The sequence below is a fragment of the Sorex fumeus genome, unplaced genomic scaffold, assembly GCF_029834395.1.
Source record: "Sorex fumeus unplaced genomic scaffold, SorFum_2.1 ptg000012l, whole genome shotgun sequence".
In the NCBI taxonomy this organism is placed as follows: domain Eukaryota; kingdom Metazoa; phylum Chordata; class Mammalia; order Eulipotyphla; family Soricidae; genus Sorex; species Sorex fumeus.
In genome coordinates, this window is record NW_026606069.1 from 749,380 (window position 1) to 821,468 (window position 72,089).

Consider the following 72,089-nt stretch of genomic DNA (forward strand, 5'->3'; position numbering starts at 1 on the left):
CTTCCATTTCTGTTCACTGACCCCTTCCAACTACTTTTTAATTAAAAAATTTTAAATTTATTTTTGTTTGCATGTAAACCATAGTTTACAAAATAAAATGATTTTGATCTTTTCTTGTAGCCAAGTAGTATCCCATTGTGTATATGTGCATAGTTTATTTATTCAGTCATCTCTCTTTGGACAACTGAGGTTCATTTAAGATTTTGGCTACTGTAAACAGTGCTGCAGTGAACACAGAAATGCAAATATCTTTTCTGATAAGAGTTTTGGGGTCCTTCGTGTTTATGCCAAAAAGCAGAATTTCTGGGTCATACGGTATCTACTATGTAGTCCTTTGAATTTTGTCCCCTGACCTTGAGTTTACTTAGGTGTCAAATTCTTAGGAACAAGGTGTTTATCTTCAACTCTAGAGATAATAGTGAAATCACTATGCAATGCAGTTGTGTAGCATAATGCTCTTCCAATAATGAAAGTGATAAATGATAATCTTTATTTATTGCTGACATTTGTCTGTCAGAGTCTCCTGCCCTTGTGCCTGGCTCTCCTCACTGGAGCCCCTTGGAGGGAGGCGGGTTGAGTTTCCCTTACCCCCACTCTGAGTAGAGCCCCAGCAGCTGAAGACCTCCAGAACCAGCCACAGCCATGCTGAGACCACTCTCCACATGTCCGGACAAGCCTCATGCATGAAGGAACTGGCAGAGAAACCCAGGCATGCGGGTCCCAGGGCTGAGATCTCCAAGCCTGCTCGGATGGGGACTGGGCCTTCTCCACCCTGATCCCCCATCTTCCAGTAAGTAGGCGTCACACCCACCAGCTGCCGCCAGCGCCAGGTTGGTCCCATCAACAGCCAAGACACAGAGACTATAAAACCCAGCTTCCGGAAGAGAACAGCGTAGAGTCTCCTGCCCCTGCACCTGGCTTTCCTCACTGGGGCTCCTTGGAGGGAGGCGGGTTGTGTCTTCCCCCCACCCCAGCAGAGTCGCAGTAGCTGAAGATCTCCAGAACCAGCCACAGCCATGCTGAGATCACTCTCCACACGTCCGGACAAGCCTCATGCATGAAGAAACTGGTAGAGGAACCCAGGCATGCGGGTCCCGGGGCTGAAATCTCCAGTAGTGCGTGGGTTGGGACTGGGCCTTCTCCACCCAGATCCTCCATCTTCCAGTAGGTAGGTGTCACACCCACCAGCTTCCGCTAGCGCCAGGTCAGTCCCATCGATGGCCAAGATGAAGAGACTATAAAACCCAGCTCCCTGAAGCGCGTGGCCCCATTCGCGGCCACGTGACATCTTATTATCTCATTTTTCCTTTGGAGAGCCCAGCAAGCTACCAAGCGTGTCCTGCCCGCACGGCAGAGTCTGGCAAGCTTCCCGTGTTGTACTCAGTATGCCAAATACCAGTAACAATGATTGGTCTCATTCTCGTAACCCTGAAAGAGCATTGAATATGGCTCTTTTAAAATCTCAGGACTAGGAAGAAGGAGACCTTACTGGTGCCTGCTCGAGGTAATCGATGAACAACAGGAAGATTGTGATTGTGATTGTGATTGTGACGGTAGTTCAACTCCTATTTTCTTGAGAATTGTCCTTATGGTTCTCCAAAAAAGGTTGTATTATTTGACATTCCCACTATTAGTGAAGGAGTTTCCTTTTACTCCATATCCCATCCAATACTGGTTGCTTTTGTTATTTGTGATGTGCTCTGGTCTCACTTGTGAGATGACATCTTATTGTTTTAATTTTCATTTAACTTTGTGATAAATGAGGCAAAGCAGATTTTTTAAAATTTTAATTTAAAAAATTGTTTAATTGAATCACAGTAAGATACACAAGGTTGCTCATGATTGGGTTTCAGTTATATAATGTTCCAACACCCATCCCTTCACCAGTGCACATTTTACATTTCCTACCACCAATGTCCCAAATTTCCCTCTCACCTTAACCCTCTCCCCACCCAGCCTGCCTCTATGGAAGGCACTTCTCTCTCTCTCTCTCTCTCTCTCTCTCTCTCTCTCTCTCTCTCTCTCTCTCTCTCTCTCTCCCTAATTTTGTGAATTACGGTTTGCAATACAGATACTGAGTGGTTTTCATGTTCGTTCCTTTACCTACTTTTAGCACTCAGTTTTTATCCAGAGTGATCATGTCCAACTATCATTATCAGTGGTATAGCCTTTGGCCATATTATGTCTTCTTTGATAAAATTTCTATTCATATCTTCCCTCATTTTTTTTTCGTGAAATTCAGAACCATTTTATTTTATTTTCTTTTACTTTTATGTTACAAAATTTAATTTTTGTAATTTATTACATTCAATATTTTAATGGGCTGGAGCGATAGCACAGCAGGTAGGGCTTTTGCCTTACACACAGCCAACATGGGCCACCCGAGTTTGATTCCTCTGCCCCTCTCGGATTGCCCAGCAAGCTACAGAGAGTATATTGCTCGCACGGCAAAGCCTGGCAAGCTACCCATGACATATTCGATATGCCAAACACAGTAACAAGTCTCACAATGTTACTGGGCCCACTCGAGCAATATTTTAACACCAATTCCACCACCATTATACCTTACCACCACCATCATTTCGAATTCTCCCACCACCAAAAATCTACAATCTTACAAATGATTTTTAAATTATTATTATTATTATTATTTTGTCATGATAGATATGAAACCCAGGATCTCATCATGCAAGGCAAGCACTGTAAAACTAAGCCATATCACCAATCCTCTATAGTTAAAAAATGTAAAGCAAAAAATCTTTGAGTATAAACATCAAACAACAAATATTACAGGAAAGACTTTTCTGTCAAGAAAGGACATTTTTGTGACTATCTGGAAAACATGAATATTTTTGCTAAAATAAAATTGTGACTTTTATGTCACTGTCACTGTCACTGTCCTCCCATTGTTCATCGATTTGCTCAAGCGGGTCCGGTAACATTGTGAGACTTGTTACTGTGTTTGGCATATCGATTATGTTACAGGTAGCTTGCCAGGATTTGCTGTGTGGGCGGAATACTCTCAGTAGCTTGCTGGGCTCTCCGAGAGGGGCGGAGGAATCAAAGGCAGAGGAATCGAACTAGGGATGGCCCGGTCGGCCGTGTGCAAGGCAAAATCCCTATCCACTGTGCTATTGATCCACACACAACTTTATTTATTATCATTTTTATATTATATTATGTTTGAGTTCATACCGGAAGTACTCTGTCATTATTCCAGAATCAGTTTTTGGTGATTATTTTGGGATGCTTGAAGAAGTCACAAGTTGTTAGGAATTGAGCTAGATTCTAAGCCTCGAAGCTAACTCCCCAACTCTATATTTTTAATTACTTTTGTTTAATTTTTCTCTATAGAGCCCACATCCAGTGGTGGTTTGTTGGCAGTGCATCATGGCTATTCTAGTCAACATCAAGCCCAGTAGTGCAGACCAGATATTTTAGTGCTCTACCAATCAGTCTGTCAGTTCCAAGGGGTGTGCATGTCACTCAGACTTTGTTTAGAGGGTCCCATGGCTACATTTGTTGGTGCTCTGCGTGGAGAACCATGCTGTGTCATGGATCATATTTTTATTTTTTTAAATTTATTTATTTTTTATTAGTGAAACACCATGAGGTACAGTTATAGACTTAAAAATTTTTGTGCTTGGGTTTCAGTTATACAATGATCAAGTACCCATCCCTCCACAGCGCCCATCCTCCACCACCATGAGTCCCAGCATCCCTCTCACCCCCATCCCTCCCATCCCACCCTGCCTCTGTGGCAGGGCATTCTCTTTTGTTCTCTCTCTCTCCTTTTGGGTTCTGTGGTTTGCAAGAGAGGCATTGAGTGGCAATCATGTTTGGTCTATAGTCTACTTTCAGCATGCTTCTCCTATCCTGGGAGGATCCTCCCAACACCCTTTATTTGGTGCTCCATTCTCTATCTGAGCTTCCTTTTCCCCTAGAGTGTGTGGCTGGCCTCCAAGTCATGGAGCAAAATTCCTGGTACTAATCTCGGCCACTGCTGGGTATTAGTCTCCCATTTTGTTACTTTATGGATCGTATTTTACAACCTCATAACTGTCAGGCATATTTTCTACCCCTTTGAGCCATATGTCCTGCTGAACAAGATTGATTGCTTTATTTAGGTTCAGGGCCACTCCCTGAGGTGCTCAGCAGCTACTCTCAGCTCACTGTGGAGAGGTCAGTCCTGAAAAGTGCTCAGGGCACCATATGATGTTGGGATGTTGGGTTTCCCAAATGCAATGCGTTCTCTCTAGCCCACAAAGCTATAGCTCTGATGCCAACACACAAATGATATTATACAGTACATATTTGTTTTCTTCATTCAGAATAAGTATTCATGAATTAAATGTTCATTCCTTGTACTGCTGATATATATATGCATTTATATACATACACATATATACTTTATTGAAACCCAATCATGAAAAATTTGTAACTGTGTATCTAACAGTGATTCAATTTAAAAAAAAAAGATGAATGAGTTTTAGTCATATAATCTTCCAATGCCAGTCCTTTTATCAGTGTACACCAGATGCTTTTTTTTAGTGTGAACCTGCATTCAGAGAATTTGATTTTGTTTGCATTCAGTTATTCCTGCCTTTTGGTGTTGGGGGGTGCACATTCTCACTATGGCACTTATGGATCACTCTGGCTGGAAAACAATATGGGGTTTGGGATTGAAACTGATTCAGACATGCAAGGAAATCACCTTTGCTTCTGTTCTAGCTCTGGTTTTAGTTTTGAGAATATTCTTAAACATTGTTCTCAAAAATCTCTATTCAAAAGGAAATCAGTTCCTTGTCTTTTCAATGAAAATTCCTCTGCTATGTTCCACTCTGTGTCCAACTTCTCCTGGCAATTGGACAAGGACATCCCTTTATTCTGATGCTTCTCTGAAAAGTGCCATCACTAGAGAAAGGAAATGACCCAAAGCAGAAAGGTACCTCCCAGTTCTGGGGGCTGATCTCTCAGCCTGGAGGGTTGGGTAAGTATCAATATCTACTTCTCCCTAAGTGCCGCATGAAGGGACAGAGGATGGTGATGCAACCTCTGACTTTTTGTTTGGCTCCTGGGAACATAACCTCTTCCCTGATACACCTTCTGGCCTCAGGGCTGGCTAGGAGGTGGGGGCATATGCAGTTATGCGAATTTTGTGACTGAAATATCAAGAATTTCTTGGGGTAGGATGGACTACCTCCCCCCACCTGCCTGTACCTCTAGAAGTCCCAGCTGTTCATCCACACCCCAAAGCCACCATGCTGTTTTTTTTAAAGCTACTTCAGTTGTGCCTTCCCAATAAAAATACTGAATGTCCTGAACAAACACAATGTACAATGACCTCTTAGAACCTGTATGAGAGAATGAGAGAGAGGGGAGGGAGGGAGGGAGAGAGAGAGAGAGAGAGAGAGAGAGAGAGAGAGAGAGAGAAACAGGCAAACAGGCAGGGAAGGGGTGGTGGTAGGAGGGTGGTGGGAGAGAAACTGGGGAAATTGATGGTAGAAAATGTACACTGCTGGAGGGATGGAGCATGGGTGCTGGGACATTGTATCAGTGAAACCAAATCATCAATAGCTTTGTAATGTTCTATCTCGCAGTTACTTTTTTTTTTTTTTTTTTTTTTTTTTTTTAGCAAAAGCAGAACAAAAGAAAGACAAGAAGAAAGGTATTGGCTGCAGCTCCTGCCCGTCTCCCCACCCCATCTAAAGCAAGAACAAGCAGGAGGGGCAATGTCACCCAGGCCAGCATGCAAGGCGCACCAGGGGAGGCAATGGCTTGGCACAGTCAGTTTGCCAGGGGACTTCAGCTCATGGAATGGAAGAAAGCAGGCTGGGGCTTTGGCACAGGGGTGGCTGTGAGGACCCCTGCTCTGAGGATGCCTCCTGCCCTGCTGAGAAATCTGGTGAAGGGTCATCTCTAGGAAGTGGGAGAGGAAGCTGGTGGGGGCTGGGCTCAGGCTCCTCACTGCACAAGGAGGACTCCCAAGGCCACGTTCAGCTGCTGCAGCTGAGGGCCCAGCGGTAGGAAGTGGACATTGTTATTGCGGTTATAAGATTTTACTATACACAGGCTCTGAAGCATTTGATTCCTCTCTGATAAGGTCTATGAGAAGAATAGGAAGGTAGAGTCGGTCTCCAGCTGATTGAAAATGCATGGAAAAAAGAGAACAGCTGCCATATCTAAAGTGGTTATTAGCTGGAGAGGAGATAGTATTACTAAAAATTTGTTAGTTTTGTTTGCTGTAGGCTTTTATTTTTTAAAATTTTTATTAGTGAGACACCATGAGGTACAGTTGTAGACTTACAAATTTTTGTGCTTGGGTTTCAATCATACAATGCTCAAATACCCATCTCTCTACCAGTGCCCATTTCCACCACCACGGGTCCCAGTATCCCTCCCACCCCTTATTCTGCTCCTAAGGTCATTCTAATCAGTGTCAGCAGGTTCAGACTCAAGGAAAAAAGAAAAGGATGAGTGTTAAAGGCTTTCATTATCCCAGACAACAAGGGCCAGAGTGATAGTACAGCAGTTAGGGTGTTGGCCTTGCAGGAGGCCAACCTGGGTTCGATCCCTGGCATCCCACATGGTCCCCTGAGCAATGCAAAGAGTAATGCCCGAGTGCAGAGCCAGGAGTATCCCGTGAGCCGAAACAAACAAACAAACAAAAAAACACTATACACAAAACAAACACAGACTTTAAAGCTTTATATACAGTGTTTCTTCCAGTAGTAGGCAAAGAAAAAAAATACATAAACACAAATCATCCATTAGCTAATGGTAACCAAACTAATCGAAAAGTGTTTAGAAGACACTCTAATAGAAAAATATGGCATTAGTTTTTTTGTGAATATATGAGTGAGTTTATGCAAGTATGATCTTCTACTCAAATTATAAATTGAAATTTCTCCCAACTCATAGTCCAGAAATACACCAATTCGCATACGTCGAGCATCTTGTTTAATGTCCCTTGTGGACAGCTCAAATGACCAATAGCCATTTTCACAGGTTGGTGATATCAGAGTATTTTTGTAATAGGATTCTTCACACACTCCTAAGGACCAGTCACCTCTGCCTTTGACTTCTACCTGCCAAAAATGCCTGCCTCCATCAAAGCCCTCACAGCTGAGCACAGCTGCATAAGGAGCAAATGTCTGTGAATTGCCAAGGTCTGGAAGACTCGTTCTAAAAATGGTTTTTTTATCTTTAGAGATAATAAGACTTGGATGGGCAGTTGCAGGATCTAGTGTTAAATCTGCATGAAATGTGCTGATCATTTTCTGTAGACCAAAATAATGTGGAGGGAGAGTGAAACTCTCCTTCTTGAGTTCATGTGAAATGACTGTTGGGGATGGGAGGTCTTCAAAATTTCTGTGGATATTTTCGCTCCTTGAGAGTAAATCCAGGTCATCCAGTGAACATACAACGATAACTTCACTTAAAAGATTTTTAAGCATGTCCATATGGTTTGAAATGTGACTTTTGTTTTTGGCCAGTTGATTCTCCAATACTTTCTCTTCTTTCCTCAACCTGACTTTGATCTCAGCTTTTTCATTTCTCAAGAATGATTTCAATTCCTCAAGTTCAGGATATAATCCCATTCTGAAATTTTCCATCTTCCTGCTCTCCTCGAGGAATTTCGAAACTTCATTTCTGCAAGCCACTATGTTTTCTTCAATCTGCCTCTTCAGAAGCTCCATGCAGATTTTGAGCTTCTTTCTGTGACTCTTTGCAGCACTCTCAATGAGGACCAGGTGGTGATCCTGGTGATCAGAGGAGACTCGGCACTGAGGACACAACAGCTCAGCATCCTCCTCACAGAACTGGTCTAACACCTGGTTATGCATCTCACACAGGATTTCTTCCTTCTGTTTTCTCTCAGTCCTTGTAGGAACCAGCTTAATGATGTCAACGATATGATGCAATTGGTGGTTCCTTCTGAAGTTTCCATCAGGACAGTAGTGAAAGCAGACTGGACAGGGGAAGACGTCCTCTAGATTTTCCCAGCGCTGTTGAATGCAGGACTCACAGAAGTTGTGCCCACAGTCAAGAGTCACCGGATCTCTCAGGTAATCCTGACAGAGAGGGCAGCTGGCCTCAGCTTGGAGCTCAGTCAAAAAAACTTCCGAGGCCATTGTTCTCAGAGAAGTACGTTTTTAAGATGTTTTTCAGAATGTTCTGATTCTCCTTTAATTTTGAGCTGTGAAAAAAAAATCTTTTTAGCAAACACTACCTCAATAGACCTGAACTTTTGCCATTATTGCAGTCAACTCCAACCTCACAAGTAAGTTTCTACTTCTTTCCCTTCAGTCCTAAAGAAGATTCATGGAAGATTTGACTCAGATAATCACTGATCCCTGCTTTGGATTGCCTTTACTCAAACTAACCTGGCTTGTTGGTCCTCTTTGGCAGAAAGCAGCCACAACTTCAACAAATGATGAAACTGTCTCATTTAGAGAAGCCCTATATGACAATTATTACCACTATTTCTACAGAAACTGTCAAGAGAAAAACAGACAGTAGGAAGATAAAGAAATGGCATGAATGTCAGTCACAAAGATACACATAATTCATTTTTCTGATATACATATTCTGACAAAGTTGAGCATCTAATTATTACAGGTATTCTTATTTATTATGACATCATGATATTATGAACAAAGGCTCTATCCATTAGTCATCACATAACATGGAGTTTACATATAAACTAATATGTTGCCTAGGATTTGCTAGATGTTATTATGTAAAGTTAAGAAAAGGGAAATTTTTATAGATAGCTTGGCAGTATTTATTATAATATTTTCTTATCAGTGGACTTAATTTATTGTCTAAAAATAAAAACTAACCATTACTGGATTTGGTTGGGGGGGGGGGGGAGTGGGGCATTTGACTACACCCAGCGTACTCAGGGTGTACTCTTGGCTCTCCACTCAGGGATTAGTCCTGGCAATGTTAAAGTGATTACCTGGGGTGTTGGGGACCAAACCTAGGTTTGCTGCATGAAAGACAAATGTCCTACCATCTGTACTATCTTTCTGACCCCTAACCATTATTATTAATGTAGGTTGCTGGTCTTCTAGTCAAGTCAGATTTGATCTTATCATTTTCTGTATTATTGTTTTTCCCTACATTACAAATATCTGAGATTTCTGAGTTTACAGTTTTTCTTCACAGATTGCTCCAAACATCCCTGATCTTTTATGTCTCCAATTTCTTTTCACTCCTAGTTATTTTCAGATCCCATGTCAATATCCAAATCACGAGGAATTTATTTAGATGCCAGGCCATGCCAGATACCATGGTGTGACCATAAGGGTTAAACCTCCCTTTCACATCCCACCTACTGTGTTCTCCCCATAACCTGTTTACATTCACTGATATCTCAGACCAAAGGTGCTCTCAAAAAGAATTTCACAAACACATCTGAGCTAACTCCCAATTCCCAGGAATCTCTAAAGATTTGTTTTCCCCCACCATTTCCCAACCATTTTGACTGGGTCCAGACCCCTGAGAACATTATACTACTTTCAGGTTCATCTGGTCAGGTTAGCCCCTCAGTCTACAGATGTCTTGAATGAAACCCATCTATGAATCTGCAACAGTCATCTCTGACCCTGGAACTATAATCTTTGGATTAATCTATTTCCAAGGTGATAACAACAATCTGCTTACCTGGGCAGTTAGCTCTCCATTCCTTCAGGGATGTCTCTGAAAGATCTCCTTAAAGTTCGTCTGAACTCAAGCTAGTACTAATTCGTGATCTGTTGTGATGGGACATTTATAGGCTACTGAGTGGGTGGGGTTATTGCTGTCACACCCAGTAAAGAATGGTGGCTCCTCCCTGGAGGACTAGGACTGGACCTATCTGCAGGGAAAAGGAAATTTGAAGAGACTATTTAGTAGTGAGGTGAAAGAATTTCTTATAATTAAACCAAGAATTGAGTAGCTGGGGTTGGAGCAATAGCATAGCAGGTAGGGCATTTGCCTTGCACACGGCTGACCAGAGTTTGATTCCCAGAATCCCATATGGTCCCCTGAGCACTGCCAAGAGTAATTTTTGAGTGCATGAGTCAGGAGTAACCCCTGTTCATCACCAGGTGTGGCTCAAAAAGCAAAATAAATAAATAAATAAATAAGAATTGAGTAGCTGTGATGTATTAAAATACATGATCTCATTTGAATTTTCCAGTCCTCCCTTCACCCATTCAATGTCATTGCTAAAGTAGAAAGTAAAAATCTATATTAGACTACGTGAGGGGCCTAAGAGATAGTACAGCAGAAATTACAGCAGTAATGCTTGTTTTACACGCAGTCTAATAATTCTACCAGGAATAATTCCTGAGTGAGTGTAAAGGCAGGACTAATTCCTGAGTATCCCCAAAATAAACAAATAAAAAGGCTATGTGAGACATTTTCATTTATGCAACACTGAAGCATTAACTGGATTCATCTCTTTTACCTATATTCACAATCTAAAGTCTCTTGCTGCCTTGCGATCTATGAAATTATTGTTCATCCAACAAATAAACATAACAATTAATTTGCAAGTGATCTCAACCATTCTACTAAAAACTGCTTATTTGCTAGTCTCTAAAACTCTATGATGAAATGACTGTTTCACCTAAGAGCAAACTGAGATTTTTTTGAAAGACTTTTTGAACTCTCACCTTCACTATATGCAAGGAATCATTGACAGCAGTTTTTGGAATAAGTTTGAATCCATCCTTCAACAAGGAGTCTTTTACTCCCTCTTTGCCTGTATTAATCACCTGTATTTTCTTCCTCCTCTCTTCTCCCATTTGGGCTACATAATTTCATGGGAAAATGTTCAGATGAGTCCTGACAATCAGTGACCTGGATAGAGAAAAAAGGTTTATTTTGTCAATCTCACTGATAAGCATAAAAAAAATCAAAAACAGCTGCTTAAGATAACTTAAGAAACTATGAAAAGTTTCCATTAAGCTCTGAACTTCAGTATGAAATGCCTTTAAGCTGATGTATGAAAGAGTCAAATATCAATTTCAGTCATCTTTTCTAGGTGTCCAACCAGTATGGAGCAATTGTGGTAAAATCAATTTTGTTAGGATTCACTTTATCCCTGCTGTGCATTCCTTTTTTTTGACCTATATTAAAGAAAATGGAACTTTTATTTGGGAAGGGTCTTCCCAACAGTGTTCATGAGACACAGAGTTCCTATCAACGATTCTTGGTCCACGGGGCCATTGGTTCAATGCAAGTGGCTGAAGGTGTGATGCTGTACAGGCCCAGTGGTTTCAAGAATACCTGGGCCAGGTATTAATGTTTATTCAGTTGTTCTTGAAACCAAGAGGCTTCCTGGGGCCCTCCAGGACTATCCCTGTCCCCTTCAATGCTAACATCGGGGACTATCAGTTTGCTAAGGATCAAACAAGATTGGGTACACACTCTAGTCATGCACATTACCACTTCACAATCTCCCGGTTCCCAGATCATACAACTTTTAAGATGCGTATGTTGACTCAGAAAGATGCTAGCACGAACATGGAAGTTTAAGATGCCTATGTTGAAAGCTCAAAAGGCGATGAGAGACATTTTATTTAAAACTGGAAGGAAGGAGAGAGAGTCTTGCTATATAGTTGAAGCAACACATCTGTGCCCAAATTTTGTGTGGAAAACAGTTATCTAAAGTTATGAACTTTGACATTTTCTGTTTTCTAATAAAAGTATGTTTCATTATTTATTATGTCACTGTCAATGTCACTGTCCTCCCGTTGTTCATTGATAATTATATAGGTATAGCTTGGTTAAAAAAAGTATTGATAGTAAAGCAAAAATTAGCCATAATTTATTATCTGTGAGATCTGCAACCTGTGAAAATTACAAAAAAGCAAAATTTTGGTGATTTATGCTCAGTAAATGTGCATTGGAGTGACCCAATTGTAGGTGTACAATTTTTACTGGTGATGAAGTCACCATGGTCCATTCACTCTCAAGGCCTGGGATCAATTCCCTATGCCTAGAGACTGTGGCTTCTCGGCATTATCTGTAAGCTGAACAGTTGATGAAATGTGTTAGTAGCTCCTCATGAAACTGGATTTTTCTACTTCTCATAGTCATTCAAGGGAAACTATATCCGGGTATCTGTGTGAATTTCTAATCAAATCACATCAGAACATCATTCCTTGTCCTTTGTCTTATCATTTTAGTCATCTATGGAGCTCTTGGTACTTATCCATACAAGCTGTCCTCAATTAAGCATTTATCTTCTTTAACTCAAATTACAGTACTTCTTCAGTGATTTTTCTAATTAGTCATGACCAAATTTTAATGGTAGTTAGTGCTTTATATTTATAATTCTTGCATTTAAAGTAAGCTTATTTTTTTAAACTGAGTAGATTTATGGTCTATGTGAGGGAACTTTTAAAATAGCCACTGTAATATTAAGTCAAACTTAAAAAAAAATTCTATGTTTAACTTAAGTTATATTTGGATTACTTTAATGATTAGTACAAATTAAACATGATGAATGTCCATTTAACATATGTAATTGTATTGAAAAATGGAGTAGTGGGCTGGAAGGAGAGCTTAATGAGCTTAGTATATACTTTACCTGTAGGATGTCTCTGATCCAGCATGGTCATGAGCACCCCAGGGAGTGTGACTCCTGACCACAGAGCTGGAAATAGCCCAGAAGCACTGCTAAGTGTACCTCTCTACCAAACACACTCCTCCAAGGAAAAATAAATATTTTGGTAAATTTTTTGGTACATATTTTGGTAAACAAGCAAAAATAAATATTTTGGTAAATTTTGGTAAAAAACAAAAAATCAATTAAAACAAACCCCTGAATTTGGACTACAAAGTTGTGGATGAGGGAAAAAATTATAGTGAGGGTGTTGGCCAATGGTCTATACCGGTGGAATACTGGAACTTTGGTGGTGGTTCTAGTGGGGCAAGATACCATTTTTTCCCCCTTGAGATAAGATACTTTGACAAATGAAGTTATTGGAATTCCTGAAAGGTATTCAGTAGGCTCTCAGGTTTACATTTACTTTTGTCAATTAACCAGGTTACTCTGCCAGTTTTGGGGTCTTCTAGGTCTCTATGTGGGAATACTTGGGGACCAGGTGATGCTGATGATAAACACATACCCAAACCACTGTTCTAATTTCAACCCCCAGGTAACATACTTTGTGAGGCATGACATTATACCTTTAAAATAATCCATTCCCAAGGGGGGGGGGGGGGAGAGAGAGAGAGAGAGAGAGAGAGAGAGAGAGAGAGAGAGAGAGAGAGAGAGAAAGAGAAAGAGTGAAAGGGAATGTGCCTGTCACAGAGGCAGTGGGGGATAAGGAGGGTGGCGGGAGGAATACTGGGAACATTGCTGATAGAGAATGGGCCCTGGTGGAGGGATGGGTACTTGATTGTTGTATGACTAAAGCATAATCAGGAAAGCATGTAAATCTGTAACTATCTCACAGTGATTCATTAATTTTTTTAAATCATTCATTCCCATAAACCAATATAGAATCAATTTTTAAAAAATCTAATAATGAAAAATATAAAGGATTCATTTCATTCTCCATACCAAAGTTTTAGCATAATTTCATAGAAGATTAATTAGCATAATTTCATAGAAGATTTGGAGACGACCACTGGACTAGAGCCGTCACCAACTGGATTCCGCGGGATGTCAAAAGATCACGTGGCCGCCCACCTACAAGATGGTCAGACTTCTTCGTCAAGACCCTGAACAATTGGTTCGAGGTTCTTCATGTTCCTAGAATGAGCAGACGCCATTGGGCTACACTAGCATGCGATAGGGAAAAATGGAGACATTACTGGTGCCCGCTTGAGCAAAGCGATGAGTAATGGGATGTCAAGTGATCAAGTGATCATAGAAGAATTTTATCGTTTACAAACAAATTTGGTAAGGGGGTTGGTTTAGGGCTAATCTGCATTTGGTTCTTGGATTACCATGCAGTACAAGGATTGAGAACTGGGCTCCTGTGTGCAATGCATGTTCCCTAGTTTTTTGTTTTTAGTGATTTCCTTTACCCTACACTTTTATTGAAAATAAGCATAACAAAATTATTTGTTAAAATAATATATTAGTGATCACTGTCACTGTCCTCCTGTTGTTCATAGATTTGCTCGAGCGGGCCCAGTAACATCTCCATTGGAGACTTTGTTGTTACTGTGTTTGGCATATGGAATACATCACAGGTAGCTTGCCAGGCTCTGCTGTGCAGGTGAGATACTCTCAGTAGCTTGCCAGGGGCTGGAGCGATAGCACAGTGGTAGGGCATTTGCCTTGCACGCAGCTAATATGGCCTACCCGAGTTCGATTTCTCCGCCCCTCTAGGAGAGCCCGGCAAGCTACCGAGAGTATCTCGCCTGCACGGCAGAGCCTGGCAAGCTACCCGTGTTGTATTCAATATGCCAAACACAGTAACAACTAATCTCACGATGGAGACGTTACTGGGCCCGCTCGACCAAATATTAGTGATATTCTGAAATATTTCAAATTGCATTTAGGTCATCTTTATCTCAGAATACTCACAGTTGGGCCCAGGAGATAGTTCTAGGGTTGAGTGTGTATTTGCACTGAACCAGGAGTGAGCTGTGAGCACAGTCAGAAGTGAACAAAACAAGAAAACCTATAATAAACATCAAAAGGAAGAGTTCGTTTTAAATTAGACCCTTAACTAAATTAACAACAAAACAATAATCATGGTAACATTCATTATTATTTTTCCCTCAAGTGAAAAATTTATGCTTAATATATACGAAAAAGTCAGATATAGTAGTTAAATGTAAAGTAAGAAATAAGAAACAAGCATGTCCAATTTCTGGTGTTACCTTCAGATCTCAGTGGGTCATCTGAGTGCTCCTTGCCCAGCTGCAGTGACCTTGTGTGATGACGCATGACTGTGGAATCCCATTCCTGGGTAGCTGCTGTTTTGTGGAGGAAGCTTGGGTATAATCCCTGGTACCATCTGGTCTCCAGAGTTCTGCCAAAAGAGATTTTATCAAGGACACCCAGATAAGTTGGTGATGTTAAGGAAGGATAGAGCTAGATATCCAAACCACAGCGTCAACAGCACTGAAAATGCAAGACCCAAACTTTAACAACTAAATTTAAAAGGTGCCTTTTAAGATGATGGGCTGAGGGCAAGTGAGTCAGAGAGGGAATCTGGGAACACTGGTGGAGGGTAGTTAACACGGGTAGTGGGACTGGAGATGGAACATTATATGTCAAAAACCCAACTACGAATAGTTTTATAATTCACGGTTATTTAATATATAAAATTTTGGAAAAAATAAAAGAATAGAGTTAGGAGTAGCTCCAGAGCTCAGGCGAGCATGACCTCCAAACACAAAACCACAGCCTCTCCCCAACCCCAACAGCAAAAAGTACCAGAAGTGTCTTGTTAAACAACTGAGATCGCATAGCACAGTTTGGCCCTCTGATCCATGCAGGTTTTACCTTTGCCTCATTGCATAGGTCTGGAAATCTATCTGAATTTTTTATTGCACTCATTTGTGGGATATTAAAAATACATAGTATGAGACTAATATCCAAGGACAGAAGAAACAAGGGCCAGAGGAACTGTTCCAAGGTTGGACACTTGTCACGGGTTGCTGGGGGGTGGGCGGGGGAAAACATGCTAGGGGGAATGGGCAATTTGGGAAAAGGAAGTGACTACTATTACAAATGGGCTGGAGCAATAGCACAGCGGGTAGGGCTTTTGCCTTGCACATGGCCGACTTGGCCGACCCAGGTTTGATTCCTCCGCTCCTCTTGGAGAGCCCAACAAGCTACCAAGAGTATCTCACCCATAGAGCAAAGCCTGGCAAGCTACCCATGAAGTATTCAATATGCCAAACACAGTAACGAGTGTCACAATGGAGATGTTACTGGGCCCCCTTGAACAAATCGATGAACAACAGGAAGACAGTGACAGTGACAGTTGAAAATAATCACTCTGGACAAGAACTGAGTACTGAAAGGATGTAAAGGGATGTACATGATAACCTTTCAGTACCTGTATTGCAAACCATAATGCTCAAAAGGGAAAAGAGAGAGAGAGAGAAAGAAGAAAATTGCCTGTCATAGAGGCAGATTGGGCAGTGTGGTGGTGGGAGGGAAATGTACACTAGTGAAGGCATATGTGTTATTTGTATGACTGAAACTCAAGTCATGAACAACTTCGTAACTGTGTATCTTATGGTGATTCAATTAAAAAAATGGATTGCGTTTTAGTCATAAAATCTTCCAACACCAATCCCTTCACCAGTGTATACCGGATGCTATCTTCAGTGTGGACTTGTTTTTAGAGAATTTGACATTGCTTTCACTCAGTTATTCCTGCATTTTTGGTGTCAGGGGTACACATTCTGTGGTATGGCGTTGCTCTGCTTGGGGGACTATGTGGTGTCTGAAACTGGTTCAGACCTGCAAGGCAAATACCTTTTTAAAAAAATTTTATTAGTGAAATGCCATGAGGTACAGTTGTAGACTTACAAAATTTTGTGCTTGGGCTTCAGTTATACAATGATCGAGTACCCATCCCTCCACCAGTGCCCATTTTCCACCACCGCAAATCCCAGTATCCCTCCCACCCCCCAACCCCCCCATCCCACCTTGCCTCTGTGGCAGGGCACTCCCTTTCATTCTCTCCCTACTTTTGGGTGCTGTGGTTAAGACAAACTCCTTTGCTTTTGGTCTATCTCTGGTTTCGTTTTGGAGAATATTCTTAAATAATATTCTCAAAAATCTCTGTTCAAAAAGAAATCAGTTTCTTCTTTTTTCAATGAAAATTCTTATTTTATGTAGGTTATAATATCACAGTGGTTAGGCGTTTGCCTTGTATGCAGCCAACATGGCCGACCTGAGTTCGATTCCTCTGCCCCTCTCGGAAAGCCCAGCAAGCGACTGAGAGTATCTCGCCTGCATGGCAAAGCCTGGCAAGATCCCCATGGTGTATTCGATATGCCAAACACAGTAACAACAAAGTCTCCAAGGGAGACGTTACTGGGCCCACTCAAGCAAATCGATGAACAACGGGAGGACTGTGACCGATAATTATCCCAATTAATTTCCCATTTTCTCCCTGCATCATCAACACCAGGTGGCTTTTGATTTTCTTCCTAGGACCAGTGGCAGCTCCCCCACTGTGTGCTTCCCACAGCTCCTCAGAGAGCAGATCTGGAAGGTGGTTGTGCTTCTCACAGACAATCTCTCTTGTCATTCCTTCTTGATTAGCTGCTTAACTGTGTCAGGGATGTGAGACAATCGAATGTTCCTTTTGAAATACCTGTCAGGAAAGTGAGGGAACAAGGCAAAGAATCCTGTAGACTTTCCCAGTGCTGTAGAGATAGGAGTTACAGAAGTGCCCATTATCAAGAGTCACCTAGTCTCTCATGTCCTCCAGGCAGAGGAGAGAGTGGGCCTCCACTTGGAGCTCAATCAGAGAAGCAGCCAAGGCCATTACTGTGGGAGATGCTTGTCTGAGAAAGTGTATTTCAGAAAGTCTCAGTTCTTCATCTACTTTTAATGTGAGTAAGCATGTACCTCATCAAGACACTCAACTGAAGAGATCTGAATTCTTCCTGCGTCCCAGTAAAGCTCCAACTCTACAAACTTTTGCTGCTTCCTTCCCTTTGGCTACGGTGTAATGTGTGATTCATAATTTCCTTGACATGCTGTTAACTACAAAACCACATGACCTGTGATTTCAGGGACTCCTTTGTTTTCCTTGCTGTAAACAGCCTTGCTGACTTCCCTCAGTGTAGCCACTACTGTACCTTCCTCCTTATTTTGTCATTGATGTAGTTGACTCCAGTGACTGTGCTGGTGTCTCATGCTAGAAAAGAAGTCACATGTCCGCAGATGCTCTACATAAGCACTGTTGGAATTCCTACTCCCCAGCCCATACCCTCAGGCACTTGCCTTGGAGGGTCCTCAGCCCATCCAGCTGATGTAAATAAAGACCTTGTTTGACTGCCAAATCTCTATCTCAGGGTGCTTGAATAAGTGAACTCTCAGTATAAAAATAGAAACATATTCATCAAGGAAAAAAGTAATAATGGATTCTTGGATTTTATTTTTCACTAAGGAACATTTTGGTTATTTGATTCTGTTTGTCAGAAAACATCCAGACACCAAAAAAGTGATGGAAACAAATGTCTGTATAGGAAATCTCAACAGGAAAATTTGCAAGAGTTTGTCAACATTAAATAGCATAGGGGAAAAATAATAAATATTAAGGTTGTTAGAATGATATTCTGAAGTTGTATTGAAATGGCCCTGACCATTATTTATTATTGTTATTATTATTATTGCTTAGAAAGCATTATTTTTACATTAACTAACTTGGGGTCTGTGGTCACTGAAAGTGTCACTGTCACTGTCCTCCCATTGGGGGTTTGTGGTATACTTCATAATATTAAGTCAATTAGGGACATCATTTTGTAGAAGGTTACATGGAGGTTAGTTTCTGTAATACTTGATAAACTCAAAATGCTTTTATATAAAAAGATTTGTAATGGCTAATAACATATTTTAATTGAATCACTATTAGATACACAGTTACAAAGTTGTTCATAATTGGGTTTCAGTTATACAATGTTCTCAAAAGCTTTTCTTTTCTTTTTTTTTAATTAGTGAAACACCATGAGGTACAGTTGTAGATTTACAATTTTTTGTGCTTGGGTTTTGATTATACAATGATCAGATACCCATCCCTCCACCAGTGCCCATTTTCCACCACCATGGATAATATCCCTCACACCCCCACCCCCCCATCCCCCCTGACTCTGTGGCAGGGCAATCCCTTGTGTTCTCTCTCTCCTTTTGGGTGTTGTGGTCTGCAAAAGAGGCATTGAGTGGCAAATATGTTCAGTCCACAGTCTACTTTCGACATGCATCTCCTCTCCTGGGAGGGTCCTCCAAACACCCTTTATTTGGTGCTCCCTTCTCTATCTGAGCTGCCCTTTCCCCTAGAATGCCCTGCTGGCCTCTAAGTTATGGAGTAATCCTCCTGGTGCTTATCTCAGCTATTCTTGGGTATTAATCTCATATTTTGTTACTTTATATCCCCCAGATGAATGCAATCTTTCTATGTCTATCCCTCTCTTTCTGACTCATTTCGCTTAGCATGATACTTTCCATATTGTACCACTTGTATGTAAATTTCATGACTTCATCTTTTCTAACAGCTGCATAGTAGTCCATTGTGTAGATGTACCAAAGTTTCTTTAACCAGTCATCTGTTCTTGGGCATTCAGGTTTCTTCCAGTTTCTGGCTATTGTAAAGAGTGCTGCAATGAACAAACAAGTGCAGATGTCACTTCGACTATACATTTTTGCCTCTCTGGGATATATTCCCAGGATTGGTATTGCTGGGTCAAATGGGAGCTCAATTTCTAATTTTTTGAGAATCGTCCATACTGTTTTCCAGAAGGGCTGAACCAGTCGACATTCCCACCAACAGTGAAGGAGTGTCCCTTTCTCGCCACATCCGCGCCAGCATCGGTTGCTTTTGTTCTTTTGAATGTGGGCCAGTCTCTGAGGTGTGAGATGGTATCTCATTGTTGTTTTGATCTGCATCTCCCTGTTGATTAATGATGTAGAGCATTTTCTCATGTGCTTTTTTGCCATTCGGATTTCTTCTTTGAGAAAATTTCTGTTCATTTCATTGCCCCATTTTTGGATGGGGTTGGATGTTTTCTTCTTGTGGAGTTCAACCAGTATTTTGTATATCCTGGATGTCAACCCCTTGTCAGATGTGTGTTCGGCAAATATCCTTTCCCATTTTGTAGACTGTCTTTGTATTTTGGTCACTGCTTCTTTTGAGGTGCAGAAGCTTCTTAGTTTAAGATAGTCCCATTTATCTATCTCTGTTTTCACTTGCTCGGCCAGTGGCATGGCATCTTTGAAGATACCATTAGCTTCAATGTCATGGAGGGTTTTGCCAACTTTGTCTTCAATGTACCTTATGGTTTCTGCTCTGATGTTGAGGTCTTTAATCCACTTCGATCTTACTTTTGTACATGGTGCTAGGCAGAGTTCTGAGCCCATTTTTTTTGCATGTAGCCGTCCAGTGATGCCAGCACAATTTTCAAACCCTTTTTTTTACCAGTGTACATTTCCCACCACAGATTTCTTCTTCTTCTTCTTCTTCTTCTTCTTCTTCTTCTTCTTCTTCTTCTTCTTCTTCTTCTTCTTCTTCTTCTTCTTCTTCTTCTTCTTCTCCTCCTCCTCCTCCTCCTCCTTCTCCTCCTCCTCCTCCTCCTCCTTCTCCTCCTCCTCCTCCTCCTCCTCCTCCTCCTCCTCCTCCTCCTCCTCCTCCTCCTCCTTGTTCTCCTCCTCCTTGTCCTTGTCCTTCTCCTTGTCCTTCTCCTTTGGCCTCTGCTTTTTTTTTTTAAATTTATCTATTGAGTCACCGTAAGAAAAATTAAAAAGCTTTCAAGTTTAAGTCTCGGTCATACAATGATAGAACAACCCTCCCTTCACAAGTAATTATTTTTCACCACCAAGAACCTCAATATACCCCCCTCCTATCTCTCCCAATGCCTGTGAGGCAAAGGGTTTCTACTTAACTTTCTTTCTACTTTGATTACATTCATTATTTCGATAGAAGATGCACCATTATTGTTTGAAATTTCCCCAAACAATCAGAATTGCTGAAAAGGCATTGTAAAATAATTTGTTTTCTATTGCTGGTTATGAAAACCATGTGATGTCGCATGGCCGCTATCACAGCCGCGCCATTTTTGATTTCAAATATTTTACTAATTAAGTCTGGAGGGATTTCTGCCAAGAGCCAGATAATTACAAAATTGGTTTCTGTGCGTCTGGTGCCATGGCCGTGGCGGAGAGCCGCTCATGGTGGGCACCTTGTGGCCTCTGTTGGGTGTGAAGGATGAGCCGGTTTCACCCCCCTTCCCATGAGGCTGCAGTTGCCCCGTCACTGCCGGCTTATACCTGGCTTTCCAATAAGCTCTGAGGCAGCAGCCACCATTCTGCCAGGGTGTGGGGAGGGGGGGCGGGGGCGAGGGAAGGCAGAAGAGACAAACGCCCTTTCCCCCCCCCCCCCCCCCCCCCCGGGGACGGCATGGCACTGTAGTTTAACACATGGTCCATTCACATTCCATTCACATTTCTGCCGCAAGCTGCCGGGCTCTGAATTAAGTCCTTGTGCCTCTGGAGCCATGGCCGTGCTGGAAAGCCACTTGTGGGGGGCCTGCTTCTGTTTCTTCTGCTTCTTCTTCTGCTTCTGCTTCTTTTGCTTTTTATTCTGCTTCTGCTTCTTCTTCTTCTGCTGCTTCTTCTGCTTCTTCTTCTTCTGTTTCTTCTTCTGTTTCTGCTTCTACTTCTTTGCTGGTTCTGCTTTTGCTTCTTCTGCTTCTGCTTCTGCTTCCACTTCTGCTTCTGTGTCTTTCTTCTCCTGCCACTTCTTTCTTCTGCTTCGTTCTTCTTCTGTCATCTCTATCTCTTTTTGGGAATTATAGTGTGCAACACTGGTATCGAAAGGTTTTCATTCATGTCTCTTTACCTACTTTCAGCACTCAATTCTTGTTCAGAGTGTTCATTTAAAACTACCAATGTCATAGTAGCATAGCGGTAGGGCGTTTGCCTTGCACGCAGCCAGACCAGCCGAGCTGAGTTTGATTCCTCTGCCCCTCTCGGAGAGCCTGGCAAGCTACCAAGAGTATCCCACCTGCACGACTAAGCCTGGCAAACTACCCGTGTCATATTCAATATGCCAAACACAATAACAACAAGTGTCACGATGGAGATGTTACTGGGCCCACTCGAGCAAATTGATGAACAATGGGAGGACTGTGACTGTGACCGTGACTATCTCTCCAGTCCCACAAGTGACTGATGTCATTGTGGTCCCTTCTTTATCCTTACTGCCCTCCCTTAACTCCCGCAGTTTGTGGCAAGTTTTAAAGTATGAACCAGTCCTCCTTGCCCTTGTTTATACTGTTCTTAGGTATTAGTCTTATACTATGTACTTTTATATCTCAAAAATGAGTGCAATCATTCTATGTCTGCCACTCTCCTTCTGACTCATTTACTCAGCAAGATACTAACCATATTCATTCATTTATAAGCAAATTTATAACTTCATTTTTCCTGATGACTGCACAGTATTCCATTGGGTTGATGCATCATGTTTCTTTATCCTGTTGTCTGTTCTTGGGCACTTTGGTTATTCCTGGATTCTGGTTACTGTGATTAGTGTTGCAGTGAATATAGAAGTGCAGATGGAGCTTCTGTTGTGTGTTTCAGGTGTATTCTCAGAAGTGGCTAATCATTTTTATTGTTAATTGTTAACATGTTTACCAGTTGGTATCTACCACTGTTCTAGCAAATAAACTTCTCACTCCTCATTCCGTTGCCTATCATCTTTCTTTTTCAATTTACTTCAAGTTTTGAGGTACAGAAATACCATCTCTACCTCTCAGAGTTGACATAAATTTCAGGAAACTGTTATCAGCTCAATCCTGTCTCCTTCCTGCTCTCACTTCTCAGAAGACATACACATTCGCCTCTCTTCAGTTAGAAGATTCTTCTAAATGAATGTCTCAATTTCCTTTGAGAAACCTCTCAATAACTTCTAGATAGGTCTTGTTTCCTTTTCCTCAATCATGGACTAAGTAAGAAATCATGGCGATGTATTCTGACTCCCAACTTCTTCCCTAACTTTGCTCCCTTCTCCTTAGTCCCACAATGACCTGTCCAAGGCATCTGTTCTTTCCCTGAATCCAGCTTCATCTGTACTGTCTGGAGAAGGTGACTCATTATCTCCTATTCTCAGCTCATACTTTGTCTTTACTAAATTGTCTCTATCTTATTTTTTCTGGTTATTTTAGTTTTTCATTTCTCCCCATAGTGAGGATGGACTGGAGCGATAGCACAGCAGGTAGGGTGTTTGCCTTGCCCATGGCCGACCGGGTTCGATTCCTCCATCCCTCTCAGAGAGCCAGGCAAGCTACCGAGAGTATCACATTCACATGGCGGAGCCTGGCAAGCTCCCTGTGGCGTATTTGATATGCCAAAAACAATAACAAGTCTCACAATGGAGATGTTACTGGTGCCTGCTTGAGCAAATAGATGAACAATGGGAGGCCAGTGCTATTTTAGTTTAAACTTAATCTCTTTTATTGGGTACATGCATCTATGAAAAGACCTTATCTAATCTTTCTCAAGAGGATAAATGCAGGCTTGGAAATTAGCATCTTCCTTCTCAGACAGTTTTTTGGTTTTAGTATTTTGGGCTCTTCCTGACTATGCTCAGGAGTTACCTCTGGTGGTACTCTGGAGACCATATGTGGTGCTGGGGATTTGAACCAGGGTTAGTCAAATGTGAAGCAAGTATCTTCATCACTGACTATATTATCACACTTTCAGGCAATTTTAATTCCTTCTGTAAATTAAGGGAGATATCTTCAGTCTATTGTGTTGCCTGTCTGGCCACCAAAACTTCTTTTGTGGCCTTTTTTTTCCTTTTCATATTTTATTATGTCAATATTTTATTATCAGATTTATCATATTTACCATCTCTCTGTGTGTAGCTCATATGAATAAATATGTGCAAAAGTGTGTAATAGATATCTAGTACTTTTTTTTGGAGGATAGTAGTCACAAACAGCTGTGTTCAGGGTTTACTCTTGTCTCTGTGCTCAGTGATTACTCCTGAAAGTTCTTTCTGGGCCAGTGACAGGGATTGAACCAGAGTGAAGTGCATACAAGTCCAGTGCCTTTATCTATGTTGTACTCTTTGTCCCTATTTTTTTACACCACAACACTGAAATTCTATGTCAACTAAAGATTAATTCTTTCATCTCTTTCTTTTTTCTCTAATAACAAGACTTTATACTTTTGGCTTTTGTAATTACTTGGTTAACTTCTATACATTATCTGAGTAGAATAATGGAATATTTGTCTTTTCTTTGATTATCAGGAGTATCCATTTGAAGCAGTGATAGGTTTCCTTTTTTTTCCCTTTCCGTTTATGTTTCAGGTGTTGACCCTAAAGTCTCATCTATCAGGCAAGCCATGTGCTGTGCCACAGAGTCACAGTTTTGGCCAGGGATTTCCTTGTTTATAAAAGGTGGATAACATTTGGCCCAGAGTGATAGTACAGCCTGCCAGTACAGCCAGGGTGAGCACTTGCACACGGCCTTGCTAGTCTGATTCCTTGCACACAGCCAGTGGTAGTCTGATTCCCAATACCCCATAAGATCTCCAAGCACCACCAGTATTAATTACTGAGTGCAAATACAGGAGTAATGCCTGAGTACTGCCAGGTGTGGCTCAAAACAAACAAAGAATCTAGAAAATAGTCTTTTATTAAAGGTATATTCACTTCTTTACTTCTTTATTTACTTCTTTATTCATCCATTTGCTTGAATGTATTTCCACTTTCATTTGTTTGTAGATATTACATTGTTAGATTTTTCTATAGAAAACAAAACAAAAAATTTGAATAGAATGGAAAACATAAGATATGATATTTAGGCCTGAATATCTGATCTGAAAAATGATTCTGAACGTAGTTGTGAGAATAATATTTATGATTAAAAGAAGATAATAAAAAATGAAGACATTCAGTGTTCCAAGACATAACAATAGTGATATGAATAAAATATGTATTAAACATTCAATTCTGAATGTGAGCTACTGGGACATGTCAAAAGTGTTTTATTTATGCTCTAGCTCACCTATCTCGAGTCGATTTTCCTAAAAATGCACTTCTCTCTTTCATTCTCTCCTTCTGTAAAAAGATTTAAAAAAAATCTCATGATGATACAGACAAGATTGCAGTGAGTTATGAGTCTGCTCTCTTCCACCCAGTCTATATAACCCTTTCTCCACCTGTCAAGGTCCGTGATTGTTTGGTGCTGAATCTTCATTGTTATAAAATTGCCTACTCTCACACCTGAAACATTTTGCATAGTTATGAAAGAGGAAAATATTATTATGGGAAAAAGGTAAAGGCTTACAAAACTTACTTTTTAATTTTATGCAATAGTAGAATGAAGTTAATTCTATAATAGTAGAATTAAGAAACACTTAATATTTATATCTATATAATTTCCTCCAAACATGAATAGAGTAATGGAATATATAAAGTATATATTATTCCATTATTCCAGGACCATCCTGGATTTTTTTGTTGCTGTTGTTGTAGGTTTTGTGCCTACAACAATGCGCAGGGCTTGTCTCTGGTACTGAACTCAGAAATCACTCCTGGGAGGGCTCCAGAGACCATATGGGGTGCAGGAGATTCAACCTGGTTCAGCTGTGTGCAAGGCAAGCACCGTCGACTCTGTACTATCACTCTGGTCACAAAACAAACAAGACAACAACAACAACAAAAACCTTCATTCCAATTAAAACAAAATTAAAGTCTTTTTTTTTTTTAAGGAAGGGGAGAGCTGGAGCAATAGCACAGAGGGTAGTGCATTTGCCTTGCACAAGGCCGACCTGGGTTCGATTCCTCCACCCCTCTCAGACAGCCTGGCAAGCTACCAAGAGTATCCTGCCCGCACAGCACAGCCTGCTGAGGTTCACTTGACATATTCGATTTGTCAAAAACAGTAACAAGTCTCACAATGGAGATGTTACTGGCGCCCACTCGAGCAAATTGATGAACAGCAGGAGGACAGTGCTACAGTGCTAAGGAAGGGGAACCTGGAGGAACAGTATAACTGATCAGGTGATTGTCTTGCACATAGCCAACACTGATTCAGTTCTGGTCAATGTGATCCCTGATCTGACCATCAATGATCCCTGAGCACAGCAAGGTAGGAACTCCCCACCTCGCAAAAAAAGAGAAACAAAATAAGAAGAACATTTTTTAATGTGTTCAAATCAAATTAGGTTTTCCTAAATTTTGTATTACTGACTGGATTAGCTCCCCCACCCCCACCCAACACTGTGAAACTTTGAAAACTCTTATGCCTTCTCATAAAAAGAAAAAAAAAATGTTGCTATGTTCATGTAAAATTGAATAATCTCCATATTATCTATCAATTAAAGGATGAAAATAAAGTAAATACAAAATATACAGATTAAAAATATTACTGCAAGATGTATAAAGAGAGATAAAATCCTAGAAAATTAAGATTTTTGTTAAGAAATGGATGTGGTTGTTTCCACTTGAATGAGAGCCCACATCCCAAATCTCCTTCTAGAAAGTCTAGATGACAGGTAAACATGGGGGGCCCTGGCAAAAACTTTTTCTTTCTTTCTTCTTTTTAAAGAAATTTGTCTTTTGCACAGTCATGGTCACGGTCCTCCCATTGTTCATCGATTTGCTCGAGAGGGCCCAGTAACGTCTCCATTGGAGACTTTGTTGTTACTGTGTTTGGCATACGAATACATCACGGGTTGCCATTTGCACACACAGCACAAACAAGCGGGGGCGGGCAGCCTGGAAAAACAAGATTAAAAACCAAACCAAACCCTCCCCCCCAAAACCACAAGCACTTGAAGGGTGAACCAGCTCTCTGAGGACTGGGTGGGTAGCTGGAGGCAATGAGAAGAAACTGGATGAGTAGAGGGAAGCGGGGAGAGGATGAGGAGGAGCTAAAAACCCTGAGAGTCGCCCTTAAAACACACACACACACACACACACACACACACACACACACACACACGCGCGCGACCCCTTTGAGGCCCACGTGGCCGCGCTCAACACCAGGCCAGTGTTTCCCCTTTATAGTGAGCCAAAGAGCAGCGTGAGTTGCCACTGCTGGTTCTGTGGCCCAGAGACAGGGAAAACCTTTTCTCTCAGTAAAGTAGTTGCCTGGTCACTGTGAGGGCGGGGTATCTGAAAGACCACACAAGGCAATGAGCTTTGGAGTATAAAGTTTTAATCGGCAAAAATCAAGCAAGCTTTGAGTTCAGAAAGCTGAGAAAGGTGACCGGCCAGGGACATCCTCTCTAGTAGGAGAGAGTCCTTCCTTTATTCTCACACTCTTTTAATTTTTGATTGCAAATTGTCCAATTCTTCGTGGTCTAGCGAACATATTGCTGATCTTTAACTTGATTGGAGGCCTCCAGCTGGTTTGTTTTGGGCAAGTGCTGTGTCCGCCTCCTGTTGGTTTTTCCATCTAGTTTCATCTCTCTACAAGAACAGGCAGACTTGCCACAGGTTTCCACATCCTGCTCTGAGGGTCGGTTTTCTAGCTAATTCTGCAATCTTGAGATATGCCTCAAGGCCACTTCAAGGCTGGACAAATTTTACACTAAGCAAGGTTTGGGTGCAGAATAGTTGTCATTTCAAAATGGTGGTACTTATGCTATGCTGAATAATACCTATTTTCTTTACTAGTATTGGGGAGGGCCTCACAGTCATCAGTCCCAAAGATACCCAGAAACAGGAGAGCAGGATCTCTTCAATTTGCAAGGAGTTCTCTGAGGTATTTGGAGTTGCAGAAAAGATAGTTGGTGATCTTAAAAGGACATTTCATTGACATGGGTTCAACTGAGTAGTTTCCTCATCGAAGAAGACTCCATTCTGTTAGTTATTGAAATAACTTGGAATAAATTCGCTTAATGATGTCACTTAATGAAAATAAATATATGCTCTTGTTTCTTGTTGCTGAGAATATTCTGGAAATAGGAGAACTGCATATGGTTTCCTAGCAACTCCCAGGAGTGACAATCTGAGGCCCACTAAATAAAACAGAGGGGTAGAGAGAGAGAGAGAGAGAGAGAGAGAGAGAGAGAGAGAGACAGAGAGAGAGAGAGAAGCAATATGACTGTTGCATTAATAAAATATAATTGGATTTAAAATACTAAAACAGTACTAGGAAGTTATAATCCAATCAGAAATAAAAATGGGATATAGTTTCACTAAGATACACTTTTTTCCTTGTGTGAATGTCTGCAGCAGTATAGTTAGATGTTTTATTTGAATTATTTCTAATAGAACATTTCCCAAATGTTCTATTCAAATAATATACAATTTCCACTTAAAGAACATTCATTAAATTTTCTACTTAAGGAATATTCAAATATTCTGCTATAAATGTGATCTTCTAATGATAAAAGAATAAAAGAACTCTAAATTGAAATAAAGCATTAAACAAAGTCAAAAGTTCCCACCTCGTAGATAAATGTTATAAGTGAACTTCCTATAGGTTTTTTTAAACAGTATGTTGCAGTGAAATACAAAGTATACAATTTATTAAAATTTCATTTTATTAAAAGCAAATTAAAAGACCAAATTGATACATTACAACACTCATTGTGAGAAGGGAACAATTCTGCCCCATCTTCTTCAAATGTGAACATTAACTCAACCTTTCCCACTGTCTACAACAGCAGCATCGTTCCAAAATTAAGCTAAGGGAGTGTCAAACTTCTCAGCCCTCCCCGCGCCCACGGAGAGAGGGGCGCAGTCCGGCCCCACGCGGAAGTAGGGCTTGAGCTCTTGAGCAAAGGGCTCTGTGAACGAGTGCAGGTGAGACCTGTCGGCGGCATTGTAGAAGGAAAGCTGGCCCAGCTCCCAGTCCAGGTAAAGGCCAATGGCCGCGGGCTGGTCCCTGAGAGCCAGAGGCACGGTCCCGACACCCACGGCCAGGTAGTCGCCGTCCTGCAGCTGCAGCGTCCAGCATCTCTTGGGAGCCGCCAGGGGCCAGGAGGTCTGGGCCGAAGGAGCGACGCTGCACACGCCCACGGCCCACTCGGGTTTGGCGCCCACCTGCACCTCCCAGTAGTGGCGGCCAGAGGTGAAGCCCTCCCGGCCGAGGACCACTAGTGGGGCGTAGTCATCCCAGAGCCTGGGGTCCCCATCCCCTTTGGGCCTCTCCCTCACGCAGGTCACTGACATGAGGTCCTGGGAGACACGCAGGCTGGGGTGGGCCGTGTCGGGGTCCAGGCTGATGCTCTCTCGGAATCTCCAGATGATGCTGCTGAGCGCCGAGCACAAAGGAGGGAGGTTGTAGGCCGCAGGCCTGAAGCGCAGGGGCTGCACGGCCAGGGGCTCCAGGCCCTCCCAGCGCTGCTGCAAGTCCCTCACGCCCCTCAGCACCATTACCTCGGACATCACGCTCAGCTCCACCATCTCCCTGTGGAGACCTTTCAGCACTGAGATACGGTCTGAGTAGGCATCAACATTGGCGCTGAATTGCTGCTGCAGGCGTTTGTCTTCTTTTCCCAGCCTGCAGAGCATGGCCTCATACTCACACTCCACCAACTGGATGAGCTGTTCAAATTCTGAGACTAACTGATCCCTGTGCCTTTGCATCTCCTCTCTCAGCTGCAGAAGGTTTCTGTCTTGGGTGACTTCTAGCTTCTGCATCTCTGCCAACTGCTTCTTCAGAGACTTTATGTGCTCACTGAGTCTCTGTCTGAGATGAGATGCTGCCTCGGCCAAGGATCTCACATGGTGGCCCTCGTGGGCTGGGCCCTGGGCGCACAGAGGACACACCAGCTCCTGATCGTCCTCACAGAAGAGGCTCACCACCTGCCTGTGCTCCTCGCATATGCGCTCCTCTCCCCGTGCCATCTCGCTGCTCCTGGAGACGTGCAGGAGCCTGGCCAGGTCCACCAGTCTGCCCAGCTGGGCGTTGGCACTGACGCGCATCTCCTGGCGGCGCTGCCGGCACACGGGACAAGGGAATCTGTTCTGCATGTCCTTCCATGACATGCGGATGCAGGAGTTACAGAAGTTGTGCCCACAATCCATGGTGACGGGGTCATTGAGGTAGTCCAGGCAGACGGGACAGATGAGTTCTGCCTGCACTATAGCCAGGGCTGCAGACGCCTCCATTCTTAGATGTGGGATGGGTATACTTGGGTGGATTTTCTCTGATAATGGAGTTCTCCAGGCTCTTTCCTGTCAGAAATAAGTCACACACTCAGACCCCAGTCCTACACTGGATGTATCCAGGTATGTGTGAATTTCTACTCACCAGGAGGAACTGTTCACAGATGGATGGAGATGTGAAGAAAAGCCAAGCTCAGCAACTTTGTTGCTGAGAAATCTATCAGGTCTGTAAATGACAGAAATCTGTTGGCAGTCAAAAATCTGTCAGGCCAGTAAAGTACTTTTCTGAGCGTCTTTGAGAAGATGCTCTTGCTCCTCCAAGGCAGTGCTATCACTATCACTCAGTGGGCCTGCCCATACCAATACCAATACTAAGGTATTTCTCCACTGCTGCCCAACAGTTTCCCTACAGGAAAGTCAGTACTGAGGATGGGGGTGGGGGGCTCAGGTGGTAGGATGCAAATATTCCACCTCAGCAACCTACTTTCTGTAGGTGAGAATTAAGAAAGGATTTAGTTTAGAGCAAACAGATAAGAGATAATCTAGGATTTTTCTTTGTTTCCCTTTGGTAAGGCTCAGGAATTATTTCTGGAGGTGCTTGGAGGATCATGCTGAATGCCACTGATAGAACTAGGTTGACAGCATGCAAGGGAAGTGAACTATGCTGTTCTCACTTTATTATTGCTCCTCACATTGGCCCAGATATCAGGTCATCAGACCCTGTTTGCGTATGACAGGCCCTAAGGAAGTCTTGGAAATTATGCTTCACCCCACCCCGCATTAACTGCAAATTCCCTCATTGGTCACTACTCACCCTTTGGCGGTCTTTTTCTGACAGTGTCTTTGGAGAGTCTCCTCTCAAGGTCAGGAGACCAAGTAAGCACTGTGTGCTCTTGGCAGTAACCATTGCCTTATATAGAGCTCAGTAGGTGGAGCTTTGAGACCCACCCCAGAAAGATGCACAGGGAGGGAGCAGGAGTGTTGGTGATTTTCAAAGGAGATTGGATTGTCAGAAGTCACAGTACTTTCCTGACTAAATTGAGGAAGGTGGGTTGGAAAATGGTGTTAATTTGCATCATCTAGTTTTCTCCTCAAATCCTCCTCATGATGCTAAATTTCAAGCTTCTTGAAAGTAAAAAAAAAATGGAATATAGGTTGGACCTGTAAGTTCACTCCCTCCAGGCAAGTGGATGAAAGTTTTTCCTTGGATTTTGCAGTTCTGCAACAAGACCTCGGAAAATTGTTTTTTCTCTTAACATGTAAAAAATATTTCCAAATTTGGGGGCTAATTCATGTACTCTTTTTTTTTTCTTAACTTTTTGGGTCACACCTGGCAATGCACAAGAGTTACTCCTGGCTCTGCACTCGGGAATTACTCCTGGCAGTGTTCAGGGGACCATATGTGATGCTGGGAATCACACCCTTGTTGACCACGTGCAAGGCAAACGCCCTACCCACTGTGCTATCTCACCAGCCCCTCATGTATTCTTAAAAAAAAACAAACACTGTGATTGGAGCAATATTACAGCAGGTAGTGCGTCTGCCTTGCATGTGACCTCAGCATCCCATAGACTCCCTCGAACACCACCAGGAGCAATTCCTGAGTGCAGAGCCAGGGCATTGCTGGTTGTGATCCCAAACAGAAACATAAATAAATAAATAACCCAACCAAACAAAAGAGAAAAAAGAAAAAAAAATCCAAACACTGATTAGTTTTGATGGTTCTGTGATGAGGCCACCATTTTATTTATTTATTTTAATTTTTAATTTTTTAAATTTTATGTTACTTCACAATATTTGATTACATTTACTATTCAAACACCAATCCCGCCACCATTACACCTTCCCACCACCAAATTCGGGATGTTTCCGTCCCAAGTCCCAATCCCTGTCCCAAAACACAAACGAAAGAATATATTTTGTATTGTCTGTTATGAAGAACTGCTGAACATGCTTTCAAAAAAAGTGTTCATATAGAAAACAGTGTGAAGATTGTTCTATTTTGGCAAACCTAATTTTTTTTTCTTTTAAGAATATGCAGTTCTTCCTCGAGGCTTATGGCACTAATTTTTCTCTAAAAATAAACATTTCTACCTCGGCAGCCAGGAGATATGCTAAGGTTAAAGAGCTTGTCTTGGATCCCACTTCTGTGGTTTGAATACCTGGCTCTATTTAATGGCCCTTCACATGCCAGGGAATATTCCTGAGTATAGAGCCATAAATAAGCTTCTGAGCAATGCAGGGTGAGACCAAACACACCTTTCCCCACCAATTAATTCCTGTTTGATAACCAAGTGTGTACACAGCCAACATTGATTAATCTTCACAGTTCTGTAATGGAACCACCATTTATATATTTCGTGCTGAAATTCTTGAACTCATCTTTAGAATGAAATTTGAATTCCCATTCCAAAACTGCAAACTACAATCAGCCCATCCAAGACCAAATCCTGGGTGACATTCTATCAAACTGTTTCTTTATTTTTCTATACCTCTTGCCTACTTTCCTTGCTCTGTTCTTCCTCCTCAGACCTCTTTTAATACTGTAGCACTGTAGCACTGTCCTCCTGTTGTTCATCGATTTGCTCCAGTGGGCACCAGTAACATTCTCATTGTGAGACTAGTTATTGTTTTTGGCATATTGAATATGCCACAGGCTCTGCCTGTGCAGGTAGGATACTCTTGGTAGCTTGACAGGTTCTTCGAGAGTGATAGAGGAATTGAACCTGGGTTGGCCGCGTGCAAGGCAAACAGCCTACCTGTTGTGCTATCCCTCTTTTAATACCATATAGATCAATGCTCCAGTAGCTTAATCAGTTATTGTACTACATAAGTTGGAAGAGTATAAAGCCCTGTTCCAGTGTTTCTGGCAGAAAATTGGAGTTTTTTCCTAATCCCACTGCCATGAATAAACAAAACAGGCAGAATGAAAAAGTCACCAAATAATATTAGCTTCCAGACTTCTTACAATATTACTTTAAATAGTTTCACTGGAGCTGTAAGCTTCACTGTTAGATACCTTTGAGTAGAAGTGTAAAACGAAGCAAAAAAAATCAGTAATTCCAATCACCTATTGTAGGACAGTCAGCCAACGTTGGCAGTTTTCTTTCTCTGATTTTATTAGGCCACATATAGTTCGCTGCTTGGGTAACTCTCTGCTGGGACCAGGCAACACTAAGAATTGATCCTGAAACTCATGCATACAAAGGATGCATTCAATCCCATGAACTGTCTTTGACCTGGAACAATTGCCTCTTTAAATCAATTTCATCACTATTCTTTATTTTATCCTGCATATTTCTGTATTCTACTTGTACTCATCATGGGATTAACTAGACCATCTGGCAGATTTCAATATATATAATGAATTTAAAATTGTCAAACTTATGTACTGTTTTCAGGTGCATGCTGACTTTTCATTCAGGGTCTTGACTTTTCATTCATTGACTTTTCATTCAGGGTCTTGACTGAAGAAGTCTGACCATCTCATAGGTGGGCAGCCAGGCATTCTTTTTGCATCCTGTCGAATCCAGTCGGTAATGCCTCTAGTCCAGTGGTCGTCTCTAAATCACATTATGTGTCCAGCCCATCTGATTTTCGACGCCTTAGCAAACAAAACAGCATCCTGATTCTCAATCATCGATGGAGGTCGTAACTCCAAATTCCTTCTCTCACTTGAGTAAGCGTGATACTCCAAGCGTAGCTCTTTGGAAGACCTAAATAGCGTTCTCATCCTGTTTTTGTAGAGCCCAGGTCTCTGAGGCGTATGTTAGTGCAGGAAGAACGGTGGAGTCAAAAGGATGTGCCCAGAGCCAGAGGTTCTCAGTCCTTAAACAACTTCTTGGATACTCTTGAAGGTGTTCCACACTGCTCTCTTCCTTCTGCACAGTTCTGGTGCCAAGTCATGTTGAGTTCATCATGTTGAGTTCTCAACCCAGGTACACATAACTGCTACATTTGAAAATTTTCCTTCCATTGAGAACAAATGGAACATCAGGAATTAGTTCATTTCTCATGAACATTGTCTTTGTGAGATTCAGCTGCAGTCCGACTTTGTGAGATTCAACTGCAAAATTTTTAGATTTTTCATTTAAAAATGCAAAAATGCAAAAAAAAGCTCACATTTTTAAAAGTTACCCAAATTAAAGAACAGAAGAATTGTACAGCAGGTAAGCTCCTTGTCTTGCACATGGCCAACCCCAGTTCAATTTCCTGCACCACATATGGTTCACTGATAACTCCCGGAGTTATTTCTGAGTAAAGTGCCAGGAGTAAGCCCTGAACATCACTGGGCATGGCCTCAAAGTAAAAAATTAAAGTTAATTAAAATAAAAAATTCCACTCCTTGGAGGTATGCACTGGAGAAACCAGGACACTGGTTTTAGCTATATATGTCTCATTATTCCTATCATTATCACATGGCACCATCTTGTGTCTGTGAAGTCATGGGTTTGTTTCCTGATACCACCCAAAAAATTAATTAAAATTGAAATTAAGCTATCAAGGACACTGATTCAACACATTGTTAACTTGAACAGAACAAATTCTATTACGTTTTGAAATCTGGGATTAAACCACTGAACTAGAGAGTACGCCCTTTGCATCTATATTTTCGGTGTTAAACAATCATTTACAGCAAATATACGATTACCTGAAGGTTGAACGAATTGAGAGTCTGTGTTACTTAACTTAAAATGTAGTGAAGTTTATACTTCTTGGACGATGTAAAAGAAAGTTATTTCTGTATTTCTATGTGTCAATCAGGTCTAAGAAAACTTCACCTTAATCCCTGATATTAGCTATGTCATGTTGGATATTTCCAGAACTTCTGGCTTGATCAGGAGCCAGAAAGACCGTTCATGGGTGGCGACTCAGGATCTCATTGGAACAGGGAGGAAAGGGCCTGCTCCACCCCCATTCCATGACGTCCCGCGTTTCTTGTTAATGAGGGCCCAAACCTACCTGCCCAATGGCCTGTGGAGGATGGCAGCCACTGAGATGCTTAGGGGTAGCAGGCGGAGGGACAACACCCTTTCCCCCTTAGGGTGGCCCGGCGACAGTAACCTACTGCGGGGTCCAGATGCATTTCTGCCAAAAGCCGCTGGGTTTTGAGATTTGTTTCTGAGTTTCTGGGATCATGGCCCTTAAGCAGCTTGATCAGGAGCCAGAGAGGCCGTTCGTGGGCAGCAACTTGGGGTCTCGTTGGGATGGGGAGGAAAGGCCCGGCTCCACCCCCATGCCATGAGGCCCGGCGTGTCTTGTCACTGTGGGCCCAAACCTGATTGTCCAGTGGCCACTGGAGGATGGTGGACACTGGATTCCCAGGGGGAACAGGCCGAGGCATGAAACCTATTTCCAACTGGGTTGGCCCAGCGCCGGTAACCTACTGCAGGGAAATGCTAAGTAAATGAGGCAAAGTTCTCATCAGTTTCTTTCCTTTTTTTCTTTTTCGGTCACATTCGGCAATGCTCGGGAGTTACTCCTGGCTCTGCACTCAGGAGTTACTTCTGGTCCTGCTGTGGGGACCATATGGGACACCTGGGATCAAACCCAGGTTGGCCATGTGTGAGGCAAAGGCCCTATCCACTCTACTATCACTCTGGCCCCATTTCATCAGCTTCTTTATTAAACTCTGAGTTCTAATTCATATTCATGATTCATGTTAATTACATTAATACCTAACTGGATTAAAGAATTGTGGTAACATGCCTTCTTAAGTCCAATGTCTCCCTTGAACACGTTTTTTGCTTGCCTATCTCTATGTTTCTCTGCTTGTTTGTCTCTGAGTCTGTGTTCTCTCTTGAACACGGTGCCTTTCTTTCCATCCCTACCCACAGCATCTCTCAAAGTAAGTTTTATTCAATATAAACTTTCTTGCTTTACTATATCAACTACTCCTGAAATTCTTTTCTGTAAGGTAATGACACAGATCCAGAAAAAAAGAATACAAAGAAAAGAGAATTGAGGGGCTGGAGCGATACTACAGTGGGTAGTGTGTTTGCCTTGCACACGGTCAACCTGGGTTCAATTCCCAGCATCCCATATAGTTCCCTAAGCACCACCAGGAGAATTCCTGAGAGCAGAGCCAGGAGTAACCCAACTGTATTACTGGGTGTGACCAAAAAAGAAAAAAAATGAAGAAGAAAAAGAAAAAGGAAGAGAATTGAACGAATTATATGACAGTAGGTTGCATCTTTTTTTCTTTTTTTTGCTTTTTTTGGGGTCACACCCGCGACTGCGATGCTCAGGGTTTACTCCTGGCTCTGCACTCAGGAATTACTACTGGCGGTGCTCAGGGGACCATATGGGATGCTGGGAATCGAACCTGGGTCGACCGCATGCAAGGCAAACGGCCTACCCGCTGTACTATCGCTCCAGCCCCAGGTTGCATCTTTTTAAACCTCAATTTTACATATATTCTTTTCAACCCCCTGGAGCTAAGTAGAGCTGTATGGAGGTTTTCTCCTATTACCACAGAAGCATTAAAATCTCTTTGTCTTAATCTCATAACTTTGTTTTTCTATTTTTAATCACTGAGTCCTGTTCTCTTCTGAGCACATTTGAGTTCTGTTAGCATCTGTGTTTTTCAGGTTGCAGTCTGGGGAAAAGAGAGGTCCAGATCAGCAAAAGAAAATAACATCCCAGAGTCTGCAGTTTGATACCATGTAGAAAGGTTTTCCTTGGAGAAGATAAAGACAGAGGAGACCATAAAAGGAGCACTGACTCAGTGTTTTACAAGGAATTTTTGAAAATGTCCTATAAGTTGCTTTGTCTTTGAAATAGTGATAACTTGATGTGAAGAGACAGTTGCATGGATATGTTTAAGACCTTCTCTCCATAATAAAAACCATATTAATATTTCCAAAACAACTTTAGCAAAAGCATTCTAGTTAATTTAGGCACCTATAGAGCTTTGAAATCAGCCCAAAAGAGACCATAAAAAACAATCCAGTTAGGGTTAGTTGAAAATATTCAGGATGTCCGTTATCTTGTTCTAAAGGATAAGGGCATTGGAAACCTTTATAACTAACATGCATTTGCAGTCATGTCAAAAGTGGTCCTGGTAGAATCAGACCCTGAGGTGATCACTGATCACTCAGGTGCTCTACTGTCTGTAAACTACTTTCCACAAATGTGCTTTCTCTTCCCTTTTCTATGAAATTCTCTTCTTGGGTGCCTGAGAGTTAATGCAAAGAACTAAATGTATGCTTTACATGCAAGATGTATTGTTTTGATTCCAAGTACACCATGTTCCTCCAAACACCTTTGGGGGGCTAGATTGATAGTACAGCAGGTAGGGCTTTTGCCTTGCATGCGGCCGACCCATGTTCTATCACCAGCATCCCACATGGTCCCCCAAGCACTGCCAGGAGTAATTCCTCAGTACATAGCCAGTAATAACCACTGATCATTTCTGAGTGTGATCCAAAAAGCAACAAACAAACAAAAACAGTGTTGGGGAGTAGGCCCCTGATTACAGACCTGGGGGTATCCCTTGAGCACCCCAAACAACTAATGAGAGTTTTTTTCTTGTTACATCACAAACAAAATAGTTGTTTTGAGACTATGGTTCTGCCATCTTCCAGTCTCTACACTTGCTGCCAATAAAACGTTCTCCACCCATCACCATGTCTCCTGTTTTATTGCCCTTGAATAGCACTGAACCAGACATCAGAGGTTCCAGTCTTACTAAATGATTCATGAATCAAGCAACACCTCATCTGCAAACCTAGCAGCCTCCTGGGAACTTCACAAACATGGCTTTCATGGGGAGAAATAAGGCAGGACAATGAGGTCATTAGCTAAAGAAAAGATAATATTGTCTTTCTTTTCTTTTTCTTTTTTATTCTTCTATTTCCAACACCCATCCCTCCACCAGTATACATTTCCCAGCATCAGTGTCCCCAATTTCCCTCCCATCATCCCCCACCCCCAAGCCTGCCTCAATGAAAGGCACATTTCTTCTAAAATAATATTATCAAAGTACAATTTTCTAGAACATATCAGGAATTCCCAAGCAGATTGGATTAAAAATCTTGTCCTCAGGCTAAAACTGTTTCCCTTAGGAACTAGGTTTAGTGAAATTTCTATTCAACAGTGTGAAAGATGTATTTGTAGATGGTAAACACACACACAAATGTTTGCCTGAATGTACTATGTGTTGAAATTGTGGTAAATCTAACTTTAGGAAAATGGTGATCCTCAAATAATTTACTACAGAATAACTCATGAAAATAAAATATGTTGGTGCTCAACACTAGCAAAATGGAAGCGGGGATGAGGTGGGGGTAGTGTGAGGGATACTGGGATCATTGGTGGTGGAGAATGGTTACTAGTAGAGGGATGGGTACTCAATCATTGTATGATGGAAACATAACCACAGAAGTTTGTAAGTCTGTAACTGTACCTCATAGGGATCTATTTAAAAAAAATAAAATAATTACAAAAAACACTAGCAAAATGAAGGCAATGAAAAACAGCTATTGACAAATGCCATCCTGATAATTAATGAATTGTATAAGCTAATGCCTGTCCGGAAATTATGTGATGACTCATAACAAAACATTAAGCACCAACATAAATATATTAATAAAGTAAAAAGGAACAAAGGAGATGACCCTTGTCAACATTCTGTGCCCCATCCACGATTCTGGTCTGACATTGGTCACTATTCATTACTGTAAAATGAATTTATAGACAAGATTCTGCAGAGACCACTCACCCTTGTCCACCACCTGCACCTCACAGAGCTTTGACCAGAACCAAATCCTTTAGAGTCAAAGATCACTAGGTCATGGCTTCTTTTATCTTTTTCTTTTTTGGATCACACCTGGTGATATTCAGGGGTTACTCCTGGTTCTGCATTCAGGAATTACTCCTGACAGTGCTCAGGGGGTAATTTACGATGCTGGAGATCGAACTCGGGTTGGTCCTGTGCAAGGCAAAAGCCCTACCCATTGTACTATCACTCCAGCTGGGTCATGGCTTCTTAAACATTTGCCATTCACAACCCCTTTATCCTAAGAACTTTCTTGTTTGTTTTGCTGCACCCTGGTGGTGATCAGGTATTTGTGCACAGTGGTAGATCTAAGTGGTGCTCAGGTGACCGTGCAGTGTTGGGAATCACTGCTCTTGCAGTTAATTTGTCAGAACTGGGTTGGATTCGATGTGCTGATGAATTGCTACATGTTTTAAACCTTCTTGATCTAGTAGAGGACAACTATATGCATCTTTAGTGAGTGCCATGCTTAATGCCACATGATGGGAATTTTCCCTTTAAAAAGCTCTTTGAACACTTCTTGCAAAACTGGCTTCAAGGCTATATTTCCTTCAAATATGAACTATAAAGTATTCTTGGTCAGGTGTTCATTTCATTGAGTATTTGTACCATATTAGTCTGTATTCTTTTGGCTTGTAAAGTTGCATTCGATAGATCTGCTGCACATTTTATAAGCTTGCCTTTGTAGATAAGTTCCTTTTAGATCCTGAAACACTCAATAGTCTGTTTCCATTTTTGGATTTCGTCATTTTAAGTGTAATGTATTTTGCAGTTTTCCTAACTGAGTGTTTTCACTGGGACCCTTTGGGTCTCTTGGATCTCAGTGCCTATAATCCTTAACACGAGGAAGTTTTTACTAATGATTTCTTTAACTACTGTTCCTTCATCACATTTATTTACCTTCCAACTCTTTAGGAACTTTGGTGATTCTTATATTGTCCCTCTTGTACTCATCCCATAGTTTCTCAGGTATACTTTTCATTTCTTTCGAACTATTTTATACTTTCTTCTATTTCCTAGTGATTTCCTCATTCTCATCTTGAAGATCCTTAATATTTTGCTCAGCATCTGTTATTCTAACATTCAAAGCTTTTATTGACGTTTTATCATCTACCATGTTCTTCATTTCTGTAATTTCTATCTGTAGTAGTTTTTTTCATTTCATCTCCCATACTTTCTTGTGCTTTGCCGACTACCTATGCTATTGTTTCCTTGAACTCGTTGAACATCTTTATCATAGTGTCAGTAAAGGCACTAAGGATTTACTAATGCAGTTTATGTTTTTGGTGATATTGTTTTCTCTCATTGAGCTTGGTGGACTTCTCTGCGTTTCCCCATTGGCATTCTAGTATTCCTGCTGTGCTGGGGGTGAATCTTTGGAGTTACCCACCCACCCCCAGATCAACCCTACCAGAATGTATTGAGGGATTGTATACTGCTCTCTGTCTTCTCTTCCTGTCTTCAAAGGAAGAGTATGACCAGAAGAGTATCTATGGGCAGCATGCAGTTTGTTGATTAGCTCTGTGTTTCAGGCTCTTAATATAACACAGATTGGATATGCCAAACACACTAAAAAGTCTCACAATGGGGACATTACTGGTGCCCGCTAGAGCAAATTAATAAACAACTGGAGGACAGTGCTATAGTGCTACGTTGTTTTTGGAATCACACCTGGTGCTGCTCATGCTCAGGGGTTACTCCTGGCTCTGCACTCAGGAATTACTCCTGGCAGTGCTCAGGAGACCCTATGGGGTGCTGGGGTCAAACACGGGTGGGTCACATGCAAGACAAAGGTCCTACCTGCTGTACTATCACTCCTGCCCCATATTTGCTGTAACACTGTCCTCCCATTGTTCATGGATTTGCTCTAGCGGGCCCAGTAACGTCTCCATTGTGAGACTTGTTAGTGTGTTTGGCATATCGAATATGTCACGGGTAGCTTGCCAGGCTTTGCCGTGTGGGCAAGATACTCTCAGTAGCTCTCCAAGAGGGGTGGAGGAATCAAACCCGGCTGGGCCGGGCCAGCCGTGCGCAAGGTAAATATCCTACCTCTGTGCTATCGCTCCCTGTATTTGCTATTTTTAAAAATATTTTATTTATTATAATGTAGGAAGTTATAAGCGTGTTAAAATAAATGGTATTGATATGCACACTTATTGACCCCGACCACACCAACAGACCCACGACCCTCCCGCACTGTCTGATCGCAGCTGGTCTGCTCTTCTTCTCCCCTTCTCCCACCTCTATCTGGCAATTGGTTTTGCAATCCAATGTGAAGAGGTTTCTTCAGTACTGTCTATGTTCTTACTCTGGCTTTCTATAGCACTGTAGCACCATCCTCCCATTGTTCACGGATTTGCTCGAGCGGGCACCAGTAACGTCTCCACTGTGAGACTAGTTATTACTGTTTTTGGCATATCGAATATGTCACGGGCAGCTTCCCAGGATTTGCCGTGCGGGTGGAATATTCTTGGTAGCTTGCTGGCCTCTCCAAGAGGGGCGGTGGAATCAAACCCTGGTCTGCCGTGTGCAAGGCAAACACTCTACCCACTATGCTATCACTCCCACAGATGAATGATATCTTTCTTTCAGAAAAAAGAACATTTTGGATTTTTTGTTGTTTGTTCTGTCATTGCATCCACTTTAGGGGCGGAGAGACAGTGCAGAGGGTAGTCACTTGACTTCAATCCCCAGCATCCTATGTATTCCCCCAAGCACTGCCAGAAGTCATTCCTGAGTGCAGAGCTAAGAGTTAACTCTGAGCACTGCTGGGTGTGGCCCGAAAACAAACAAACACAATGATTAGATCAATTTTTTTCTTTTTGGGTCACACCCGGTGTTGCACAGGAGTTCCTCCTGGTTCATGCACTCAGGACTTACTCCTGGCAGTGCTCTGGGGACCATATGGGGTGCTGGGAATCAAACCCGGGTCAGCCGCATGCAAGGCAAGCACCCTACCTGCTTTGCTATTGCTCCAGCCCCAATTAGATTACTTTAGACTGGAGATGTAGCCTGCTTTGCATGTGTGAGGACCTGAAATCGATTTTCAGCACCCCAAACAAAAAGAGTGCTCCTAATAAAAATATGAATGAAAAGACTATTTTTGTGTTATAACGTAAAAATGTGTATTGTACAAGTGGTACTACATGGAAAGAATCATGCTAAGTGAAATGAGTCAGAAAGAGAGGAACAGACATAAAAAGATTGCAGTTATCTGGGGAATATAAAGTAACAAATAGGAGACTAACACCCCAAAATAGCTGAGATAAGTACCAGGAGGTTCACTCCATGTCTTGGAGGCCAACTGCACAGGCTAGGGGAAAAGGCAGCTCAGACAGAGAAGGGAGCAACAAATAAAGGGTGTTGGGCGGATCCATCCAGCATGAGAGATGCATGCTGAAAGTAGACTATAGACCAAACATGATTGCCACTCAATGCCTCTTTTGCAAACCACAGCACCCAAAAGGAGAGAGAAAACAAAAGGGAATGCCCTGCCACAGGGGTAGGGTGGGATGGGGGGATGGGGGAGGTGGGAGGGATACTGGGAGAACTGGAGGTGGAGAATGGGCACTGGTGGAGGGATGGGTACCCAATCATTATATAACTGAAACCCAAGCACAAAAAAAAATTGTAAGTCTATAACTGTACCTCATGGTGTTTCACTAATAAAAAAATGTGTATTGTTTGTGTGTGTATATATATATATATATATATTTGAGTCATCCCTGGTTTGTGTGTGTGTGTATATATATATATATTTGAGTCATCCCTGGTAGTCCTCAGAGTTTACTTCTAGCTATGTACTCAGGGATCACTCCTGGTAGTTCTGGGGTACCATATGGGGTGATGGGGTTTGAAGGCAAGTGCCTTACTCTCTGTACTATCTCTCTAGCCCCTGTAGTGGACTCAATGACAAAAAAAAAGGGAAAGAAACAAAATCCCGCATCAACCACATTGGAGGCAAGCATCCTGACTATTGTATTATGTCTCTGAATCCAATATATAATTTCTAACTGTACTAAAGGTAGACTTTTTCACAATATTGAAATCTCTGAATTAGGTCTCTGGAAATGGCTCCATGGTCAAAAACTTACTCCTGTCATTATGAGGTCATGAGTCTGATCACCAGTGGTGCCCACATATGACAATTATAGACTGGGCAGCTCTCTGTGTGGTATCTCGGGACAGCAACAAGAATATGATTGAGACATGGCCGGATGTGTCTGAGCAAAGTGACTACAGTGTGAAGCTCCTAAAAGATGTCCCAGAAAGGTCAGGATGATCATTTCCTGTGAGCACATGTCTTACTACTCCAGTTACCCTCAGCGATCGCACCCATCAGAATGCACAGAATGTGCAGGAACACAGTTAAAGGAGTGAGACTCCCAGTGAGCTCGTGTGCAAGCACTACAGCCAGAAGTGTGCAGTCCCTGTCATACACAACCAAGTGTGTGAGCACCATCACCAATGGAGTGTGTGATCAACAGGTACCACAGCATCAATGATGATGATAAGTAGAGAATAAAGAAAAGTCTAAGTCAATAATACTTCAGAATATCATCATTTCTAGGTGATAGAATTATGACTTCTTCTTATGTGTGTCCATGTTTAGGTATAATAAAAGTATTTCTATGGCATTTATGAAACAGTATTCATATTAGTAAAGAATCTTCTGAGATAAGCACTTGAGAAATGCTTAGATTTAATCTGTATTTTTTATTGTTTGGGGGGGGGGGTCACACCCAACAGTGCTCAAGGCTTACTCCTGGGTATGTACTAAGGGGACATCGCCTGTCACACTGCTCAGAAGACTACAGGAAATGACAGGATTTGAATCAGTGGCCATTGAAAAATTGCCTCTGTCACATCCTAGGCAAGCACCTTAATCTTTGTACTATCACTAAAGCCCTCCATTTAATTTTACATGATACCCATAGACTCATCTCAGGTGGATACAAATACATAAAAATGTGCCTACTCCAGGAGTCCACATGTTAGATGCCCATGTAGCTCCATCTTCTTGATAGACTTAATCATAACCTGATCAGGTCACTCCTGTATTCCTCCACCCAACACACTTTACCATTCACATAAGAGCTTAATCATTGGGGCTACTGGAATATGGAAGCAAAAAGAACCAGTGTTCAAAACCAGACATCAGAAATTCTAGGGAAAAGAGACAAAGAGCAATGAGGGATGATGCAGGAGGAAGAATATAACAAGTTTTATGTTCCACTAGGTAGCACAGTCCTCCTGTTGTTTATTCATTTGCTCAATGCGGGCACCAGTAACATCTCCATTGTTAGACTTGTTGTTACTATTTTTGGCATATTGAGTATGCCATGGGGAGCTTGCCAGGCTCGGCTGTGGGGGCGGGATACTCGGTAGCTTGCTGGGCTCTCCGAGAGGGGCGGAGGAATTGAACCTGAGTTGGCCACTTGCAAAGCAAACTCCCTACCAGCTGTGCTATTGCTCCACCAGGGAGTGGGGGGTGGGGGTGGGGGATGGCGGAGGAAGTCCTGTACACCAGACTGGGGTATCTTGCGCCATCTGCTGGATAGTTGTTGAACAATCAGAAGACCATAAGCTATAAAAATTCACCTAGTTGGAAAACGAGGTTTTAGAGGCTGGAGCGATAGCACAGGGGGTAGGACGGTTGCCTTGAACACAGTTGACCAGGGTTCGATTCCTCCGCCCCTCTCAGAGAGCCCGGAAAGCTACCAAGAGTATCTTGCCCACATGGCAAAGTCTGGCAAGCTACCCGTGATGTATTTGATATGCCAAACACAGTAACAAGAAGTCTCAAAATGGAGACGTTACTGGAACCGCTCGAGCAAATAGATGAACAACGGGAGGGCAGTGACAGTGAGTTATCATAATTTACAAGAGCAATAGTGTTATTTTGTAGTTACAGAGCTACTAAACCACCTTCTATTTAGTTCACGGATGGTCTTTGGGGCCGGAGCGATGGTACAGTGGACCAGGAGTGTGCCTGCCACAAGGCCAACCCAAGTTTGATCCCCAGTAAACTCTATGGTTCTCTGAGTCCTCCCAGCAGTGATCTCTGAGTGCAGAGTCAGGAATAAAGTCCGTCCGGACACCACCAGCTCTGATCAAATGTCAAAAAGAAAAACAAAACAAAAATGAAATAATAGTGGTAACAACAAAACATGGTCTTAGAAACTTCCCCACAGCAGCAGCACTGATATTTCATGGTGTAGGGCGGGGGGGGGGGGGATGTATCACTTTTAACAAAATTCTAATTGAAGTTATGTATTTCTGGTGAAAATAGAGGGTTTTTTGGAGATCCAGTGACATTTCTTTCTTGTAGATCACTCCACAATGGTTTGACCTTCTTATTTTCAATTTAAATCTTTTACTAAATACTTGACACCATTAGCACTCTGTTCTCTATTCAAATATCTTATGGACTCTTCCCAAGAACTAGACAAGGACTGTCTCTCATTAATTAAAGTAGGGGGAGGCTGAAAGGCGAGTTATGTAGGATCACCGAAAAGGAACCTCACTTCCGGTCTTGCTATAGCATCCGTTCCTTTCAAAATAGTTTCTGGTTTCTGGTTCTATACTCTTCTAGAGTATAGTCCCAGCTGGAGCCATAGTTCAGGGGGTAATGGGTTTGCTTTGCACTTGGAGGACTAGAGTTTGACCCTCAACATCCCATGCAGTCCCTTGAGCACTGCCAGCACTAATTCCTGAGTGCAGAGCCAGAAATAATCCCTGAGCATTGCCAGGTGTGACCCAAAAAAGCCAAAAAAATATATAGTCTCAGAAATATTGTGATAAGGGGAAAACTAAATATATACTTTTACACAAGCGTAATTATCAAGCAGAAAGATTAGAAACATGCCAGAGCCATGGAAACTGAGTAGGAACTTCAGCATGATCTCAGCTGTATTAAATAGCTCTAAAAATAAAATCAAAAGTTTATTTCTCTGAACCTCGGTTTTTTCCTATGCCAAATTAAAAATGAGACTAATGTTACAGTGATGAAGTTAATGAATGAAACAATATTTTATTCAAGTAACAGGCGTTAGATAGTTACTCTGCAAGTGGTATTAGCATTAGGTCAGTGCCTCATCACTGTCACTGTCCTTTTGTTGTTCATCGACTTTCTCGAGCAGGCCAAGTAACGTCTCCATTGTGAGACTTGTTGTTACTGTGTTTGGCATATCGAATAGGTCACGGGTAGCTTGCCAGGCTTTGCTGTAAAGGTAAAAGGTAAAGGCCCTCCCGTTGATCGTCGATTTGCTCGAGCGGGCCCAGTAACGTCTCCATTGGAGACTTTGTTGTACTGTGTTTGGCATATCGAATACTCTTGGTAGTTTGCCGGGCTCTCCGATAGGGGCGGAGGAATCGAAGGAATCGAACTCGGGTCGGCCATGTTGGCTGCTTGTAAGGTGAATGCCCTACCGCTGTGCTATTGCTCCTTTGCCGTGCAGGCGAGATATTCTCGGTAGCTTGCCGGACTCTCCGAGAGGGGCAGAGGAATCGAACTCAGGTTGGTCAGGTTGACTGCGTGCAAGGCAAATGCCTTACCCGCTGTGCTATCGCTCCAACCCCATAAGAAACTGGAAATAAGGAGAGAAAGAGAGAGGGAACGTAAACATCTCAGGTTGAGATGAGGTTGAATCTCTAAGCTTGGGAGATGTGCCCGCATGCCTTTACGTGGTGGGGGTTTTCCCAAAATGCCCCACCTAGGACTTTGTTACAAGGATGTAGCCAAGATCATTATTTTCCTTCTGAAACTCAGAATGTTCTCTATTTGGCTGTAGATCTCGACACTGATTCCATGCTCAGTAGGCAGGTCGTCACTAGTCTCTGGACATGTGCTGCTCTCTCGCCTGACACAAGGGATTTATTGCCATCTTGCTCTTCCCCAACACCGGACTCAGAGCGAACTATCTCCCAATGACACCAGGGTTCCATTGATCTGATAAAGAATATTTTGAAAATCAGTATCTGTGGTTAGAGATAGCTCAAAGGGCTGGAGCACAAGCTTGGACACAGGAGATGTCAGGTGTTTGGCTTGGATACCTGACACCATTTGGACCAGGGAGGACTGCCTGGAGCGACCTCCAAGCACAGTGCTTGGAATTATCTAGGAGCACTTTAAAGTCTGGCCTTCCCCTTGAAAAAAAATCAAGCTTTGAGCCAGGGACATCGGTTAGTAGTGTTGAACTTAACTTGCATGTATGAGTCTCTGGGTTTGATCCCCTAACCTAAAGCAAACAAACAAAAATATCAAGATATGGTAGGATACATTTTGAAAAGATTTATTTATTTATTTTGCTTCTTGGGTCACACCTGGTGATGCACAGGGATTACTCCTGGCTCATGCATTCAGGAATTACTCCTGACGGTGCTCAGGGACCATACGGGATGCTGGGAATTGAACCCAGGTTGGCCATGTGCAAGGCAAACACCCTACCTGCTGTGCTATCACTCCAGCCCCAGAATACTTTTTAACATTTGATGAAATAGGTTTGTAGTGTTATATGTTAAAAATGGAAATAGCTGCAATTTATCTTATTTATTTGTTTATTTGTTTGCTGGATGATGCACACATGGCAGAATTCATGGGTATTGGGGAAATGACATGGGGCTCAGCAGTCCTGAGGGGGATTGAACCTGGCTCTCCTTGTAATAAAGCAGGCGCATGAGCTCTTTCTTAGACCCCATTTATCTTAGTGTCATTCTATCCTTTATCCTTCCCCGATCCTCTTTCAGAGAGGTTAGTAGAAGATATCATGGATCTTGAATGCATCTTTCTTTCTTTCTTTCTTTCTTTCTTTCTTTCTTTCTTTCTTTCTTTCTTCCTTTCTTTTCCGGTCACAACTGGCAATGCTGACGGGTTACTCTTGGCTCTTTACTCAGGAATTACTCCTGGAGGTGCACGGGGGTCCATATGGGATGCCGGGAATTGAACCTGGGTAGCCCTCTTGCAAGGTAAACTCCATGCTCACTGTACTATCACTCCAGCCCATAAAGGAACTCTTTTTTTCATAACATAGCAAGAAGTCACTGCCACTGTGCTCCCATTGTTCATCGATTTGCTCAGGCGAGCCCAGTAACATTGTTATACTTGTTACTGTGTTTGGCATATCGAATACATCATGGGTAGCTTGGTAGGCTCTGCTGTGTGGGTGAGATACTCTTGGTAGCTTGCCGAGAGGGGCAGAGGAATCGAACTCAGGTCGGCCATGTAGGCTGCGTGCAAGGCAAACGCCCTACCTGCTGTGCTATCGTTCCAGCCCAGCAAGAAGCAAAAATTGAATTTTGACTTAAGTCCCTCCTGTTCAACTCCTGCCCCATCATGTCCTGGAGGTATGGGGCATGGCTGCTATGCATCTTCCTCAGTAATCCTCAAATTCAGGCTATCACAATCTCTGTGCTGAACTTTGTGAGCTTGCCCACCCTGTGCCCACATGGTGACATGTTTATTATACTATATAACAAGCACGCCTTACTCTGCTCTAGAGTGAGTTCTTCTGAACTTACCACCATCAGCGCCAGATTGGCATGTGGATAATTCTGAGTTGAAAGCAACTGAACACTGAGAACACCCACTCAAAAGTCTTAGTTTTATCTCCACTTTAAGTATCTATGAGAATTTAGTAGGAAATGTGGTCCAGAAAGAGCTATTACCATAGAAGTTGATATATTTTGAAAAGAGCCTCTCTACCAGTGAATACCTTTTTTCTTTGTAGAATTTTAGTTTAGGCCTCATCAAATTTTCTGGGCAACAACTCCTGGTTTTGTGCACAGGAGCCACTCTTAGAAAGCCCAGAGGACCACATGCATTGTCAGGATTGAATCGGGATCTGCTGCATGCAAGGCAAATGTACTGTTACTCTCTCATCAGTTACCTTTATGTGGCTTAAAGTTATCAATGTGCATCATACCAGTGTTCCAGTCCAAATCAGGATGCAATTAAAATATAGGATACAAAGTATATATGGCAATGACTTGGTCTTGAGCACTATCTGGAGTGATCCTTCAGCACCAAGATATGACAGTATAACCAGAATAAAACGTACAACACTTCTTTAGCCATAGAAAATTTGAACAGTAAATGATGAAGTTAATCCTGCCAAGCTGCAGGTCCTGATTTGTAAGTATCAAAAACACACCTAAGTACATTGATACACTGACAATAATTCACGGTAGAAAAACTACCACACAAAATTTTCCTTTGATTTATTGAAAATGCTTTGTGTCTATTTTTTTTGTTTATTTTTTTTGTAGAATCATGTCTACATAATATATTTAAAATGCCACAATTTATTTATTAGTGAGGCAAAATAGTTTTTATTGAACAAGATTTATTTATGAAGATGTTAGGGGAGAGAGAGAGAGAGGAAATGCACATTCAAGAGAGAACATGGAAATCTCCAGAACGGAAGAAAAAGTAAACAAAGAGACGTAGATAAGCAAGCAAGATGTGTTTCATGGAGAACACAGACTTGAAAGAGCAAAAGCTTGTAAAGGTAAGAGACACAGAGACTAGTAAGTGAGATACATGTTCTAGAAAGAACATGCTCCTCAGAGAGAAAGCCAAAATATCACAATTAAAAAAAATTAAATTATGTTTTCTTATTTGTGTGTGTGTGTGTATTACTAGTGATTTCTTTTTTTTTATTCTTTGGTAGTTCATTTCTATTTATTTTGTGTGTGTGGTTTTTTAATTGAGTCACTGTGAGATACAGTTGCAAAGCTTTCGTGTTTGAGTTTCAGTCACACAATGATCGAACACCCAACCCTCCACCAGTGCACAATTTCCAGCACCAATGTTCTCAGTATCCCTCCCCCCACCCCACCCCTCCTCCTTCCCCTATGGAAGACAATTTGCCTCTTACTCATTCTCTCCTCTGGGGCATTACTGTTTGCAATACAGATACTGAAAGGTCATCATGTTTGGTCCTTTGTCTACTTTCAGCACTACTCCCATCCCGAGAGATCCCTCCAACCATCATTGACTTAGTGGTCCCTTTTCTATCCCAGCTGTCCTCTCCCCCAGCTCATAAGGCAGGTTTCCAACCCTTGGATGGTGCTAGTTGAACCAGCACCTCACACATGCAAGGCAAGTGCTCTCTCTGAGCTGCATCCCCTGCATCCCCGATCCAAGACTACAGTCCTGGGCTGTATTGCTTCATGTTAGGTCACAGGCTCTTAAAAATGTCTATCAAGTGAGAAACAGGTTCAGGTGAGGTTTCCACACTCCTCACTGAGGTAAGAGTATTCCTGTCAGAATCAGTAGAACCCTGCTGTGCTGTGTGATCTCAGTGACTTAGCAGGACACACCTGGTACTTCTGTAAAGAGCATGTGGGTCAGCAAGGCACTGTCCACCACGCACCCTGGGGAAGGGTTTCCCTCAGTGAGGGGACATCTCACACAGGGACCCTGTAACCAGAAGGAGCAGCTGGATGTTACGCTGAGAATTGAGAATTCAGTCACAGGTGGAAACCACACACATTATCTCTTATTTTCTCTATAATTGTTACTGTTTGCAAATACACCCCCCCCCCCGTTTAAATCTAGTGGGTTCAAAAGAATACTTGATATTTGTGTAAAAAGAGCCAAAAAGTAAAATCAAAACCACTGAGGTTTTGTTTTTCATACTTTAAATTTCTTACTGAAGTCACTGATAATTAAAATATTTTGTAATTGATGGAGCTGGAGCGATAGCATGGCGGTTAGGGTGTTTGCCTTTCACGCGGCCAACCCAAGTTCGATTCCCAGCATCCCATATGGTTACCCCGACTACCACGAGGAGTAACTCCTGAGTGCAGAGCCAGGAGTAACCCCTGTGCATTGCCAGGTGTGACCCAAAAAAAAGCAAAAAAAAAATTTTGTAATTGAGATTCCATAGTTTACTGTTAATAATGTCTCATCCTGCATGTAGTTTCAACACCATGCCCATCACCAGAGTACCCCTCCTTTTCCCAAGGAACCCAACACCACCCCCCTTCTCATCCCTACCTGCAACTCAATTGTATAAACAGTTATCTCCCATTAATCTTTTTTTTCAATATTTTTTGTGTGTGTGCCTATGTGTGTCTCGCCTTGCAGTGCTCTGGGCTTCCCTGCTCTGCACTCAGGATCACTCCTGGTGGGGACAGGGGAGCCATCAGGCCCAGGTCTGCAACACAAACTTCCTACCCTCTGTACTACCACACTGAGCCCTCATTGTTCTTTTTTTAAAGTAAGTAACTATCAGAACTTTTTTTTATGACATCTTATTGTCTCATTCCTACTTTGGACAAACTTGCAGGCTATCGAATGTAGCTTGCCCACAGGGCAGAGTCTGGCAAACTCATCGTGGCGTACCAAATATGCCAAATACCAGTAACAATGATGGGTCTCTTTCTCCTAAATAGCCTTGAATATAATCTCAGGGCTAGGATGAAAGAGACGTTACTGGGGCCTGCTCGAGGCAATCCACGAATAACAGGATGATGAAATGAAATGAAATGAAATGAAATGAAAGGCCCTCCCGTTGATCGTCGATTTGCTCGAGCGGGCCCAGTAACGTCTCCATTGGAGACTTTGTTGTTACTGTGTCTGGCATATCGAATACTCTCGGTAGCTTGCTGGGTTCTCCGAGAGGGGCGGAGGAATCGAACTCCGGTCGGCCATGTTGGCCGCGTGTAAGGCGAACGCCGCCCTACCCGCTGTGCTAAATTTATTTATTTTTATTTTATTTTTATAAAGTTGTTCCCAATAATTTATTATATCCAATATTCCAACATCAATCCCACCACCATTATAACTTCCCACCACCATTATTTCAAATTTTCCCACCATCACCCAAGCCTGCCCCAAAGGCAGATCCTAAATAATTTATTTGTGTGGCCTCTTATGAATAATCAGTTAAAAATGATAAGAAAGCTTCCTTAGAGGAAAATTGACGATGTTGTATCTCACTCTGAAGTCTTTAAGCTCTTTTATAAGCCATTACTAACATGTTATCAATGTTCTATTTTCAAAATGATTTTTTCCCACAATATTTCTATATTTATTCTTTCTAATCATAGATGGGAAGTTATAGTAGTTGAAATAACTCAGTTTATTCTATATAGTATTCCTCTAATATATTTTGTCTGGGCTAGAGCAATAGCATAGCGGGTAGGGAGTATGCCTTGCACGCAGCTGTACTGGGTTCGATTCTTCCGCCCCTCTTGGAGAGCCTGGCAAGGTACAGAGAGTATCTCGTCCTCACAGCAAAGCCTGACAAGCTCCCCATGGCGTATTCAATATGCCAAAAACAGTAACAACAAGTCTCACAATTTGTTGTGAGACATTACTGGTGCCCACTTGAGCAAATCGATGAACAACGGGAAAACAGTGCTACAGTGAATATTTTGTCTAATATTTGCAATAAAAATTTATTTATAAAGTCAAAGAATACAATGATACTAAGATTTTGGAGTAGTGAAGGAGATGTACATTTCATACTAATATTTTCGTATTTTCTTCCTTCTATTTTTTTCCTGTGCTTTAGTTTTGTTTACGGATAGCATATGTCCTAGGGGTCAATTTCACACCCCTTCAAGGTATTGATCACAATCACTACCCAAGTCCCATGGTCCTCTACTGGCCCTTTGGTCCAGTATGTAATTTGATGCCTCTCCCTCCTCAGTGAACCACAGTTTTATAATCTGAGCCCAGGGCTTCTCTTGTTTGTATTTTCTCTTTGTTTTTACTTTTGGACAATACCCACCCAGCATTGCTTGGGATATTCCCATCTTGGTTCCCGAGCTTTAGCACAGTTTGTTTGTTTTGGAATCACATCTCGTGGTACTCAAGGCTGAGTCTTAGCTCTATGCTCAGGGATCATTCTTGGATGACTTGGGGCATCAAATGTGCTGCCAGGAATTGAATCCTGGTCTGCTGAACACAAAGGAAAGATCCCTACCAGCTGTGCTATCATGCTTAAGTAACATTTTTTTTTTATTAGTGAGACACCATGAAGTACAGTTGTAGACTTACAAATTTTTGTGCTTGGGTTTCAATTATACAATGATCAAATACCCATCCCTCCACCAGTGCCCATTTCCCACCACCACGGATCCCAGTATCCCTCACACCCCCCATTTCCCCTCCCACCCTGCCTCTGTGGCAGGGCATTCCCTTTTGTTCTCTCTCTCCTTTTGGGTGTTGTGGTTTGCAAAAGAGGCATTGAGTGGCAATCATGTTCAGTCCATAGACTACTTTCAGCAGGCATCTCCCATCCTGGGCAGATCTTCCCAGCACCCTTTATTTGGTGCTCCCTTCTCTATCTGATCTGTCTTTATCCCTGGAGTGTGCAGCTGGCCTCTAAGCCATGGAGTGAACAACCTGGGATTTATCACAGCTGTTCTTGGGTGTTAGTCTCTTATTTTGTTACTTTATGTTACCCAGATGAATGCAGTATTTCTATGTCTGTCCCTCTCTTTCTGACTCATTTTGCTTAGCAGAATATTTTCCGTGTAGTACCACTTGTATGAAAATTTCATGACTTCATTTTTTCTAACAGCTACATAGTACTCCATTGTGTAGATGTACGAAAGTTTCTTTAACCAGTCATCTGTTCTCGGGCACTCAGGTTTTTTCCATATACTAGCTATTGTAATGAGTGCTGCAATGAACAAACAAGTTCAGATGTCACTTCGACTATACTTTTTAGCTTCTCCGGGGTATATATTCCCAGGAGTGGTATTGCTGGGTTAAAATGGGATTTTAAAAAGTCTTTCATTGATAGAAATAGAAAATATTATAATTGTGAAAGTTTGGTGATTCTTGAGCAAAGAATTATTATAAGTAACTGCTGCCACACTGTACTTAAAGTAAAGAAGCTCTTACTTGGCAGAGGTTTGATTGGGTGAGAGAGAGCTCAGGGGCACCTGAGTGATAGGGTGACAAGATGAAGGTCCAGTCAGCAGAGGAAGAGGGTTCTGATTTGGCCAGAACCTGACACTGACACGTGGAGACATGGTGTCTTTTTGCATTATTGGCCAATTTGTTTCTTTACTTTCAGGATCAAGTGATAAGCAGCTTGTAGGAAACCAAACACACCCAAAATACTTTCCTTGAAAATATTTCTAAATTTGCTTTTAGTCAATTATTGTTCCTATCATGGCAATGTGTCAAATAGAATATAAGTTGGGTTTTGAGATAGAAGATAAAGTTGCTTATGAACTTATACACATATACACACATAAGTGTGTGTGTGTGTGTGTGTGTGTGTGTGTGTGTGTGACGTGCAAGTGTACAGTTTGGGACCACCCAGAGGTACACATAAGGTATTTGTGACTCTGTACTCAGGGGTCGTTATTGGTGGTTCACAGGGAGCCATGTGATGCCAGAAATAGAAAACATTCACTCAGCCTATTGGTCTATCTCCAGCCCCCATATATATTAAGCTGTGTTATACCAGTTAGATGGAAAATCATTTCAAACACCATGTTTGAATGCTACTGGAGACTGCAAATGGGCAGGGTGAAAGTTATAAATGCATTAATACTGCACTGTACTGTAGCACTGTCCTCCTGTTGTTCATCAATTTGCTCAAGCGGTCACCAGTAATGTTTCACAACAAATTGTGAGACTTGTTGTCACTGCTTTTGGCATATTAAATATGTTACGGGGAACTTGCCAGGCTTTGCCGTAGAGGTGAGATACTCTCAGTAGTTTGCCGGGCTTGCCAAGAAGGGTGGAGGAATCGAACCCCAGTCGGCCACGTAGAATGCATGCAAGGCAAACGCCTTACCCACTGTGCTATTGCTCCAGCCCCATTAATGTCTCATAGAGCCTTTCAGAATAAACTTCTTTGCTAAGGAAATGGGAAAGCGGCATTGAGAGCAACAAGGGAGGATAATGAAGTTATAAATGAGACTGCATTAGCACAGAACATATCCCTGGACTCCAAAATTTGACTCAATCCTAGGAGCTTTTCCCCCATATAGCCTGAACATCTTCTAAACTCCAGGCAAGTCTGGCCCTCTCTCCTTGGTAACCTTGCTAGGTGTGGTTTTTCTGGCTTCATCAACTGGTGGTATAAATAGCCTGATTAGACCAGAGACAAACTGGTGCCAGACTGACTACTGACATCTTTCTTGGAGAGCAGCCTTTGAGGCCAGCCTAAGGAAAGTACAGTTGCCCACAGATGCCAGTGTGAATAAACAGGGAGATTTGATACTACCTTTGATTATTGTGGGTCTTGGAGAGGTAAGAACATTGAAGGATCCCTGCTTCCTGAGGTTGCTATTCCCTACAGAAGTAGTGATTCTACATTCCAAGAAAAGATAATTAACCTTACTTGTTTTTAAACACAGATCATTGACTCTGGATCTCAGTATCGCTGTGAGTTTTGTCCTAAACCTGATGTTCTTATTAACCATAAGCTTCCATTTACTGTGCTTCTCTAGAGTTAGGAAAAAGGGGGTGGAGGGGGCTCTACCAAGTGGAAGATAGGTAATATTTTAAATATGACAAAGCTCCCAAAGATGCTGTTCTGTCAAATTTGTCAAGAAAGTCTCAGTGAAAGGTGGAGATATATGGGAATTGATGGTGAAGGGGCAAAACACTGAATGGATTAAGGGATTAAGGTTTTTAATCTGGCCCTGTATGGACTAAGAGAGAGGCAGCAACCAGGTATGTAAATGCAAACCTTACCTGAGACCTCTGGGCAAACTGTTATCCTAAAACAGATTAGATGACTCACTGTTCCTTTGTTGTTTTTGTTGGTGAACAATCAAGGACAAAATAGTGTAGATAATAGTAGAGAAATGATTACAAAGGTAGTCCACATCAAAGAGGTGAGTATGGACCATGTCTGTCAATGGAGAGTTGCCCATTTTTGTTTTGATTTTTTTTAACTTACTCACCCTTATTTACAGAACTGTTAATGACATAGTATTAGTCATTTAATGTTCCACTTCCAAATCCACCACCAGTGTCAGCTTTTCTCCATTGATACTCACCTTGGTTTTGAGGCCATAGCCCTCTGTTCCGGGGCTAATCATAGCATGAGTTTCTTTCTTGTTATTTTTGGTGGTGGGGAGAAAGGGATTGGGTCATATACAGCAGTGCTCGGGGATTATTACTGGTTCTGTGCTCAAAAGGGATCCCTTGTGGTACTCAGAAACCATAGCAGTGCCAGGGATCATAACAGGGCTGGCAGGATGTAAGAAGAGGCAGAAAGGGTTTCTTAGAGTAGTTTTATACTCTATTTTGTACAATATTTCTTAATTTAAAGTTTCTTAATTTAAAATTTCTTAATTTAAAATTTTTTAAATTTCTTAATTTAAAATTTCTTAATTTAAAGTTAAAGAAAAAATAATTCAATAACTTCCATTAGACCATCTATAAGAGTGACAGATGTTTAACTAATGCATTCCTTTGATATATATATATATATATATATATATATACATTAAAAGACTAATATCCATGGCCATGGAAAACAGGGATTAGGAAGACTAGCCAATGGTTGGGACTAACCACAAGTGTGTGGGGGCTGAGGGTAGGTAAGATAGAGAAGAGATCAGTATGACAATAATGGCTTGAAATGATTACACTGGACAAGATTTGAACATTAAGGTAGGTAAAGGGATTTGCTTGATAACCTGTCAGTGTAAATATTGCAAACCACAATACTCAAAAGGAAAGAGACAGACAGAGACAGAGAGAGATAGAGACAAAGAGAAAGAGACAGAGAGAAGAGAAACACCTGCAATAGAGGCAGGTAGGGGGTGAGGTGGGGGTGATGGGAGGTAACCTGGGCATATTGGTGCTGGGAAATGTACACTGGTGGAGGAATGGGCATTGGAGTACTGTATGACTGAACCCTAATCATGAACAGCTTTGTAAGAGTAAATATCACAGTGATTCAATAAAAAAGTTTTAAAATTGCATTATTAAAAATATAACTGGATTAGGGATATCACCCAGGAGTTAAGATGCTTGCAGTTAACCCTTCTTTAATCTCTGGTACCATATGTTCACCTGAGTGTTGCCGGGTGCAGCCTTAGAGATCCCACACACTGCTAGAGTGGCAACACCATGGCTCTGGCACTGAGGGACCCAAGCAGCACAGCATTCTCAGCACTTCATACTGACCACAAATCTCATCTCTGGTAGTAGTAATGGGGCCTTTGAGCACTGCATGGAATAATAATAGAGTAATAATGCTACACTGTGATCTTACAATCAATAACAGGCAGTATGCTATGCAAATATAACAAATACTATACACACATGATATTTACTCATGAACTGACATATAATAGGTGGACTTATTTCTTAATATAAGTTGTAGAAATATTGCAGATATAGATTACAGACATTACTGGTGCCCACTCGAGCAAATTGATGAACAACAGGAGGACAGTGCTACAGTGCTTTGTTTTATCTGGGGGCCACACCCAAATGTACTCCTGGTTTTGTACTCAAGCATAACTTCTGGCAGTGCCCAGATAGGTTTACGGATTGAATGCTGTTTTCTGTGTGTGCAAGACAGATGCCTTAACCTCTGTAGTATTTATCCAGCCCCAAGAAAGGATTTAAACTTTTAAGGGTTTGGATGTTTACAGAAGACAAGGCACTTGCTTCACATGTGGTGCACCCAAGTTTGATCCCCAGTTACCTAGACGAAAAAGCATGTGCTTTCAAGTCTATTAACATACCTGAATGCCAATAGTGATCTCTGAATATCACACCCGGCAGAGTAAGTTGTGAATATGTCTGAGGCCCCAAAACCAAAGAAGAAAAAAAGTCAAAATTAAGAGCCTAAGAGATAGTACAGTGGGTCATACAGGTACTTACCTGGCATGTGGCTGACTCAGTTCAATCCCCAGCATCCCTTATGGTTCTCCAAACCCTGCCACAAATGGTACCTGACTGTACAGTCAAAAGAAAGCAAATACCAAGTAGTTCCTGGTGAGAACGAGAAACAAAAGTTGAAAATTAGAACAAAGAGATAGCTTTACGGGCAGGGGCTCATATGTGTGACACTGGAACCCTTGGTTTCTTCCCAATACCACATGGTCCTTCTAAGCACTTCAGTGAGGCAGGGGTCTCTTCCAAGCACTCTTGGATATGAGCCACCAATATAAACAACAACATAAAAAAAATGAGATTCTGTGTAAGAACTAAGTTCCAAACACATCTGGTTTAACTTATTTGGGCAAAGGATTGTTCTAATTGTTACAATCTAATAACATACCTGAAACCCTATCAGTATTATTCCCACTCCTCTCACCCCTTCCTCCTCATTTCAGGATCTCTAACATTTCACCCACTGGGTATTATATAAAGGCTCTGGTCATTGTAGAGCAGAGTGAAAGGCTGGACTCCACAGCCCTGCAGCCCTGCAGGCACAGGCAGCTCAAGATCAGCTCAGCAGATGGGTGTTGCCAACTCCAGTGAGTAACCTTCATAAGCAAATGTGGTGTGTGTGTGTGTGTGTGTGTGTGTGTGTGTGAGAGAGAGAGAGAGAGAGAGAGAGAGAGAGAGAGAGAGAGAGAGAGAGAGAGAGAGAGAGACTTGGGTATGGCAAGGGAAAAAATCCCCTATGGTCCAGCTGTATGTAGGACGGGTTCGAGAGAGAACCTTGCAGATGGTCTTCTGCGTCTTTGTCCCCATTCCTCTGATTTAGTTCAAGTCAAGCTTCATCACCAGTGGGGAAATTTCACCTGATCCTCAGAGGCTCTAGTCCATAAAGCTCCACAGCATTGGTGTGTTTAGAGGCAGATCAGAGGTACAGAGGATGGACAAGAGAATTAGGAGCTGCCTGGAATGCAACAGCAAGCAGAGTGCAGGAAAGACCAGCATCTCCTCACTCTCAGGAATGCATTAAACATTGTGGTGCCACATGCTTCTCAACAATTGCTCAAGGGGGCTTCTCTTTATGTCCTTATCTATAAAGGGAGCCTCCTGTGAGTGGGACCCACTGACACCTGCCTTTAAACCTGAGGCCAAGGGAGTAGTCATTAGAGACTCTCATCACTGAGGAGTAGCACTAGGCCTGGCACAGCCATCTGAGAGGGGGGCTTGTTTCTGACAGGACAGAGTCCATGGAGCCCTGCCTTTAGAGAAAGCTCCCACGCCAGCCCTTTCCTTCTCCACACCTGAAGATGGGAGGTTTCAGCAATGCTGGCCACACTACAGGCAGAGGTCATTGGTTCAATCTGCCTGGAGTACCTGAGCAACCTCCACCATTGACTGTGGACCCAACTTCTATGGCTCTTGAATCAGGATATCATGGAAGTGAGAGATAGAGAAGCAACAGCAACGCCATGACAGGCTCCATAAAGGAGCTAGAAGAAGCTAGGCCTAGGCTTCGGTTCCAGAGCTCCTGGAATTGAGTGCAGATTTCTGAAATTAAGTCATGATTTCCCCAAAGTGTGATAGCCACAGTGAAATCAACTAGAGTAAGCAATCAGATGTAGATAGAAAAGGCCCCTATGTAATCCTTATGTAACCCTTATGTAACTCTGACTTGTAACCAATCAGCTAAGTACAAGTAGTGGAAAACCCCAAAGATCATGGCCAAAATGGTGGTCCTTGGAAAGACTCTGTTATATAATGTTATGGTATAAACCCCCTCACTTTTGAAACTTGGGGTCACTTGCTTGCTCTGATTAAGCTGTTGTGTTGGTGAGCTGGACTGGGGCCCTAGCTCAAGCTAGCAGAGCTAGCCAATAAAGACCCTTTGCTTACTGCATCACAAGTTGGCTTTGTGTGATTTTTCTGGGGGAGATCTTGGCCTGGTTTAACAGAAGGATCTACCCGAACGTTTCCATGCACTATCTGCTGGCACACTTGATGGGAGAGATGTTTCAGTGCCAGACAATGCTGGGAAGGCTGTTCCACCTGGACAAACTCTTCCACAGTGCCAGGAGCAGAGAGATAGGGCAGGAAGAAGAGGGCACATGTGAGAAGTATAACTTGGTTCTAACTCTCTTCTCTGAGGGTAATCAAGAACTGGTGTATCAGTTGGGCAATCAGCCCCTCTGCCCATCAGGGTCACCACATGAATCCCGTAGAAGAGGTGTCCATTCATTACAGTGGTTCAGGAATCACCGAAAGCCTGAAAAGCACTGGGAAGAGAGACAGAACGTCACAGATAGTATCCTAAGAAAGAAATCTCTGAAACTGAAAGCTTTTGGGAAAACAGAGCAGAAAAGTTGCTTTGGAGTTTGAGTAGTTCAAATATATTCTTGCTTGTTTTGTAATTACTAGTCTTTATTTAAGCACACCACACTTCTCAGCATTTTACAATTCCAAATCTGAGCCTCCCATGGGGAGGGGGGGCCTGGAAGGTCAGTGCTGGTGACCTCCCATGACAAGATTTTTTGGCTCCAGTGTTGCTGGGAGCACCATGGCCACACCCTCTGGTCCAGTGATGGGGCGAGGAAGCATGAAATACTTGCTCTGTTTTGTATGTGCTCTACATTTAGGGTAACTCCCAGTCTTTTATGTTTTATACAATATGTATAGGCATATATATGTACTCAATACACATAGATGTATGTGAATGCGTATGTGTGTATGTGTACATGCATTAGTATTTTGTAAAACACAGCAGCAGGGTGTTTGCCTTGCACGCAGCCAACATAGCTGACCCGAGTTCAATTCCTCCGCCCCTCTCGGAGAGCCCGGCAAGCTATCGAGAGTATCTCGCCCGCACGGCAGAGCCTGGCAAGCTACCCGTGATGTATTCGATATGCCAAACACAGTAACAACAAAGTCTCCAATAGAGACGTTACTGGGCCCACTTGAGCAAATCGATGAACAACGGGAGGACAGTGATGGACAGTGATTCTGCCACAATTCCTTTGTTGTGTGTGTGTGTGTGTGGGGTGCACATCAAGTAGTGCTCAGGGTTTACTTCTGACTTGGCTCTCAGGAATCACTCCTGGCAGGCTCAGGGAACCATATGTGATGGAGGAATTAAAACCAGATCTGCCTCAGGCAAGGCAAACACTTTATCTGCTACACTATTGCGCCAGTCCTCTGCTACAATTCTTGAATATAATTAACACTAGTAGTATTTCTATTAGCAAAAGTTTTAGAATTAAAATACTCTAATTAATAGATTAATATACTTATAACCATTTTGCCTCAGTTTCATAGTGACTGATAAGTCAGTTTCCTCATATATATATTTATTTATTTATTTGTTGATGCTTTTGTCTTCTGGCGATGCTCAGGTGTTACTTCTGGGTCTGCACTCAGGAATTACTCCTGGCACTGCTCAGGGGACCATATGGGATTCTGGGAATTGAACCCGGGTTGGCCACATGCAAGGCAAACGCCCTACCGGCTGTGCTGTCACTCTAGCTCTGACATCCTTTTTTTTTTTTTTAATTTTATTAAATTACCGTGAGATAGCTACAAACTTTGATGTTTGGATTACAATCACACAATGATCAAACACTCATCCCTCCACCAGTGCACATTTCCCACTACCAATATCCCCAGTATACCCCCCCCCTTGCCTACCCTCCCCCTGCCTCCATGGCAGACAATTTTCCCCATACTCTCTCTCTCTCTACTTTTGGGTATTATGGTTTGCAATACAGATGCTGAGAGGTTATCATGTTTGGTCCTTTATCTACTTTCTGCACACATCTCCCATCCCTACCGGTTCCTCAGGCCATCATTTTCTTAGTGATCCTTTCTCTATTCCAGCTGCCATGCCTAAGCGCACTTGGCAATGCTCAGGGCCTACTAGTACTATTCCTAGGTCTGGGATTAGGAACGACTCCTGACAAGGACTTTGACCATATGCAGTTCCAGGATAAACCCCTAGTTGACCGCATGCAAGGCAAGTTCCGACATGCCATACTATCTCTCTAGCCCTGTTATCTTGTTTAAAATGTTTTAAACATCTTCTTATTGCTTTTAACATTGTCTTTTGATGTCAATTTAAATAATTAATATTCCATGATATATTTTATATATAGTTTATATGATGTGATTACACGGCACCCCATCATAATATCATATATTATATATGTTTACATGGGTTATTTTTAAGTATGTATAAAATTTGTGAATAAATTTCTTATAAGAAAGTTCTTATAGCTTATATATTTTGAAGTATATGCATTTTGAAATTTCTTACATTTTTTTCTTTTAGAATAGCAGAGAAATAATTTTATTCCTATCTTTCACATTATGATTGGGACTGGGGCCAGCAAGATAGTACAGACAATTTAGGTGCTTGTCTTGGCTGCAGTTAATTCCAGTTTGATCCCCAGCACAGCATATGCTCCCCCAAGCACCTTCACAAGTGATCCCTGAGTGCACCTAAAAGAAAGCTTGAGCACTGCCACTCTCTCAAAGTTCAAACTCACTATACCAAAATTGCAGGGATTTAGAAATAAGGGCAAAAAATCACCTATTTAAAAAAAAATCAAAAATTGTCCCAGGACTTAGAGAATTCCATGGAAACGTAGGATTAGAAGCTAAGTTATTTTTGTGACCAGCACAGCTGATTACACTGAACCTCAATCCAGAATTTGTTCCGTTTTGAGTTTAATGATGCCACAAATGCACAAAGAAGTGGGAAGCACTCAGTCACATATAGTGTGTCTTCCATAGTCCAACAGCTTAAGAGACAAATTAAAGAATTCTCAAATCAGGTCTGAGGCTGACCACATGGTATGTAATCTCTAGAAGTTCTCCTGGTTAACTAGTCCCAAGCCACAACTAGTTATTTTTCATGTAAAGTACAATGTAGCAATGTAAAGCAAGGAGAATCTTGCAGTAAGTATAATAGCCATGATATAAAAGCAACCCAAATGCCCAAATGGTCAATGAATGGATAAAACTGTGATATATATATATCATATATATATACATATATATATATATATACACCACATATGTACACATACCAAAGTGGGGCAGATGAGAGCCCTCCCTGCCCCAAGGGACCCAGCCCCTGCAGCCGACCTCCTCTCTGCTACCCAACTGCCGCCACGCTCCAGGCTGCTTTACGGACACTCAGGCCGAGCTTCACGCATGAATGAAGTTCCCTGATACCCAGGTAATGCGGAACTTTGTGACATTGGAATCTGGACTCAATGGAACCTGGGGACAGAGATCCTCTGCCTGCTTCACCCAGTCTCCAATGACCTGGGGAATCACACCCATAAGCCACACCCTGCCGGCACCAAATAATTTCCTCATCGGTCACCCTCCAGAACTCACGGCCGCTCCTCCCAAACAGGAATATAAAAGGAGGACCCAATAACCATGCCACCAGACTCCATACCAGGTTTTTTTCAGTTGGGGCACCAGGGTGGGGCGAGTGAGAGCCCTCTCCACCCCAAGGGATCCAGCCCCCCCCCCCCCACAGCTGACCTCCACTACCCAACCGCCTCCACGCTCCAGGCCGCTTTACATTATAAAACACTTTCTACTCATTTCTCATAATTACCACACCATACTTGATGGGGTTCAGACAGTAGGCAACAAATAATAGAGAGAAATATAGGCTGGAGCGATAGCACAGGGCTGGAGCGATAGCACAGCGGTAGGGTGTTTGCCTTGTACGCAGCCAACATGGCCGACCCTAGTTCGATTCCTCCGCCCCTCTCGGAGAGCGCGGCAAGCTACCGAGAGTATCTCGCCTGCACAGCAGGGCCTGGCAAGCTCCCTGTGACGTATTCAATATGCCAAACACAGTAACAACAAAGTCTCCACTGGAGACGTTACTGGGCCCGCTCGAGCAAATCGATGATCAACGGGAGGGCCTTTACTTACTATATAAATATATGCCTCTCGGAGAGCCCGGCAAGCTACAGAGAGTATCCTGCCCACACAGGCAGAGCCTGGCAAGCTTCCCGTGGTGTATCCGATATGCCAAAACCAGTAATGACTACAGGTCTAATTTTCCTGACCCTGAAAGAACCTCCAATCTTTAGGAAAAGACGAGTAAGAAGGGGCTGTAAAATATCAGGGCTTGGAGGAATAGAGATGTTACTGGCACCTGTTCGAGCAAATCGATGAACAAAGGGATGATAGTGACAGTGATATGTACATAATGGAGTATTATGTAGTTACAAGAAAAGATGAAATCGTGCAGATTGCTACACACTGGATGTAACTGGAGATCATTATGTTAAATGGAATATGTCAGAGGGAGGTCAAATACCAGAGGGTTTCAATCATCTTGTAGGTATATAAACAAAACAAGGAAAAAGATACATGGAATGATGACAAACAAAATAGATTGTATTGCAAAACTGAGATAACTAAGAAATTAGGAGTGAAAATGAAAGAGAAGGAAGATGTAGCTTAATATTACAATACAAATTAAAATTTGGAGAAGAAAGAAAAAAATTGGGGTGGGGTGGGAGAGAGCACTGCTCCATTACACAACCAGGTATGGGACTCCCCAAATCATGTGATACCAGGAATATCCAGATTTTTTTATTTGTGTATGTGTATGTATCTTTTTTCTAGCTTAGGTAATAAGGTTATAATACAATGGTGTCAAATTTTACAATCTTAACATGCAACATTACTATACTTTCATCATCATCGATGTGCCCAACATCCTCCGGTACAGTTCTTTTTTATTTTTATTTAATACTTGAAGATTGCTACACTGTGCTCACAAATACTGTATTGGGAACACTCCATCATTGTCTTAGGTTTCCTTTCCTCTCTCCTGCCTACCACCTCGAGACTATAGCTCACTGACCATATCTCAGGGTTAGAACATCCAGATATTACATTAAGAATTCACACCTAGGGACTGGAGTGATAGCACAGCGGGTAGGGCATTTGCTTTACACACAGCCAACCCGGGTTCGATTCCCAGCATCTTATAAGGTCCTCCAAGCACCATCAGGAGTGGTTCCTGAGTGCAGAGCTAGAAGTAACCCCTGAGGATCACTGGGTGTGACCAAAAAAAATCCACACCCAACTCCGGAAAGCAACACAGTTTTTTTCTCACTCTCCAAAATTACTTATAAGACCAAACTTATCCCAAAGTGGCTGAAACAAATATATTAATCTGAGGCTTAAAATTTTAAAAATCAATCTTACCACAATTGTTGATTTTATTCATGTATTAGTGGAGTTTACAAGACTCATGAATCCTAATTAAAACTTGTCACTGTTCTCCCGTTGTTCATCGATTTTCTTGAGCGGGCCCAGTAATGTCTCCATTGGAGACTTTGTTGTTACTGTGTTTGGCAAATCAAATACATCACAGGTAGTTTGCCAGGTTCTGCCGTGCGGGTGAGATACTCTTGGTAGCTTGCCAGTGTCTCCGAAAGGGGCGGAGGAATCGAACTCGGGTTGGCCATGTTGGCTGCTTGCAAGGCAAATGCCCTACCCGCGGTGCTATCACTACAGCCCCAATTAAAACTTAAATTGGTAAAAATTTTACCTCCTTTTTTTTTTTGCTTCCTCGAAGAATTCCTCTGTTTAATAATGAATTTGGGCTGGATAGTATCTCACCTGCATGGCAAAGCCTGGCAAGCTACCCGTGACGTATTAGATATGCCAAACACAGTAACAACAAAGTCTCCAATGGAGACATTACTGGGTCCACTCGAGCAAATTGAAGAACAACCGGAGGACAGTGACAGTGACAATAATGAATTTAGTTGTGCTCACACACATTCTGCTTGTAGCACTAGATGAGGGTCCTCTAACTTTAGATGGTGCCTGCTGAAAGTTGCACCCTGGACGGTCAAGGTCCTCCTGTTATTCATCAATTTGCTTGAGCGGGCCCAGTAACATCTCCATCGTGAGACTTGTTACTGTGTTTGGCATATTGAATACGTCACGGGGAGCTTGCCAGGCTTTGCTGTGCAGGTGAGATACTCTCGGTAGCTTGTCGGGCTCTCCGAGAGGGGCTGAGGAATCGAACTCGGGTCAGCCATGTTGGCTGCGTGCAAGGCAAATGCCCTACCGCTGTGCTATCGCTCCAGCCCGTTAAAATATTAAATGTAATCAAATATTTTGAATAACTTTATAAAAATTTAAAACTGTATAAAAAATTGTTCGGTTGGATTGACAATTATTTGGTCACCATCCCTGATGACCTTAAACAAAACATGTGCAACTAAACCCTGATGTTTTTGAGTACACTTTTAAGAAGTGAAATCTATCAAATTGGATTATTTTTTAAAAATAGATAAGGTGAAAATCTGTCACAGTACTTTTTGTTCTAACTTCTCATTTTCTCTTTTCACTTATTTTCCTAAAAGCAGCAAGATGATATCACATTACACCTTGCACCTTTTGCTTGAAAGCATCAGCTTAATATCCAAGTTTCTCAAAGTTCTGCTTCCCACAAGATCTCCCCTCTGCCACTCCATACCAAGATTCTCTATTCCTCCAGTATCAAATAATTTGTGTTCCCAGCATAAGACCTTTATGTCTCTGGCTTATGCTGGTATTTCCTGATAATAGAACATAAATTTGGTAAATCTAAGTTTATTTGAAGTTTTGGGTTCTCTGTTGGACTGTTTAATAACATGATCTGTAACATAGATGCTGCAATATAAGACAAAGAAAAGAATACTTATTGAAATTTATTTAAAAACTCATTAATTCCACATTGGTTTAGTCTCCTGGAATAGATAAGTGAAAAAATTAACATTTTAGCTTATCTTGACTCTTCAATTCAAAACTATAAGTCATTTTATAAGCCTGACAGATAATATTATTCAGTATTTTCTTTTTCTTTATTTTTTCTTATTTTGCTTTTTGGGTCACACCCAGGGTTTACTCCTGGCTTTGCATTCAGAAATTACTCCTGGTGTTGCTTGGAGGACCATATGGGATGCCGAGAATTGAAACTGGGTCAGCCATATTCAAGGGAAACACCCTTCCTGTTGTACTATCACTACAGCTCCTTTATCAGAATTTTCTTTTCTTTACAATTGTGCCTGCAATCTGGAATCTATCATGGTTCTCTATAGATATCTAATTGCTTTATAGCGAACACCTAAATAAAAACTTTATCCCATAGACTGATGAGGACGGTGGGAGAATGGAACAGAGCAGGAGATATAAACAAGGGGTAAAAGAAAGCAGTATGTTAATTTCAAAGCAATGTCCATAGGATTTTCTCTTGGGTGGAGTGGTTATGATTATGGAGTGAAAGAAGTCAAAGATTTCTGCATATGAATTGAGTTAAATTAATGATGAATATCACAAAGCATTGGAAATAAAAATAAAAATATATACATATATGTATATATAGCTGTATAAAGGAGGGATAGCACAGCAGTAGGGTGTTTGCCTTGTGTGCAGTCAGCCCGGCCGAGCTGGGTTTGATTCCTCCACCCCTCTCGAAGAGCCCGGCAAGCTACCGAGAGTATCTCGCCCGCATGGCAAAGCCTGGCAAGCTACCCGTGACGTATTCAATATGCCAAACACAGTAACAGCAAGTCTCAAAAAAAAAAAAAATGGAGACATTACTGGGCCCGCTCGAGCAAATCGATGAACAACGAGAGGACAGTGTTTGTTTGTTTGTTTGTTTATAATTGGCTGTCAATCAGGAGGTAAATTTTACATGCTAGAGTAAAAATAATGTGTAAGGTCTCTAGTCTTTACCATAGACAGTTAGTAGAAGAAACTTTTAACCCAATTATACTTCTCTAAGAGACTGAGCCTGCCACACAACTTCCTATGTTTCTTCCTTATCTAGGATGGAAATAAAGGACATTGAGATTAAAGGAGGCTATTGATAGTGAAAGCAAGATTTTGCATATGAACACAGTTTCAGGGTCTACCTGGCTTTATTTAGTCAGGAAAGCACTGCCCAAACCAATCATACCTCCAAATATCCTATCAGATCCAGGCCAGCAGCCTTGTTCTTTTCCATTTAGCCTTAACTGGGTGGGTCTGAAAGCTCCACCTACTTAACAGTATATAAATACCTTGCTTACAGAAAAGCAAACAAGATTGACTACCAAGCTACAGAAGTCCATGAACTACAGAAATCCACAGGGAGATTCACCTGAAGACCAGCTACAAGAAGTCAGGCAGAACAGAAATATAATTTTTTTTGGTGAGTAGCAGTACTACAGCATTATGTGGTAAAGATAGGGCTGGAGTGGGAATGACACCAAGCATATAATTTAGTACTACATTAGCACCTGTTTTGGGTAGGGCCTTATTGTACATATTTGAATATTCTCTATCTACTATTGAACTTACAGGAAGTCCTTGGCATTCTCATCTCATTGATTTAAGGTGAGTTCTTTCCCTAATCTCAGAGATTAATTAGATGACTTTGGGAGAATCTCACTTAGTACCAGGGGCTTTATTTCTAGGAAACCCCTCTGAGATTGATTGGGGTGGATGTGGATTTTACTGGTGGTGAGGTCAATCAGTGGTTGCCTTGAAAGTAGCAGTGGACAGTGGCACTGGTAAATTGCTATACCTTCTTGCATGTAGGACAACCTTGTCATCCTCAGGATGGAATTTTAGCATCCTTACAGATATCTGTACCTCAGAATTTCTGAACTTCACTTGTCTTGACATTACCAAACATCTGCAATTGGCTGGTTGTGGAGAGTGGAGATCTGCTGGGCACTGACCTGTGTACCTGGGACTGGAGATGTGCAAGTTGTCACGGAGCATGTCATTGAGAAAGAGACATTGATGTCAGTTCAGAGTACTGAGCATGTGCTTGTTTTTGACAGGAGAGAGCCCTGAGGAGACGAACATTCTGAGAAAATCCACTTCAGCCCTACCTTCTTGGTCCTGAGGATGGCAGTGTCAGCAACACTGGCCACTGTGCAGGCAGAGCTCCTCTGTCCCATCTGCCTGTCCCCTTTCAATGACCCCGTCACCATCGCCTGCGGGCACAACTTCTGTGCCTCCTGCATTCGTATGTCATGGAGCAATCTACAGTACATGTTCCATTGCCCTGCCTGTGAATATCCACACATGGAGGGGCTCTTCACTGACAACCCCCAGCTGGGCAGGCTGGTGGACCTGTCCCAGTACCTCCACAGCTTCAGGAGCAGCAAGATGGTGCAAGGAGAGGATCACATGTGTAAGGAGCACAACCAGGTCCTTAGCCTCTTCTGTGAGGATGACCAGAAGCTGGTGTGTCCCCAGTGCATCCAGCTTCCTCCCCACCAGGGCCACAATGTGAAACCTGTGGGGGAGGCCGCCTTTCATCAGAGGCAGAGGCTCAGTAGTTACAAGGAGTCCCTGAAGAAAAGGTTGGCACAAGTGCAAAAACTAGCAGTCACCCAACAGAGAAAAATACTGGAAATGAAAGAATACATGGCAAAGCAGAGAGGTCAATTAGTCTTTGAATTTGAGCAACTGTACCAGATTGTGGAAAAAAAGCAAGAAGCAACGTTCTCCAGGTTGAATCTAGAACACAGAGACCTTCAAAATAAACTCAGAGCCAACTTCACTGCAATTTCTGATTACTTCAATACCCTGAAAGCTCTGTTCATAGAGGCAACAGAGAGGATTGTGATGTCTGAGGGGAGTATGCTGAGAGAGGTTGAGAATATCCGGAACAGGTGTGAGAACCTAAAATTTCCATCTGTGTGGACTGTTGAGTTCAAGAAAGAAGGCTGGAGTCTTCCTCCCCTGTACTCAGAGCTTGAGAAAATCATCCAGAGATTCCAGGAAGAAGTGACTCTGGATCCCCTAACGGCACATCCCAGTCTCTGTCTATCGGAGGACAGAAAATCTGTGATCTATATGAAGAAAAAATCAAAAGTTGATGGGAAATCAAAGCAATATCCCAATGATCTAGTGGTTCTGGGCTCTGAAGGATACCGTTCTGGTCGACATTACTGGGAAGTGCAGGTGGGCAACAAGCCTGAGTGGGCCGTGGGGGTGTGCACAGATGCCCCTTCCAGCAAGGGGCAGCTGTCCCTGTCAGGTAAAAACAAACACTGGATGATACAGCTGCAGAATGGTGACTACCTGGCCAGAGGTTCTGTAACAGTCCATGCTTTGAAGGGCAGGCCAACAGAGATTGGAATTTTCCTGGACTATGAGCTGGGACAGATTTCTTTTTATAATGCCCGTGACAGGTCTCACATCTATTCCTTCCTGGAGACATTTTCTGATGTACTAAAGCCTTACTTCCTTGTGGGCCAGGATTCTACCCCTCTTATAGTGTCTACAGTAAGAGATTTATCTACAGAATGAATTTATTTTTTATCTTATACTTTTTGGACTGCAAATCGAAGATTAATTCAGTATCAGTGAATATCAAAATGTTTTCAAAAATATCACTCTGGACAAAAACTGAGTCCTGAAAGAATGTAAATTGATATTCATGAGATCCTTTCAGTAGAAATATTGCAAACAACAGTGTCTAAAAGCAAAATAAGAGAGAGAAGAAAAATGTCTGCCATAGAGAAAAATGAAGCCAGATGGTGATGGTGGCAGGGGGTGGTGAAGAGGGTGGATGAAGGGAAACTGGTGGCAGGAAATGTACATTGGTGAAGGGATGGGTGTTGGAACATTGTTTGAATGAAACTCAATTATGAACAACTTTTATGAACAACTTTTATGAACAACTGTACATCTTACAGCAATTCAATAAAAATTTATTTAAAATATTCATTTGATTTCAAATCCACTTCAAAAGAGTTTTCTCTCTTTATTTATATTCTATTTTATCATCTTGTTTCAATATGAGAGATGACATCTTGGTAACTGACACATGCAGAAATTAAAGGGTTGACTTCATTCACTGCCTGTAGTCATTACACACTGAATACTCTGTGCAAGTTAGTTTGTGCCCTTGTCTTCTCATCAAACTGAGACTTACTATTCATGGTGAAATGGTAGAACATTATCCTATGGTTTGTAGTTTATAAGACATAACAACCTAGAAGGGAAGCTTCTGCATAGTTTTCTGTTTTAAGTAGATCAAAATGAAATCTTTGTGGGAGACTGTATGGAGTTGGTTTGTGAAGATTGTGTCATGGATCCCTCTTCTGAACAATTTCATCTTCCCTGTACTAAAAGTACCCTGGGTAATATATTTCTGCCATTGTCTGAACATCTGATGTAAATTATGCAAAAGTGTTATACGTACTTAGTTATACTTAATCATCATTTACTCTCATTAGTATGATCGACTTTTTAGGAGAACTTCCTTAATCCATAGAGATGTTTATTTCATCCTGATTATACTGAGCATGAAGCCCACTCCATTCCCTTCTCATTGTCTTGCTCCTGTCTGTGGTGGCAGATAAGGTTTCCTGTTTGTACATTATTTTTTTTCCAATAATGACCTTCTTCCTACTAAAACAAATTGTAGTTTTTGCATGAGTAGGGTATAAAATTGCCTTGCCTCAACTTCAATAGTTTTTATTAACATTAGCATAAGTCCTACATGAACACCTTTCCCTTTTCGTATTTATCTAAAGAATTTCAGGTGGAAGAGAAAAAGGCAATTAATGAATCATCTTAGCTAGTTTCATACTTCTGCATGAGTTGGGAGGAAAACATTGACCTCTGTGGATTGTCTCCTAATACATCTTTACAGGAATAGGGCCTGATGTTGGAGATGGTCTCTCAGGCAGAAGGAGTCACATCGGTTTCCTGATTCCTTCCAAGGTAATAGACAGAGAGTTTTCACTCCTTTTAATTTTTTATGGTTTTTTTTTTTGCTGTATGGCTATAATTTATTAGTAATGTGTAAATGGCAAAGGAACAGGTGTTAGAGCCTGCCCGGATTCCCAGAGTGCAGGGAAATCCAGGGAAGAACGGCTACATAATAAATTATCTAAATTAAATATATAGACATTCTTTTTTACAAGCATAAAAAAAATGTCACTTTTCTTCAACTTTTAAAATACCTGCCCAAGACAGGGGCCAAGGGAGCGACCCCTTTTTATAAGGGAGCGACCCCTTTTTATAAAGGAGTTACTCTCCTTTTTAAACGGAATGTGACTTTGAGTGCCTAGTGTCGGTAGGAACAAAATGTCTTGAAAGGGAATTAGAAAAAAAAAAAAGTATGTAACGTGCTCACCTGATAACAGTAAGATGGAGAAAATTCAATGGAAAGAAGAATCCTAGTTTTAATGCCTCAACTAACTACTAGTAAAACTAATTTCTAGTGTAATGAGACCAGAGCATGAAATCAAAGTGAAACAAGAAATTTGAGGATTGGCTTGTTTCTCTCAGTATTGGTAATAATAACTGCCTTCTTATACCAGTTAGTTAATTCCATTAATTTATATACAATCACGTGTCTGTTTAGAGATAAACAAAACAATCAGCCCTAAATAATTTTTTTCTGCTAGACTGAATGCTAAATGAGTTGAGATGGTGAATAATGTTTAATGTGTCTGATATTTTAAACTCTATGAATTCATATGTTTAAAATATGATAAGTGGGGGTATCTGATTAAACTACAATATATATAATATTATTTTCAACAGGAAGTGGCAAATATGTTAACTAAAATGACAAATTATAACCTGTAGAGAATTGCAGGACAGCCTTGGTGAACTCATCAGGATACGTCTATGCCTTGTGCGGTCATTCATCCAC

General features: G+C 42.0%; 3 protein-coding genes across 3 annotated transcripts; 1 reads left to right on the forward strand and 2 right to left on the reverse strand.

Moving 5' to 3' along the window:
* Window positions 1–6,770: 6,770 nt before the first annotated feature.
* LOC130020462 (tripartite motif-containing protein 75-like) lies at window positions 6,771–8,135 on the reverse strand. The gene has a single exon (XM_056111074.1). It carries the CDS (start codon window positions 8,133–8,135, stop codon window positions 6,771–6,773), a length of 1,365 nt encoding a protein of 454 aa, XP_055967049.1.
* Window positions 8,136–28,349: 20,214 nt separating this feature from the next.
* On the reverse strand, window positions 28,350–29,783 carry LOC130020463 (tripartite motif-containing protein 75-like). Its single transcript, XM_056111075.1, has one exon. It carries the CDS (start codon window positions 29,781–29,783, stop codon window positions 28,350–28,352), a length of 1,434 nt encoding a protein of 477 aa, XP_055967050.1.
* Window positions 29,784–68,314: 38,531 nt separating this feature from the next.
* LOC130020464 (tripartite motif-containing protein 75-like) lies at window positions 68,315–69,727 on the forward strand. Its single transcript, XM_056111077.1, has one exon. It carries the CDS (start codon window positions 68,315–68,317, stop codon window positions 69,725–69,727), a length of 1,413 nt encoding a protein of 470 aa, XP_055967052.1.
* The last annotated feature ends 2,362 nt before the right edge of the window (window positions 69,728–72,089 follow it).

Coding starts and splice junctions, on each gene's coding strand:
- LOC130020462 (XM_056111074.1), bottom strand. CDS start 8,135: ATGGCCTCGGAAGTTTTTTTGACTGAGCTCCAAGCTGAGGCCAGCTGC.
- LOC130020463 (XM_056111075.1), bottom strand. CDS start 29,783: ATGGAGGCGTCTGCAGCCCTGGCTATAGTGCAGGCAGAACTCATCTGT.
- LOC130020464 (XM_056111077.1), top strand. CDS start 68,315: ATGGCAGTGTCAGCAACACTGGCCACTGTGCAGGCAGAGCTCCTCTGT.